Source organism: Pleurodeles waltl, chromosome 11 (assembly GCF_031143425.1).
Source record: "Pleurodeles waltl isolate 20211129_DDA chromosome 11, aPleWal1.hap1.20221129, whole genome shotgun sequence".
Lineage (NCBI taxonomy): Eukaryota > Metazoa > Chordata > Amphibia > Caudata > Salamandridae > Pleurodeles > Pleurodeles waltl.
This window is the reverse complement of record NC_090450.1, coordinates 71,406,139-71,478,227: the sequence shown is the minus strand read 5'-3', so window position 1 is coordinate 71,478,227 and position 72,089 is coordinate 71,406,139.

The window sequence follows — 72,089 nt, the reverse complement described above, 5'->3', positions numbered from 1 at the left end:
TGTACCTCTACTCTTAATATTGATGTAAGTGATCATTGTCCCTTGCTGCTAACTCTTCCATGAACTAATCAGAGATCACGTCCTATATGTCATAAACCGATTCAAGTTCATTTTAATTCATCAACTACTAAGGATATAGCTGAATTGTTTGAACCAGATGATCATAATTTAATAAGTATTGCATTCTTCAGTTTTAGTTGGTTTGGAGCTTTCATGTAAAATTACTAGACTTTATTACTCAGTATCAGCCTGTCTCAAATAGTCAAAAGTTAAACCCTCATTAGTATCTTGTATGGGATGCAAACTCATCCTGAGGTGTATGGAAGTGCAGAAATGAATGTTATAATGAAGGGGCAAAACACTGGCATTCTGTACCGGGGTACCTTAAAAACAGCAGTCACCATCAATTCCGGGCATTTGTTGCCCGTTCTTCAGGGACGCCACTAGTTGAAAAAATATCTATCCCATTGGAGGTAAGATAATTAGAAGACCCATTTTAACCTACTCTACACCACATTTAATAGTATTAGCCTAATGATAGCCAGATAAATACTCATTCTGTATACTTTACGACTTTACCAGCTACAGTACGTGTGCTTGAGGTCCTCTTTAGACATGCTAAGTAATCTGGAGCCCAAGGCCAGAGAGAGATTCCAGTCTTAAGATATAAGAACAATCCTGAGCTCTGGCCTAAATTTACGAGAGCAAAGGAAAGGTGGGGGAAGTGCACACAACGGAGACAGCAACACAGAGTGCCAAAGAGATTGGTGATGGAGTAGCACACAAGAGAGAGAGATACAGCACTGCATGAGGGAGAGAGCAATACAGAGCAGGGCCAGGATTTGGTGGGGGAGAAGCACTAGGGAGAGAAATGTTTATCATGAAGTGCTTAATAAAACAGTAAAACTGTAGTTTCCAGAAAGTGACTGGTGGAAGGATGCAAGTCAACCAATCAAAAAAATGATAAATAAGCTATGCTCGAGGGTGGGACACACACAAGAAGAGGAAAGCAAGCCACTGAATAAGAGGCAAGCAAATGAAAGTGACAGCAAGACCAACCAATAGTATCCACTAAACGGCTGTAAGCCTACAGTGAGTGGTTGATACGCAGAAAAAAGGTCTTTGACAACCATACATCTTGTCTGGTAGGTGAGACCTAAAAAGCACCTAATGACTGTACTCTCTAATTGTCACTCAATTGTGCTTTTGGTGACCGCGCATGACATTTTTTTCAAAAGTTATCTTAAATGTCTTGACTACCAAAGTACAAGAAGCTGATCTGAAAAATGTCAATCCAGGTGGTTTAGACCCCGTTGTAGCATAGTTGACAGATAGTGTTTTAGGACTCAGGAAACATAGTGGTTCTTCCGCCTGGCAGGCCCAAACAGAAAACAATTATGCCGGAATATCTGCAATAAACAGAGCAAACAATCTGAGGGACATTGACCGATGGCTAAATGTTAATCATGAAGTCGGGCCATCGGTAAAAAGATTCTCTGGTGAAAACATGGTGGTAATGGAAAACTATTATGTAGGATTGATGATTTTGCTGTATGAAGCTAATATCCAAATGACACCACCATATGATTTCAAATGTCAAACGCATAATGCCTTAAACACCATTGCTAAGATGGAAGGCTAATTATGGAAGGCTAACTATGGAAGCTTTGCATCATGGTGTTTCGACTGAAGGTATGCACAAATTATGTAATACTGGTTTGTTTCTGTTCAGTGGTCTACTATTTGTTGGCTGCCTTACTCCTTATCATTTGATGGCCCCCCACTGCTAAAGGCATCCCTAGGCTCCCTCATGCTGCAGTGTAAGCTGTGAATGGAGACTTCTTCATGCCAGCAGATAGGTGAGCAGCATGATGAAATTAGGGGGATTGTTTTTTTTTACACATCTTATTATGGGCTTAGGCCCCTTGTACCTGTGTCCCCATGGGGAACATTGTCAAAAAGCTGGTGGTGCCACTTACTTTAAATCTGGTCTTAGTGCGAGGAAGCAGGTCCTTGAAACCACCGGCCGCTGCCCACGCTGAGTGTCTTTCAGAGAAGAAAAGGCTAGTGTCACTAAAGATTGGTAGTGCTGACTGGATTGAGGATGCTCATGCTTCAGGACAGAAGACCGGCAGCGAACTACATTTTCCAGGTCGCCATGAAATAGCACGTGTCTAGAGAGATGCCTATTATTATCTTATATCTTCAGGTATATTTTTCCTCATGGTGCAGTGTCTTTGCAAGAGAATCGAGCTGCAGTGATGCTGTAACCCAGGCCTTCCTGGATGAATGTTGGATTTCAAATGTCAAGACCTCTTGCTTCCTACAGAATTGTACTATGGACATTTGGGGTTATAGAGAAGTATGCTGAAATTATACCTGACCGAAAATAATCTTTAAACTAATTCTTGCACATGTAGTTCGAAATCTAGAGGTTATAACACTTTGATCTCTTTATGTCGAGGATTGTATGTTCTGCTAAGAGTTCTTGTGAAAGAACAAGAAGAAGGACATAGCGCATTTATATGTATGAATTAATGCACATTGTTTATAAGGTATTAGATTGCCAGCCTTTGTACATATTGATAAGAGGGAACTACAGGATGTTAATGGTATTCTTTTTTAGTTTTTAGTACTAGATAAATCAAGTAGAAACTATGCTCACCTTCAAAAAGAGCATATGGCGGTTCAGCTAGAGATAATCATTCCTCACATAGGAAGAGGTGTGCTTGTACATGTATTTTGCAAGGTATTTATGTGTTCTTTGTCTTTAGCTTTCACAGATACCTATCAAAGCCTATTGAGAGATAGTTATACAAAGATATTGCTATGGAATACATATTCCCAAATTACAGGTATATCTAGAATTGCAATGACAAATTCCTTAAAGTCGTTCTTCATTTTCCAGAGATTGAATACAACCAGAGGCCTCCTTTACCCTAGAAGTGTTGCAGAGTGTAGGGTCCTGCGTCTCTGTTCTCTATTTTAGCCCATTTCATTTGCCCTGCTTCTATCACTGACACTCATATCTTTTCACACGTGGCAAATGGTGGGGAAGGTGAGATGGAAAAGAACACTTCTTCCATTGAATCTTGTTGTCAGCTTTTACTATGAGTGAGTTGGGTATATGAAGTATATCCAATGACGACAGCAGTATTACATTTATGGATGTTTTTATTCCACATATGAATATATTCCAACAAGTATTCAAGCCCTCTTTACTCCTTCGTTATCTTCCTAGTTCAGGGACCAAGAGTCCTCACCACCAGTATACTCTGGTAAAAGCAAAAGGTAAGTCACCTATTTATTCTGTTTCTCTTCTTGGTTTATCGTATTTGCTATATCGTGAAGATATTTCCTCATGTTCCCGATGATTGGTGCACATGAGAGGATAGAGGAAATAAATTGGGCAATTGTGCTTGAGTCAGCTATGCTTCCTTGAAATATGCCAAGAGTAAGTGAGTAGTGCATCCGGTTCTTTTTATAATACACCGCTTACCCACCACAAAGTGCCTGATATTTGGGTTGTATAACCAGTTAATCAGGATTCCTGCATCTCTGACTTATTAAACATGTTCCCAAGCCTTTCTCCAGCCACCCCATCCCTGAAACCAATCCCGTAGCTGCCTAAGTCATGCTCCTCCTGGAATGTGGCTGGGAGTTTCCCCAGACCGGCGGTGGCTCTGACCGTGACGCTGTCAGCTCCCACTCCTCGGCTGTGCTGCAGGGTGTCTTTGGCTTCCTCACATGGCAGGGTCCCTCCACCTCCTGAGCGCTAAAGGGCGTCTCGGAGTTGTACAGGGTATCTTTCGCCTTCAGTCCCTGTAAGTTGCATGGCCCATCAGCGTCTCAGGCGTCCTCAACTGGGGGCAATCTAGTACCCTCTGCAAACCCCACCGGAGGTGTGATGATTTTTTGCTCTGCGTCTTCCGGGGAGTTTCTTTCCATGTGTGTCTTCTCCATGAAGTAAGCCCGTCTCCTTTCAAATGAGAAGATCAAGGTTGAAAGGGCCAGGCAATCAAGTCGGTCTGTAGAAAATAGAAAGGATCAACTGTTGTTTCCATGTTAGTAGGATAGGAATCAGGTGCATGCTCGTCCATGTTCCATGTCACAGATTCACTCTTTAGGATTTTTCCGATTTTGAAAAAGAGGATAATGAGATAAAAAGTCAGCATTTCCCTGGTACCTGCCCTAACTATGCTGTACCTCAAAGATAAAGGGTTGCAGGAACAAAAAACACCTGAGAACTCTATCATGATTCCTCTTATTGCGATATAACCATGTAAGGGGTGAATGGTCAATTTAAGGACAACATACTCCTTTTCAATCATAGGGTATCTACATTCATGGGGACATAATTTCCTACTTATGTATCCTATAGGTCTTTCACTCCCTTCTTTATCTGTCTGGGACAAAAGCAGAGGAGGGTATGGACGGAAAGCCCTATTAGTGATGTTTGTCCTTTAGAAGCTCAGTGAAGGGGGCAGGCAATTCTGAGTACTGAGGTATAATTCTTCAGTAATACCCTGTTAGCCCTGGGAAAGCCCTCAAATATCTCTTTGATGCCAGAAAAGGGGTCTCCTTGATAGTTTTAAACTTCTCAATCTGGGGTTTAATAAATCCTTCTCCCAGTAGATAGATCAAATATTTGAAATTGTTGTGTGGAAATTCAGATTTTTTTACATTGATGTGAACATTAGCCCTTTGTAACTCAAGTAGGATCAAGTGAAGATGATGTGGATGTTCCTGCCATGTGTTACTATAGACCACTATGCCTTCCAGGTAAGCAGACAAATAGGCCTGGTGAAGTTCAAAAGGGTGTTCATGAGTTGTTAGAAAGTGACTTGGGCCCAATTGAGGACAAAGGGTAAAACAGTAAACTGGTGCGGACCATCAAGGGTAGCAAAGGCTGTTTTCTTGTGGTCACTGGACTCAAGGGGACCTTCCAGTATTCTTTTGTTAAATCTATAATTGTGATGTAATCTGCTTCCCCTAACTTTTCAATTAGTTCATCAACCCCTGGTAGCTGACACCCGTCCAACTTGGAGATGTTATTGACAGCTCTATAATCTAGCAATACAATCTATACAGAAGCTTATGCTTCCATCAGGTTTCGGTACGAGGAGTATTGGGGAGCAAGTATTGGGGAGCACCAATTACTAGTTGAAAGCACTATCACTCCCATTTTCAGCATGTGGTTAAATTAATCTTGTTAGGCGTGTTGTCTAGCTGCCGGAACTCGATAGGGCTGTTGTTTTACCACAACATCCTCCAGACTGGGGATAGAATGGACAGCAAGATTTGTCTTTCTTGGGAAGACTGAAAAGTATGTGAAAAGTGTTCTAATGCATGCAACAGGTCCTTTTACTCTATGGATGTAAGGGTTTCGCTAATCACAATGTTATGACGCGCTGTTCTTGTACTGTTTGCAATCCTCTCAGTTTAGTTGATTCCATAAACTTCCCTCATGTGTACACTGTCAGTTGAGCTCAGCATATAGGCCCTCATTATGACATTGGCGGTAAATCCCGCTTACTGCAATGGTGACGGCTGCCAACATACCGCCGCAGTGGCGAATATCTGTTCCCCATATTATGGCACACACACCAATCTGACAGAATACAGCCACATACACAAATCCGCCAGTCAAAAGATCAGTGCTAAAGTGGTGGTACCAACACCCATACCGTTATGCCAACAAACAACTCCCACCACATCATGACCCACGAATCACCACGGCGGACATTCAATGGCAGTTAACCATTGGTGGTACAGACCGCTGCGCTCAGAATGGACACCCACATACATAAAAACACTACATTGGCCAATACTAAAAACACACACCTGGCACTCACACACACACCACACCCACCCACAGCCTCCCCTTCAGTATCCAACACCACAGCACCCACCCAGCGTACCCACACCTCTGTCCCCATGATACGTCAATCAGCAGTGTGCCCACCTGTTAAGGGACCCCAGTCCACACCTCACCCCCAAGACAATCAGGGACCTGGGGTCAGTGGAACAGGGCAACAGGGACACTGGGAGGACCGCCGTGCGTCAGAGGGAGGACAGGCCCAGGGAACCAACTCTTCCTGAGGCAATCACTGAGATCCTGGGAGCCTACCAACATTCCCAGGACACAATGGGCCAGATCCTTGAGAACAGGCGGCTGCAGGAGGAACAGTATAAGGGGAACATGGAGGACTTGCAAGCCATCAACACCACCTTGATCTCCATAGCAGGGGTGTTGGCAGACATGGCCAACATCATGAGGGAAGCAACAGCACAGCAACAGGCACCTACCACTAAGCAGTCCATTGACCAGCCCTCCACTTCTGCTGCAGCTAGTGGGCAGAAGGCCCCGCCACAGGATCCACAGGCCACCAGCACCTCTACCCCTGCAGAAGGTGAGCCAAGACACAAACGTTCCCTGCGAACCAGACAGAAGCCAGAGATACTTGCCAAGACCACCGCCAGGAAATGAGACTCTCCTGATTGTCCCTCTTGTGTCCCACCCTGTAACCTTGTCCACTTTGAACTGCCTTTGCACTCCTTCCTGTGGCCCCTTGGACACTGGAGCTGTGCTACAAACAGACTAGAACAATACCATGGCCTTCCTCCATCATCATCCCATTCCATTGCACTTTTCCCTCAATTTCATAGCACTACAATAAACACCCTTGAACACAACTTGACTACTAGTATTTTCTGTGTTGAAAATTTGTTTGCATTTATGGAAACAAGCACATCTAGTACAAATGATCTGAACACAGTGATAGCATGGAAATAATTACCTGTATCTGTCTGTAGTCATCACATCAGTACACAGTTGTTATCTCACCAACATCTGTAAAATGACATGCCATATGTGACAGTAAGTTGAGATGCAAAGTGAGTTAATGCCATCGTGCTACTGCCACGCAGAAAACATCAATAGTCAAAGGAATGGTCAATTGCACTGTCTCACCTGTGTGTCATTGGAATTATTGACATATAACTGATGTTCTGTTGTCCTCATCCTCATCCTCATCCTCATCCTCTGCCTCCTCATCCTCACTGTTCTCAAGGTCCACTGCTGCCACAGGGACATCTACAGTCTCCCCCTCCTGCAGAAAAGGTACATTCCGTCTGAGGGCCAGGTTGTGCAACATGCAGCATGCCCTACTATCTGGCAGACCTTCCCGGGTGGGTAGCACAGGGATCCATCTGTCAGATGGAGGCACCTGAACTTGGCCTTCAGGAGCCCGAAGATCCTCTTGATGATCCTTCTGGTTCACCCATGTGCCTCATTATAACGATCCTAAGCCTCTGTCCTGGCATTCCTCACAGGGGTCTGCAGCCACGATAGGTTTGGGTAGCCAGAGTCACCTGCAAGTATTGAGGGGCAACATTTAGCCTCACAATTCTATGGGGATGGCACCTGAAGACATACCCTAACATACAATAGGTGGGGACCATGGCTCACCTATTAGCCACACCCTGTGCCCCTGTAGTTGGGCCATCACATTTGGGATGATGCTATTCCTCAGGACAAAGACGTCATGCACCGACCCAGGATACATGCAGTGAAGAGGGAGATATACTGGTCCGCCAGGCACGACATTTGCACATTCAGTGAGTGGAAACTTACGATTCCTGAACACCTGTTCATTCTGGCGTGGGGGGACTAATGCAATATGTGTCCCGTCAGTCACCCCAACAATATTGGGGATATGTCCTATTGCATAGAATCCGACCTTCAAAGTGGCCAGATCTTCCACCTGGGGGAAAGCTATGTAGCTGCACATCTGTTTCACCAGGGCAGACAAAAATCATGCTAGCACGATTGAAAACATTGGCTGTGACATTCCTGCTGCCAAGCCCACCGTCACTTGAAAAGAACCAGTTGCCAGGAAATGGAGCACTGATAGCACTTGTGCAAGAGGGGAGATCCCAGTCGGATGGCGGAAAGCAGATATCAGGTCAGGCTCCAATTGGGCACGCAGCTCTGTGATTGTGGCCCTGTCTATTCTATAGGTGAGCATAATGTGCCTGTCCTCCAGTGTAGCCAAGTCCACAAGGGGTCTGTACACAAGGGTTTGTCTCCTCCTCCTATTCATTCACAGCTATGGGTATCTAAGGGACACAAGAGTGAGTAGGCTGTCACAATTTGAACAATGGAACTACCACCTCTGTGTAGATAGTGGATTTATGTGAATAAGGTTGATATGATTGTTGTCCACCACCATGAAATGGCGACAGCCTGTCCTGTATGTAGGGGCAGGTGGAAGTGAGGTGCCTCCGCCGATGCTGGATGTCGTGGCGGAAGGCGGTTTTGCACCGCCGTGCAATTCCTCATTGGATAATATGGGGCTCCATGGAGTACAGAAGCCAATGGGGATCAACGCCGACGGTGACGGTGTACACCGCCATGGACGTGACCGCCATTTTCCATCAGATTCCTCACTTGTTTCCTGACCTTCAACAGGAGACCATCTACACTGTGTGTGCTGATGTGGCCTGTGTCTGTAACCTACCATGGCCCGTGTGACCAGGGAAAGGTCCCCTGCTTTCACTGCGGAGGAGTTGGAGCGATTGGTGGATAGGGTATTACCCCGGTACAGGCTGCTGTATGGGCCTCCAGACCAACGGGGAGCACACCTTGGACATAATGCATGTGTGAAGGATACATGGAAATGTGTGTGCAAGCAATGTGTCATCTGGGGGGGATGTCTTGTGGCGGTGTACATGGTGTGCGGCAGGCAATATGTGTGCCAATGGTGATGGAAACGGGACTAGAGGGACATATGTGTGACAGGCAGGATTGTATGTGTAATGGTGTCCTCCTATCTGTGTTACCTCTGCAGGCTGCGCCCATCAAAAGAAGGGATTATGGGGTGCCATCATCAAGGACGTGTGGACCCTCAGGGTCTATGGCAGGTGGAGCACCCACTGTTGGAAACAGTGGGAGGACCTGAGACGCTGGGCACGGAAGTCCACGGAGGCCCAGCTGGGGATGAACTCCCAACAAGGAAGGGGTGCCCGTTGGAACCTGACCCCTCATGTCAGTCAGGGCTTTGTGGGTCATAGGAGGGGTGCAGTTGACGGTGGGTGACCCTTACCTTGACATGGCATCTAGCCAAATCACTGGCAGTGCAATGCATAGTGCTCAATCCTGATCCCTGTATTTGACGGTGCTGTGTATGCCAACTGGGGTGTTGGTGCAGTAATTGACCCAGTGTTTCTTTTCTCTCTCGCCCCCCTTTTTTCTTCTGTCATCCTGTCCATGTGTGCATTAGCATCATCTGGCGAAGGAGCAGGGGCACCGGCTACAGAGCGAGCTGCATCCCACAGGACCCTAGAGGCAGAGTCCACCGACGCCCAGGGAACCAGTGGGACGGAGACCGAGGGGAGAACCACGGCGGAGACATGAGGGGACAACACAGACTCAGATACCTCCTCCAGCGGAAGCTCCCTGGTGGTGGCGGACACCTCTGTGACCACCCCAGCTGCAGGTACAGCCGCCACCCTCCATACCAGCACTGCCCTCCCAGTAGCCCCTCAGTGACTTGTCCTTGCCGCTTTGCCTCAGGCACCTCAGGCCCTGCCCCAGTGAGCCCTGCTGCCCTGAGTGAGGAGGCTATCCATCTCTGTAGGTCAGTCAACCATTGTGAATGCCATCCAGGGACTGGCATCCCAGATGCAGCAATGCAATGCATTCCTGGAGGGCATCCACTGTGGATTGGCAGCCCAACAGAGATCGATTCAGGCTCTGGCCTCCTGTCTGATGGCAGCCATTGTCCCTGTTCCTACTGTCCCCTCTCCAACTACCACTTCCCAGGCCCAGTCTCCTTAACCCCAACTCATCCCATGTACACATACAGATGAGCATGCACACAAGACAACACACAAGAGTGGCACAGTCAAACACAGGTGCCACACTTCAATCCACGAGCACTCACGCAAACACCAGACAGTTGCAGACTCAACCACATACACTTCCTCCATAGACTCCTCCACCTCCCTCACAGTCACATCCACAGTCACATCACATGCACTGCATCAACATCCACCACTAGCATAACCACACCAAGCAGCCCACACACCTCACTGGCAGACACCTCCACTACATCCATCCACGCGTCTCCTGTGTCCTCTCCCACCCTGTCTATCCCCCCCTTCTGAAGGACACAAACGCAAGCACTCAAACACCCAAGAGCCATCCACCACATGTCAGCACACTGCCCATGCACCTGCACCCAAGTCCAGCAAACATACACCTCTAATAACCACTCCCTCAACCTCCACTACCATTCTTTCTCCCTCATCCTGCCCCACCGTCCCTAAGAAGCTTTTCCTTGCCCAACTTTACTTCTATCCCTGCCCGACCCCCGTCCTGCCCGTAAGAGCAGGGTCACAATGACCCAGCCCAGCACCCCAGCCAAACAGTCAATGCAGACAGTGGAGGCACCTCCTAGTCGTGGTGGCAAGACAGTGAAGGATCCCACTCCACCAGCCAGGAAGCTTGAGGATCCCACACCTCCTCCCATGAAGGGGAAGAAGCCCTCAACTCCTGCCATGAAGGGGAAGGAGCCCGCACTTCCTGCCATGAAGGGGAAGAAGCCCTCAACTCCTGCCAGGAAGGCTAAGGAGCCCGCACCTCTTGCCATGAAGGGGAAGAAGCCCTCAACTCCAGCAGAGGCTGTCAGGGTGACACCACCACCACCAGTCGTCATGGAGCCCTCACCGCTAGTTGAGGAAGTGCAGCCTACTCCTCCTGCAGAGGCTGCCCAGGAGGCACCTTCACCTGCTGAGACAGTGAAGTCCTCACCTCCAGCAGAGGCTTCCCAGGAGGCACCTTCTCCTGCTGACACAGGCAAGCCCTCACCTCCAGCAGAGGCTGTTAGGGTGACACCACCACCACCACCACCACTGGTCACAGAGCCCTCACTGCCAGCTGAGAAAATGCAGCCTACTCCTCCTGCAGAGGCTACCCAGGAGGCATCTTCACCTACTGGGACAATGCAGCCCTTACTTCCAGCAGAGGCTGCCCAGGAGGCACCTTCACCTCCTGACACAGTGCAGCCCTCACCTCCATATGACACAGCGGGGGGCATGTAGGCCACTCTCCAAGGACGCTGTACAAGGGGCCCCCTCCAGAACCAGTGGGCATGTTCCCCACCTGAGAGACTGTGACCATGCCCTCCCCAGCAAAGAGAAATGGTCATGGAGCCCCCTCCAGAAGCAGTGGCCATGTTTCCCATCTGAGAGACCGTGACCTTGCACTCTCCAGCAGAGAGAAATGGGCATAGAGCCTCCTCCAGAAGCAGTGGGCTTGTTCCCATATTCGGCTGAGGTGCCCCCCATTCCCCTGAGGTACCTGCCCACTTGCAAACTGATGCCCCTGCAGAGTTCTATCTGAATGAAGTCAGGATTTGAGTTGGGCCCTGGACTATGCCCTGTGGCCATGTGGGCCCTTAGTACTTAGGACTGGGCATTGGGCCTTTGAGTACATTTGTACATATCTGGTTTCCGTACAATTGGTTCTTTTGGTATCTGTTCACAATCAATACATTCTCATTAATGCCTTCTTGTTGTCCTTGCATTATTATGCCGTGTGTCGTGTGCAATTGTTTTTCGTCTGCAGCTGGTTGTGTGTATAGTGTGTGTGTGTCGTGTGTGTGTCACTCTCATTTCCTCCCTCCCTCCCTCGTGTGCTAGGCGGCTGTATTCACCATCGTCATCAGCGTTGGTGTTCCTGGCGGAGCATGGCATAGATGAGCATGGGGAAGACTTGCAGCTCTGGTTCCATGGTGGCTTTGTCCTTCTCTGTGTCTCCGATGGTGAGTCTTTGGTCTTCTGTGATGTGTTTCTGCCAGGCTTTTGATGGTGATGGTACCGCCCCGGAAAAATCGTGGCGGTTTCCTGGGTCATGATATGGTGGGCGGTACTTTGTCTTCTGCCTGGCTGTTGACGGCTACCGCTGTGGTCAGTGGTGTGGTACATTGCCTGTCTATGGAAATTATCACCGTCATGGTCATAATTTGGAGGTCATTACTGCCAGCCTGTTGGCGGTATTACCGCCACTTTATCACCCACCGCCAATGTCGTAATGAGGGCCATAGGTTTGAACCACTAGGTCTCGCTCCCTTTTCCCACTCGGTTGGAAGCTAAAGTACTGAACAATGTTTATCGGATTACTGAATGAAGTTTATCAGTCTGGAGATGGCACACAGAGGTAGTATTTGCAAGGGCACTTTATAATGTGACATGACCAACAATGGAATTTGTTTGAGCACTGTGTAATTGGTCTGAAATCTTTCTTCAACTTGAAGTAAGTGGTGTACCTAAGCAATGTGCATTTAACATAACAAGACTGAAAAAGGTGTTTTTTGTTGCACGCCTCCAACATACAAATGTGACTCATGCATCCCTTCTGCAGGCTGCCTGAAATACCTCCTGACAGCTGTGGAGGCCTCTGACTCACACCCCATCCCCATGTCAAGATACATGGGAGCTAGTCTATTTAAACTGCGCCTGCGGTTGCTCTCATTACTTGGCTTTGAGAATCTTACTTGTTCCAGTTGTCCCGGCTCCTGCTCCCCTACTCCTCCTCCTCCTTCTGGCTCCCGGATACTTCCTGTTCCGGATCAAAGGCTTGCATCTCCAGGTCTTCAGCTCCAGAGCAGAAACCAGCATTTCCTGTTGCAAAGAGATAAAGAAAACACTGTATAGTAAGACCGTTATCATGCCCCCACATTCAGGGAAGAAATTGTTAGTGGTAAACAAACCGTAACGAAGGCAGCTAGAACTTTGTTTAGGGAATTTCTGATTGTGTTGGCAGTTTGAATATGACCTTTTGTGAATTCCTACAAACATGACAGTTTGGAACATTGTTTTTCTGTTAAAAGGTGCCATTCATTAAAGAAACTATCCAAAACATCTATGTAGGTATAGATGCTCAGCATAATCTTACTCCAAAAACTTGCCCACTTTGTTGAGTAAGGTTTCTAATGACATTGACCATTTCTTTTGGAGGGGAAAGTGTGGTAGCTACTAATAACTGAAACAATTGTTGGAAAGCTACTTATCCGGTGATGTTTAACAGTTCAATGTTTTCCTTATTGTTGAGTGAGAAAAGATAATACCTTGGTGAGTGAACGTATTACTTGCTTATAGAAACTCTAGTCAATGTTTGAAGGTTCATAGAGCAGACTAGTACCTTAAATATATTTGTTCTCCCTTCCCTATTCCCTACCCCTCTACCCTTGGGACTACTCGCTCATATTCTGTGTCCCTCAGGTGTGAAGAATTAGTTCACTGGGGTGTGGGCTTCATTCTTCGCACCCGCAGAAGCCTGGATTTCAGGTAAGTGGCACTGGCCTTGTCACACAATGGTGGTCATTCTGACCTCGGCGGTAAAAGGCGCCTACCGCCGGTCAGAAATCCTCCATAATCCCGCCGCGGTCGCGGAAACCCGCCACGGTCATTCTGACCCGCAGAAGGCAAACCTCCGAAAATCCGACCGCCACAACAGACCGCCAGACCAGCGGTGGGCGGAAAGGTGGAGGTGACAAAACCTCCACCGCCACGCCAACAGAAATACGCCCATCCCATTACGACCCACGAATCCACGCGGCGGTCATTCAAACGCGGTATTCCATTGGCGGGACACACCGGCGCGGTCAGAATACACACAAACGAACAAAACTCACCCACATTGGACGATTTGAATCCCACACACCTGATACACATACACACACCACTCCCACACACACAATACAATATAAAACACCCACCCACATCACCCACAAACCCCTACGCTTAAAAATTCGTAAAGAAGGCAAGAGCGAGACACCAGCATCCAAAACATAACAGCCACAGCCACTCAACACCATCACCCACACACTATCCACACACAAAACAACACACACCACCACACTCAACTCACTTAAATACACATACTCCACCCCACACATCATACACACCACCCCATGGCACCCCAAAGACAACCCCGCTTCACAGACAAAGAACTCAGGGTTATGGTGGAGGAAATCGTTCGTGTAGAGCCCCAGCTGTTCGGCACACAGATACAATACACCAGCATTGCCCGGAGGACGGAGCTATGGCAGAGGATTGTCGACAGGGTGAACGCAGTGGGACAGCACCCCAGAAATCGGGAAGACATCAGGAAGCGATGGAACGACCTACGGGGGAAGGTGCGTTCCATGGTATCCAGGCACAACATCGCCGTGCAGAAGACTGGCGGAGGACCCCCACCTCAACCCCCACAATTCACATCATGGGAGGAGGAAGTCTTGAACATCCTGCATCCTGACGGCCTCGCAGGAGTCGGCGGAGGAATGGATACTGGTAAGTTGAAGCTTCAATACTGCTTCCCCCCCACCTGCATGCCAAATCAGACCCCAACCCTCACCCCCATCCTCGAACCCCACCCTCACCCCCACCCCCACCCTCACCCCCACCCTCACCCCCACCACCATCCTCACCCCCACCACCATCCTCACCCCCACCCCCAGCACACCTATTCCCCGCCAATGTCTCACCATCACAACCCACACATCCCAAAACCTAGGCCTGCATGCGTCCACTAAGCATGGACACCCATCACCAAAGCATGCCCAATGCATATACACATCCCCCCCACAAGCCACCCTCACCAAAGCCCCCACACACGAATGCCAGCACTTGGGGACACGGGAACCCACAGATACACCCATATGCCACACATTGAAACTATAACCATACCTCTATACCCCTGCAGGACCCGACCGTCAACACACCGCGGCGGAGGGGCCAGAATTATCCACACCCCCCACCCAAGAGGCCGTCAGCGATGACAGCAGCTCTGTCGATCTGGACACCGATGACCAGCCCGGACCATCGGGGACCTCTGGACAGTCGGTTCCCCTCACACAGGCACAGGCCACTATAGACCCTAACCCCTCTGGGAACACCAGCACAGCTCCCACCCAGCGGGCCCATGCCTCTGTCTCCAGGGCGCGTCAATCTGCGGTGTGTCTACCACTACAGGGCACCCAGGATAACCCACCACCCCAACAACAACAGGGACCTGGGGGCAGTGGTAGTGGGCACACCGGCCAGGGGGCAGAGGCCCAGGGAAACAGGGCAACTCGGCGGGCAGCTGTGCGACAGGGGGGGGAGGAGAGGCCCAGGGAACCCACTCTCCACGAGGTCCTCACCACCATCATGGGAGCATACAACCACTCCCAGGAGACGATGGCGACGGTACTGGCCCGGTTCCAGGAGATCCAGGTGCTGCAGGAGGAACACTATCGGGGGTACAGGGAGGACATCCGAGCCATCAACACCACCCTGGTTACCATGGTAGGGCTGCTGCAGGACCTCGTAAACAGCAGGGCGGACACTGAACAACACCCAAGGGCCCCTGCCACTAGCCGGGACCAAGAACAGCCATCCACCTCCGCCGGCGCTAGTGGACAGGAGGCCCCCGCACAGCAGCAGCCCACCAGACCCCCACCTCCTGCAGGAGAAGAACCACCCCGCAAGAGGGCCCTGAGATCTCGCAAGAAGACAGAGTAGGATGTCAAGACCCCCGCCAGCAAAGGATACCACCTGATGTCATCCCACTGTCCCACATTGTCACCCTGTCCATCCTCGAACTGCCCATGCTCCATCTCTCCACAGGCCTCTGGACAATGCACCTGTGTGACTGTTACTCTGGACTCTGCCATGGACATTCCTTCACCATAGCCCCCACCCACTTGAAACCACCCATCCCATTTTGAGCACTTCAATAAACACCTATTTTGCACCAAAATATCAGGAGTCTGGCTGTGATTTCAATAGATTGTAATTGACATGACAGTGCAAATATGTCCTTGTACATGGTGAAGTCAACAAACAGCTGCCACAAAGCTGTAGTCCATGGGGAAACGAAGCACAGGACTCGTAGTGGGGACCCCAGATCTGAAATAGGGAGGGAAAAGCCAAAACTCAGTCATCATACACTGGGGCAAATAGACAGGCAGCAGAGATGCTGCAGAGTAGTTAACATTTACTAAATTATCTTTGAAATGTTACCTGTGTCCTATTGGAAGTACTGTTCAATGATTCTGTCCCTGTTGTCTGTTTCAGCCCCGTCGTCTTCCTCCTCGTCACTCTCCTCAGGTTCCACCGCTGCCACAACACCACCGTCTCGACCATCCTCCTGCAGGAAAGGCACCTGGCGGCGCAAAGCCAGGTTGTGAAGCATGCAGCAGGCCACGATGATGTGACACACCTTCTTAGGTGAGTACATTAGGGATCCACCGGTCATATGCAGGCAGCGAAACCTGGCCTTTAGGAGGCCAAAGGTGCGTTCGATCACCCTCCTAGTACGCCCATGGGCCTCATTGTACCGTTCCTCTGCCCTGGTCCGGGGATTCCTTACTGGGGTCAGTAGCCACGACAGGTTGGGGTACCCAGAGTCCCCCACTAGCCATACACGGTGTCTCTGTAGCTGTTCCATCACGTAAGGGATGCTGCTATTCCTGAGGATGTAGGCGTCATGCACTGACCCTGGGAATTTGGCATTTACATGCGAGATGTACTGGTCAGCCAAACACACCACCTGGATGTTCATTGAATGGTAACATTTTCTGTTCCTGTACACCTGCTCCCTGTCTCTTGGGGGAACCAAAGCCACATGGGTCCCATCAATGGCACCAATTACGTTGGGAATATGTCCAAGGGCGTAGAAATCACCCTTCACTGTAGCCAGTTCGCCCACCTCAGGGAAAATGATGTAGTTCCTCACGGATTTCATCAGGGCAGACAACACTCTGGATAACACCTTTGAAAACATGGGCTGAGACATCCCGGAAGCAATTCCCACGGTTGTCTGAAATGACCCACTTGCCAAGAAATGGAGTACTGACATGACCTGCACCAGAGGGGGAATCCCTGTGGGTTGGCGGATGGGGGACATCAGGTCGGGCTCCAGCCGGGCACACAGTTCATGGATAGTGGCACGGTTAAGACGGTAGGTCAGGATAATGTGGCGTTCTTCCATTGTCGACAGGTCCACCAGCGGTCGGTACACGGGAGGATTCATCCGTCTCCTCGCACAACCCAGCGGACGGTGCCTAGGAAGGACAACATGGAGCACACAGTCAGGCAACCCACAGGTACGTACTCACAGCTAGCACAGTATACGATTCTCTATGCAGTGAATGGCGTGTCTGAGTGGCTATGCAAGGCCAAGGCCTGTGTGACGCAGTTGAAATTGAGCCATGTGGGCCCTGGAAATGGCGGCTGCCTGACCTGTGAAGTGTGACAATGGGATGTGAGGTCAATGCGCTGGCGTGGCACACCGCGGCGGGCGGCGGGCGAAGACCGCGGCGCGAAGCCGCATTGGTTAACATTGAAGCCTATGGGTTTCAGGAGCCAATGGCGAAGGGCGCCGGCGGTGGCGGGACGCACCGCCGCGGTACGCACCGCCTCGGACGTGACCGCCATTTTCTATCTACTTATCCACTTGCGACTTGAACTTTCACAGGAGAGGACCTATACTGCAAGTGTTGCTGTGACCTCGGTCTGGAAGGGACAATGGCTGCTGCGACTGGGGAAAGGGCCCCTGCCTTCACTGGAAAGGAGTTGGAGAAACTTGTGGATGGGGTCCTCCCCCAGTATGCGCTACTCTACGGTCCTCCAGACCAACAAGTGAGTTTAATTCTATCTGGATTTGGGGCCACTGGCTGGCTTGGGGGCCTGGCGGGGATGGGGGGCATGTTGGGCCTGGCGGGGGGCCTGGCGGGGATGGGGGGCATGTTGGGCATGGCGGGGGGCCTGGCGGGGGGCCTGGCGGGGATGGGGGGCATGTTGGGCCTGGCGGGGGGCCTGGCGGGGATGGGGGGCATGTTGGGCCTGGCGGGGGGCCTGGCGGGGATGGGGGGCATGTTGGGCATGGCGGGGGGCCTGGCGGGGGGCCTGGCGGGGATGGGGGGCATGTTGGGGCTGGCGGGGGGCCTGGCGGGGGGCCTGGCGGGGATGGGGGGCATGTTGGGCCTGGCGGGGGGCCTGGCGGGGATGGGGGGCATGTTGGGCATGGCGGGGGGCCTGGCGGGGATGGGGGGCATGTTGGGGCTGGCGGGGGGCCTGGCGGGGGGCCTGGCGGGGATGGGGGGCATGTTGGGCCTGGCGGGGGGCCTGGCGGGGATGGGGGGCGTTGGGCCACTGGAAAGGAAAATGCTGAGTAACTTGAACGTGGTATTTCTCCCTCCCTGTACGTGTCACATAGGTCCGCGCCCATGAGAAGATCGGGATTTGACGTGCCATCGCCAAGGAAGTCCGGGCCCTGGGGGTCCACCATCGACGGGGCACCCACTGCCGCAAGAGGTGGGAGGACATCCGCCGCGGGACCAAGAAGACCGCCGAGTCTCTGCTGGGGATGGCCTCCCAACGTAGGCGGGGTGCCTGCCGTCAACTGAGCCCCCTGATGTTCCGGATCCTGGCGGTGGCCTACCCTGATTTGGATGGGCGCGTGAGGGCAGCACAGCAGACACAAGGGGGTGAGTCCAAGCATTATCTACTCTGTTGTTGCGCAGTGGAGGTGTCTGGGTGGGGGAGGAGGGCTGTGGGTCCCCCTAGGCCAGGGCGATATCTGTAGGCTGGGCACCCCCGTAAGCCCCTGTGTCCCCAGCCACCACCCTCAGTAGTGTGTCAGTACAGCCATCCCTGGGCCGTGTCATCCATGGGTGCAGTTGTCAACTCTAGGCGTGTAGGGCATGTTCCACGGAATGCGTAGCGGACCCCAAGTGCGCAACTTAGTGCAGGGGGCATCTGTGTCTGTCATGTCCGCTAACTGTACCGGAGATCCATGTAATCAATATCCCTTTATTTCTCTCTCCCCCCCCCTTTTTGTTTGTCTTTCTGTGCTTGTGTGCATCAGCATCATCAGGCGGAGGAGAAGTGGCATCGGGGCAGGAGGGAGCTGCATCTCACATGGCCCAGGAGGGCCATGCCACAGAGTCAGACTGGACCAGTGAGACGGAGGGCGAGGGGAGCTCCACGACGGGGACGACTGGACCCTGCAGCGACACGGACACGTCCTCGGAAGGGGGCTCCCTTGCGGGGGTGGCACCATCCGTGCCCCCCGCCATTACAGGTACAGCCGCCACCCAGCGCACCATCTCCGCCCTCCCAGCAGCCCCTCCGCGTTCGCCCCGTGCCCGCTCTGCCAGGAAGCCGGGCATCTCCTTCGCCCCAGGCACCTCAGGCCCTGCCCCTGTTACCCCCGCTGCCCTCAGTGAGGAGGTCATTGACCTCCTCCGAACGCTCATTGTTGGGCAGACTACCCTTTTGAATGCCATCCAGGGGGTGGAGAGGGAGGTTCATCGCAGCAATGCGTACCTGGAGGGCATTCATTCGGGTCAGGCTGCCCATCAGCGATCGTTCCAGGCTCTGGCCTCAGCACTGACGGCAGCCATTGTCCCTGTCTCCTGCCTGCCTCTACTAACTCCCTCCTCCCAGTCTCCTGTTCCTCTGCCTGTCCCACCCACACCATCAGACCAGCCTGCACACACCTCAACACCCAAGAGAAGCTCATCCAAACATAAGCACCACAGATCACGCAGACATTCACACACGCAACATTCCGATGCAGACATGCCAACAGTCACTACCACCTCTGTGACCCCCACCTCCTCGTCTCCCTCCTCCCTCCCTGTGACGTCTACACTCACACCTCCATTCACCTCACCATCAGCCAGTGTTTCCATCACCAGCACACCCTCCACTCCAGTCCGCACACGTGCAGTCACCACCCCCACTGCCATTTACACGTCCCCTGTGTCCTCTCCCACTGTGTCTGTCACCCCCTCTTCCACACCACACAAACGCAGCCACCCACCCACCCAACAGCCATCCACCTCACGACAGCCTATCCCTCCTGCACCTGCACCCAAAGACAGCAAACGTGACTCACCTACAACCACATCCTCTCCCTCCACTCCCATTCCCACTGTACCTACCACTCTCCATTGTCCCAAGAAGCTCTTCCTCGCCACTACTAACTTCTTTCCTGACCCTGAGCCCCCCCCTCCTTCTCGTCGGGGTAAGAAGAGCACCTCAGCCACCACCAGCCCTGCAGCCCCCTTGACAAGGGTGCAGGGGTATTGGAGCCCGCCAGCCCGCATGTCTGGATCTTCGCCCAGCAGCAAGGGGACAGCCAGCCCACCCCCTGGGAAGAGGAGCAGAAGGCGGAAGGGGCGCCGCAGGAGCCCGCCTTCTACATCCCCCCCGGACACCACCCAGAGACAGTCACCAGCCACAGCTCCAAAGGGAGGAAAGGGCCACAGGCCGACGACTAAGGAGGGCAAGGGCAGCAAGTTGGAGAGGTCAGGCAGCAGGCCTGCTGCCCAGGAGGAGCCCACAACCCCCATAGCCGCTGCCCCGGGAGGAACCGGCACAGCTGCCCCGGGAGAGCCCACCAGCCCCATAGCCGCTGCCCAGGGAGGACCCAGCCCAGCTGGCCAGGAGGGCCCCACCACCCACAGCCCAGGTGGGCAGTGAAGGAGCACCATCCCCGCTGCCCAGGAGGGCACCACCAGGCATTTAGCAGTTGGCCATAGACCGTCCGCCGTCTCAAGAACCGCTGAACTGGGCCCTTCAAGGCAAGAACCGCTGAACTGGGCCCCGCCGTCTCAAGAACCGCTGAACTGGGCCCTTCAAGGCAAGAACCGCTGAACTGGGCCCCGCCGTCTCAAGAACCGCTGAACTGGGCCCTTCAAGGCAAGAACCGCTGAACTGGGCCCTTCAAGGCAAGAACCGCTGAACTGGGCCCTTCAAGGCAAGAACCGCTGAACTGGGCCCCGCCGTCTCAAGAACCACTGAACTGGGCCCTTCAAGGCAAGAACCGCTGAACTGGGCCCTTCAAGGCAAGAACCGCTGAACTGGGCCCCGCCGTCTCAAGAACCGCTGAACTGGGCCCTTCAAGGCAAGAACCGCTGAACTGGGCCCCGCCGTCTCAAGAACCGCTGAACTGGGCCCTTCAAGGCAAGAACCGCTGAACTGGGCCCCGCCGTCTCAAGAACCGCTGAACTGGGCCCTTCAAGGCAAGAACCGCTGAACTGGGCCCTTCAAGGCAAGAACCGCTGAACTGGGCCCCGCCGTCTCAAGAACCGCTGAACTGGGCCCTTCAAGGCAAGAACCGCTGAACTGGGCCCCGCCGTCTCAAGAACCGCTGAACTGGGCCCTTCAAGGCAAGAACCGCTGAACTGGGCCCTTCAAGGCAAGAACCGCTGAACTGGGCCCCGCCGTCTCAAGAACCGCTGAACTGGGCCCTTCAAGGCAAGAACCGCTGAACTGGGCCCCGCCGTCTCAAGAACCGCTGAACTGGGCCCCGCCGTCTCAAGAACCGCTGAACTGGGCCCTTCAAGGCAAGAACCGCTGAACTGGGCCCTTCAAGGCAAGAACCGCTGAACTGGGCCCCGCCGTCTCAAGAACCGCTGAACTGGGCCCCGCCGTCTCAAGAACCGCTGAACTGGGCCCTTCAAGGCAAGAACCGCTGAACTGGGCCCTTCAAGGCAAGAACCGCTGAACTGGGCCCCGCCGTCTCAAGAACCGCTGAACTGGGCCCCGCCGTCTCAAGAACCGCTGAACTGGGCCCCGCCGTCTCAAGAACTGCTGAACTGGGCCCTTCAGGGCAAGAACCGCTGGCCCTTTGGCAGACGTGGCAGGGCAGGATCTATCTCGGGCAGGGCTGCAGGATGTCCTCTGGCCAACTTGCCTCCTCCAGTGGCAGTGGGGTCTGTTATGGACTGTATGGACTGTGGCTTTGCTCTCCCCAGGATGGCCCAGTGGGCAGGCCACCCACTGTATGGACTGTTTGGACTGTGGCTTTGCTCTCCCCAGGATGGCCCAGTGGGCAGGCCACCCACTGTATGGACTGTATGGACTGTGGCTTTGCTCTCCCCAGGATGGCCCAGTGGGCAGGCCACCCACTGTATGGACTGTTTGGACTGTGGCTTTGCTCTCCCCAGGATGGCCCAGTGGGCAGGCCACCCACTGTATGGACTGTATGGACTGTGGCTTTGCTCTCCCCAGGATGGCCCAGTGGGCAGGCCACCCACTGTATGGACTGTATGGACTGTGGCTTTGCTCTCCCCAGGATGGCCCAGTGGGCAGGCCACCCACTGTATGGACTGTTTGGACTGTGGCTTTGCTCTCCCCAGGATGGCCCAGTGGGCAGGCCACCCACTGTATGGACTGTATGGACTGTGGCTTTGCTCTCCCCAGGATGGCCCAGTGGTCATGGAGTCCCCTCGTGGATCTGGCGTCGTGTACTCAAGTGGCTGAGGTGCCCCCCCTTCCCTTCCCCCTGAGGTGCCTGTCCTATTTTCTTTCTGATGCCCCTGCAGTGTTCTCTCCGTGGAGTTCTTGTCGTGGGACTGGGCCTTGCCCCTTTGCACAGGACCCCTGTGATCCACGGACAGTGGTTGGACTACATTTAGTAGCTGTATATATTTTGTACATAGTTTATTTATTTTTTGGGATTAATGGCGTACATATTTCAATATATCTGCCCGTTTATGATCTCTTCTTTTGGTCTTTGCATTATTTCGGAGGGGGGTGGTTTGTGGGTTGTGACAGTGATCTGTGGGAATGCATTGATGTGTGTGTTGTAGTGGGTGTGGGTGGGTGGGTGTGTGCCGGTAATCTTTTCCCTCCCCTGTGTCGTAGGTGCAGTACTCACCGATGTCTTCCGCGCCGCCGGGCGTGCTCCTGGTATATGAGGAGGAATAGGAGTGCGGGGATGACCTGTAACTCTGGCTCCATACTGCCGGAATCTCGCGTGGAGTGCGTAGAGGTGAGCGTTTTCCCGTTCGTAGTCTGTTTCCGCCGTGTTCTTATCGGCGGTGCTCCCGCCCCGGAAAAGGTGGCAGATTGGTGGGTCGTAATAGGGTGGGCGGTACTTTGTCTGCCGCCGGGCTGTTGGCGGGAACCGCCGCGCTGTTTGTTTGTACCGCTGTGGCGGTCGGAGTGTTAAGTTGGCGGGCTGTGTTGGCGGTTCCCGCCAGGGTCAGAATGCCATTTTTAATACCGCCGGTCTGTTCGCGGTCCGACCGCCGCCTCTCCGCCGACCGCCAAGGTCAGAATGAGGGCCAATATCCCTTAAAGTGTGCCTTGGGTGTTTTATTGGGTCTGCTAGCCATACTGCCATAGGAAGAGGACCTAACCATTTTTTCAAGAGATTGATGTGGTATTTTGGGGTTCTACTTTTGGACAGTTGTAACTAGTAGGTAACACGTCATATCCTTTTAGTAATCTTATAACCTTGCCATTCGCTTCACATTTTGGTGTCTGATGTAGACAACAGAACCAGGACCCGATCTCCTACGCATACTCCCTCCATGTCTTAAACTTATCATAAAAATATTTTTGCTTCCTCTGGTTTTTCTCCAAACTTGTCTGGGCTAGGACCTTCAACTTGTCTATACAGGACTTGAGTTCATTAGTGTAGTCTAACAAACTACATACTTCCTCTCTGGGATCTTTCTCCCATGATTCTTTAGTAATATCCAGTAAGGCTGTGGGGTTGTCACCCATAAAGCAGCTCCAATGGGGTGACCACTATACTACTCTGTACATGTCATCAAAGGACAAAGAGAGTCAATGGTATCAACTGATCACAGTTTTTCCCATCCCTCGATAACAATTTTTTAACTGTCAATTTGAGAGTTCCATTGTAACGCTCTACAAGTTTATCGGTCTGGGGATGGTACACACAGGTTTTCAGATGTTTGATATCAAGCTGTTTAAGCACCTGTTTCATCATACCGGAAACAAAGGGGGTGCCCTGATCAGTGAGAATTTCTCTAGGGAACCCATTTGTGAGAATTCTTCTCTTAGGTGTTGGGCAATGCTTTTAGGGGAATTGGCCCTTAAGGGTATAGACTCAGGGTAACAAGTAGCATAGTCAACCAGGACCAGCACATATATATATCCTCTTGCAGAGCATGGTAAAGGGCCAATGAGAGCCATGCCTATTCTCTTGAATGACTTTCCAATAATAGGCTTGGTTGTAAAGGAACACAAGGAGGCTGATATGGGTTGTTTCTTTGATATATCTCACATTCTTGGCAGTACCTTTTGACTTGTGCATACATGCAAGACCAGTAGAAATGTCTTAAGATTGCCTGGCTGGTTTTCTCTAAACCACAATGGTCTGCCAGCAGGTGTGTATGGGCCTAAGGCAAGACTTCATCTCTAAAAATCAAAGGGAACCAATGGTTGAGGATCCTTATTCGCTTTTACTACACAGTAAAGGAGACCATCTTGGACACAAAAATGAAGAAACACAGAACCAGGATTGTTTTTCTTTACCTCAGCACTCTGCCAAGCATTCTGTAGGGATGCATCATTTAACTGGACCGCCGTGAAACGTTTGTCTAGGATCCACGGTTCTGAGGAATGGAGTGCATCCTTACGATAGGGTTCGTCCCTCTGTCATCTTTTCGACTGGTTTGGGTATTTTTGTCATCTTTAGGATCATGCTGTTTCAGATTATGTTGTAATAGATCAAGAAAATAGGGGTTGTCTGCGCCAAGAATTATTTTGTCAGGAAGAGAGGAAAGTACCCTGACCTCAACTGTACTTTCCTGTCCTGTTGTGTTTGTTAAAGTCAGTCAAGCAACAGGGTAGGTTTTAGTGTACCCACATACACATTATATCCCAACGTACTTATTGGGAATAATCTGTGACAGAAGGCCCAGTTTGTGTTTAACTGCTGGCTGTCTAGTGCCTGAGTCCAGAAGAGCAGTTACCCAGTTGTCATTGATAAGCAGACTCACATAATATATTGGTCCCATCTCTTGAGAATACAGGGCTGTTCGAGGGGCGTAGCTGTTCATAGGGTCCTCTTCCCCTTTTTCCTTCTTTTTTCTACAGAACCTTGCAATGTAGCCCCACTCCCTGCATTCATAACATTGAGGTCCTGTATTGACATATGGTTTGTTTTTTCCTGTTTTTATTTGAGATGGTTCTGGTATTCCTTTGTAGGCTTTTTCTTGACCTTAGGACCTGCTGACTGTGATGGTTTCCCTATTTTCTTAATGTCCAATAGAGGTCCCCGTGTCTGTGCTCTAGCAAGGATAATGGCCAAATCTACAGCCTGTTCAAGGGTTAATCCAGAGTGTTGTCTCAGACACTTTTTGGTATTGTAGGGTAGGGGGCCTAGATACTGCTCAAAGTAGCTTCAACCACCTATGAGCTGCATCTTTCGTTTTGAAAAACTGGGATTTGGGAGTATCTTCTGGTGCTCCTCACTCTTTTCTAAACTTTATTCTGTGGGTTTCGTTGTCTACCCCAAATCGATGTAAGATTATCTTCTTGACATCATCATAGGGAGTTGTTCAATAGATGTTGACAAACTGATATGCCGCCTGTGCATCCCCTGTTAGCAAAGGAGCAAGATAAAAAGCCAATGGACAGGGGGTCATGAGTTGGCTCTTGCAATGCATTCAAAATTTAAAAAAACGCTATGGGGTCTTCTCTGCTTACATACTTTTGTCATGGTACTATGCAACCTGACATGGTGAGACCCATGCTCTGGGACAATCCTGTAACAAGTTGTACCTGTCCCTCTGACATTTTTGTCAGGTTCTGGCCTTAGGAACGTATGGCATTAGTAAACATTGTCCATTCTGTTTTGGCCTCTGTTACATGTTTTTCCAGGGCCCATTCCAGTTTTCGTTGGCCCTCCATGAGTTGATGTATAATATTCTCCATTGTGTATCTAATGTCCTTATGACTGCATTCTCCACCACTTGTCAGCTTTTACGATGAGCGGGTTTGGCATATGAAGTATATCCAGTAACAACGGTAGCATCAAAGATATGATTGTTTTTATTTCATATCTGAAAATATTCCAGACATTTATTTGGGCGTTCTACCTCCTTCATTATCTTTGCAGTTCAGGGTCCCGGAGTCTTCACCGCTGGTATTCTCAGGGAAAAGGAAAAGGAGGCAGGTAAGTCATCTATTTATTCTGATTCACTTCCTGATTTCTTGTATTTGCTATATTGTGAAGACATTTCTTCATGCTCCCAATAATTGGTGCACACAAGAGGATAGTGGAAATAAATTGGGGAATTCTGCTCAAGTTAGCTATGCTTCCTTGAAGTATACCAAAAGTAAGTGAGAAAGGTGTCAGGTTCTTTTTAAAATCCACCTTACCCATCACCAAGTGCCTGATATTTGTGACGTATAACCAGTTAGTCAGGATTCATGCATTGCTGACTTATTAAATATGTCCTGCAGATTTTCTCCCATCACTCCAAACATGAAACGGCTCCCGCACCTTCCTAAGCCATGCTCCTCGATGAATGTGGCTGGGAGTTCCTGCAGACTGGCAGTTGGCTCCAACTGTGATCTGTCAGATCCCGCTCCTCTGCTGTGCTGCAGGGTGTCTACGGCTCCAATGGATGGTAGGGTACCTCCATCTCCTAGGCGCTGAAGGGCGTCTTGGAGCATAACGTGCTCAGCGTCTTTAGCATCTCTGGAATCTCCACCTGGGTGCAATTCAGCATCCACTGCTAATCTCTCCACAGGCATGATGATTTTTTGATCTGCGTCTTCCAGGGAGTTTCTTTCCATGTATGTCTCCTCCCATTAATTAAGCCCCTCTCCCTTTAACTCCAAAGAGCAAGGTTTAAAGGGCCAGGCAATCGAGTCGGGCTAAAGAAAAGGGAGAGGGTTGACTGTTGGTTCCACGTCAATAGGATAGAAATCAGGTGTATGTATGTCCATGTCACACTTATGCAGAAAGTGTGAAAGTTAATGAAAACATTACACATGTAGAGGTGTGGAGTGTGTTCAGTGAATGCAGCCCAGCTTGAACGACAGCCTCTTGCTAGGGTACAAATGGTTTGTTGTGTAAAGATGGCCGGTGATTGCATTGCTGTTTTGGCTCTGGGGCAAGTGGGATGAGGTGATTATTAAGCGGTGAGCAGAGTTATCTGATGTCTGATCTTTGCTAGAGGTAGTCACAGTTTTGGGCTTGTATTCTGAGTTATAGTATATGGCCTTGTCCAGGGCTGAGGTCATTACGCCCACCACACTGAGGGATTACCTTCCGCCATAGTTAGAGATCTCTGCCTGTCGGGCAAAGGTCTCTGTGCCTTCAGAGAAGCTTCCAAAATGGGAGCTCCTCTGATGACATTGTAAGTTTGCTATGCTGCTGCCCTGCTTCATGCAGATGCTTACTAAATGTTTTTGTTTTTCCAAAACAAACTCCCAAAGCTGGAGTTTATCCTAAAAACAAAGAAAACTAATATCCCTGACAATCTACAAATTTTCTCTCACAAAATGGGTCAATCTTTTCTGTTCAGAACCACTAGGCTTCCACTAATAGCTCTGAACAGGATAAAAAGTACACCAAATCATCCCCCTAATTAGAACAGAAGCTCAGAGAGACTTAGATCGATGACCCAAAGTCCGTAAGGGTATTGGTCTAAGGTTTTCACCAGCATAATCAACTCCACTGGTGGAAACATGATTGTTTGTCTGATTCTTATAGAGTAAGAGTACCATCAGTGGGCATACAGGGTATTCTGACACATATGTGGCAGAGTCCCTATCTGCCATACTCTAAATAACCCCTTTGATCCTCTATCCTGCATTCCCAACATTTTAATTTGCGTAAACTCCCTCTCGTGGGATCTCTGACCATCATAGTGGGAAAGTCTTCTGAAGCAAGACTGTTGATTTTATCAACTTATTCCAAGGTGCTCTCGTGTAGAGTGCAGTTGGACACATCTCTCAGCAGACCTCTGTTCAGATCATTATCAACTTTGCACTTTTTGCAGTGTTGGGAACCTAAGAAGAACACTGGTGCATGCAAACAAAAGATAAATCGCTAAAATTGAACTTAAATTTGATTCGAAAATTCCCTTCCCTGGTGATCTGCATAACATTTAGACAGTCAGTGAAATATTTTGGAGAGTCTGGTGGAACTGGGGGAGGGTGGTGCCTATTCAGGAATTGTCAGGTGTTAGGATGGAAGCCTGGCCAGGTTTGATTGCTGCCCCTCCTGCGTTTTGATAGACTCTACCCAGCCCTTAAGCCGGATGTGTGACAAAAGACCCTGAGTCCCCTTGATAAGAAGAAAGTTAGATTTTGAATAATCTCAATAAGAAACATTTGCATAATAAATATCAACTAGTATATTAGGAATTTAAATTATAGTACTAGGCTTCCAAAAGCCACCTTTTGGCCTCTGATGACCTGATTACGAAGCATTTGTCTTCGTTCTCTCTATCCCTCTCACTCTCTCGTTCTCTTGCTCACTCTCTCTCTCTCTCTCTCTGTCAATCTTTTAGGTGCAGCCCCTTTCTCCAGTGCCTGGGTGCCCTTATTGTGTGCCAGAGCGCTTGCTAAGCACATTAGAAAGCTCATGGGATCTTGTCTGTGGATTTGTCCAATAAAATGCTCTCTAGAAACTCCACCACAGTGCTCTACCAGCACTGTACCCCACCCTGCACACAATGGACTGCCTAGCGCCAATGCAGGCACCTTTGCATCATGATGCAAGGGTGTCTGCTGCATGCAGGATTGTTTCTTGGCAGGGAGGGACCCTTGCCTACACAAAAACAATCCAGGGAGGCATTTTCCTCGAAATCTGAAGAGGCATCATAATCCATGGATGTTGAGTGGGAACACCCTCCGCAACACACATGGAACACCTACCTAACATAGAGTAAGGCAAGGCAGCAATTTGCGCTGCCTTGCCTTACTCCATATCTCTGAGGCCATATCAAGCCACGCAAAGTGGCTTTGCCTGGCCGCATAGATATGATTTAGAGGTTTGTGCCACCATTATGTCACAAAAAGTGACGCACTGGCAGTAAAAGCTCATAAATATGCCCCTAATTGTTTAACAATTTTAGAAAGTCCAGAAAGCAAGGCTATAAATACAGCTTCAGGTGACCTGGAACAGTCCAAAACATCACACTTATTTGAGTGTGATCATTAGTTGATAATACTGGTGCTGACATTCGACAATAGCAACAGGAGCAGTTTGTGGTACCAACTGCAGTGGGTTCCTGTGAAATACCTGAGGACCTTCCACTTATGTTTTTTGATAAATTAAGCACTGACCTCATCAATTGCCATTTGTGGTGCTCTGCATCACCAAGATTTAGTGCCCCAGCAGGAGCACCTGTGACCTAGAAAGGAGCATGTTATCCCACATCCGGGTATCCATAAGGCGTAAAACAATTATGTGATGAAGGGTAGGGAGAGTTGGGCACTCCTGCCTGTCAGACTGGTCCCTCATTTTGGGTTTTTATTACATTGAATACATAATGGTCAAAGGGAGTAAAACAATGCCTAATAAAAGTGCTTTATTTGTAAAAAGATATGTATATATATATGCCTGGGCCCATTGTATACCTCAGAAGGGCACTGCAGCTTCTACCATCCACTGTCCCTGACTGCCTTAGCAAATGCCAGTATTGACGCTACCTGCTAACCACCACACTCTGACAAATGTGACAATTTAGAATACACCAAAGCTGTAAGAATAGCCTGGGCACACTGGCATTATTATCTTTTCAAATATGTATTGAATTGTAAAATTTGCTAAAAATGTTCCCTGTTTAAAACTAGATCGACAGCACCCACTTGTAGTGGATTGTCCTAAAAATGGCCCCCAGTGTTAAGAAACAAGTGCCAGTGCCGAGCCCTGGTAAACACTGGCACAAGCTAAGCACTGCCTGATATTAACTTGTTCAGTATTTTTAAGTGGGGTGAGCCTATCCACGTTACTGCTTTGGGCTTCTTCTTCTGTGACTGTGAAAGTAGCATTGCTTCCTCTTGTGCATTTCACTTCCTGGACATCCTGACCTGCATATTGAGATTTTACAATCTTTTGATCACCTGCTATCCCATCAGGTAACTTCCGTTTGAGAGAGCATCCTTTTTCATAGACAAATGGGCAGTAATGATAAAGCAATGCTCCACCTTGTGCATGTAACCAGCATAAATGGTGCTGTTTGTGAGTTGCAAATTCATGCTAAAAGCATAAGTCCTAATTAGTTGGAAGGCTTCAGGGTGAAAATTGAAATACTGTGCGTTTGCTGAAAAGAAAAAAACGAGCATTCCCTCTATATTTGCTCTTCTCCGTTGTAGTCATTATTCTGTAAAGCTGTCTCAAAGCATTTGTAGTTTTCCCATACAAATACCACAATAGATAGTCTGCTGGGCAGAAAGCACCAGCTCATGTCAGAACACAGCCTGGATGTCACTCGGCAGAAAAGCACAGCCACAAGCTTCAGCGGGCAGCAGCATGCAGCACATGAAACAGCATCCTGTCTGAGGCCTTCAAGGCAAATGTACAGCTAATTCCTCTGCATACAATGGGGCCCTTGCAGTAGAATGGAACATAGGCCCAGTAAGACCTCTCATCTTTCAGCTAACAGAGGTTATCATACCACGAGCTGAATAAACTTGAATTTGCTTTGTACTGTAACAGCAAAGCATATTAAAGGCCCCTCACCACTTGGTCCTCTAGGGCATAGTGGCAGGAAATGGTATTTATCACGCCACGTAAAATCTATGCTTTGTGTATTTGGTTAACACGCACACATTTGTTTTTAAAAATCTATATATTAAATACATCAAAACAGCTTTTAACATGAAAAACATTCATTGTTTTGAAAAAAAATTAATCCCTTGCATAATATTTTCAAACACTTTTGGGGCAAATAAAGGGGTTGTGAGGCGTTTCAAACAAACTATCTGGAGGGAATAGCTGTTGTTTCTGTCATCCAAAGGTAAACACCCACTGATAAAGCTAATAGGTCTGGCTTCAATGTGCTAACCAATGAAAACACATGTCCCTCTCGGTGGCACCCATTTTTTTTACTCTCCAAGCTTGTGGTGCTGCATGGTATTGGCACCACAATCTGAGGGAATAAAAAATACATATGCGTTGCCAGTTTAGAGACCAAAAACATGACAAAAACCATAGGAGGCGATGTAAGAGACAGTTGCACAGAAACATTGCACAAATAGCGTGAGGGCATTTGAGCATACCCGTGCTTGCATGTGTTCGCAAAATATATATCTATTGCCTTTGCTTGGGCATGAGATCTCCAAATTTTAACATTTCCCTCTCCAGTTTAGCTTTGAGAGGGCGCGATTTCGCCAAGATTCTTGAAAGGCGTGAAGAAGTGATGTCACCTCCCTAATTTGCGACAGGAATAAGAATGTGGGCCAAGACAGAGACACTTTTTATGAGTAAGTAAGGTGGAATGTAGTAGCATGTTGTTGTCCAATAAGAAATATTTTAGGAAGGATGTGCGTGTGTGACGTTGCTTTTGTTGAAGTGGGCGACAAAATCTATGAGGAGAATCTTAATACAAGAGGAGATGTGTTTATCAAGGCATTAGAGGCTATCAATAGTGAAACAAGTGCAGTGGCACAGGAGCCCACAGGCAGAAGGATGCCCAACCAGAACTGAACCAGCTGGAGTTAGGTAAGGGGATGCTGACTTAGCTTTGATTGTACAAGTGTCTGTCTGCAGTTTGGTCCCATAACTGAGGGGGTGAGCCCTGCAATCATCACTGTTAGTGTTGCCAGTGGTCGATCTATGAATATCTCACATCAAGACTTTCCAGAAATAGCAGCCATCCTGTGGCCTGTAGTACTAAGTAATACAGTGCCAGAAACAGCTTGATGTCATATTTCAAATGTCAATACAAAGAATTTGGAAAAAACAGAATATAGGGCCAGATGTATCAAACTATTTTGCATTTGTAAACGTAGCAACTCTCAAACTTCCACCGTTTGCGAATGCAAAATAGCCTTTTGCGATGTATAAAATGCGTCGCAGTCCCATTTTAGGGAATCACAATTCTTAGAAATTCCCTACAATTGTGAATCTGAATAGGGGATCGCAATGTGTGATTCCCTAAATAGGGAATACCTATTTGCGATTACCTATGCACATGTATCATGCATTTCCTAAATGCGAACTGAGCGTTTTAAGAAATGCAATAACCACCAGCTCCACATTGGTGGTAACCATGTGCAATTTTTAAAAATGCATTTTTTAAAGTGCCATGTAGTGCACACATGCCACTAGGGCATGTGTCCACTTTACATGTGCTCACTATTTTCTGGGGGGTGAGTAATAGGGGGCCTTAGGCCCTAAGCACCCTTGGTTTTGCATTTCCTAATTTGCAAATTCCTAAATGGGATTCGCAATTTAGGAAATGCAAAGCAATTCGCACCTATTGGTCTTCAGGCCCATAGGAACGAATGGAGTCTCAGTCCCAATATCTATTCCCTAATAGTGATTGCGAATTATAAGAAATCGAAATTAGGGAATCTCTATTTTGTTACATTCCATTTTGCATTACCTAAATAGCGATTACCTAAAATTCTCTATTTAGATAAAGCAAAATGGAACTTTGATACATCTTGCCCATAGTATCAGAAAGTGATTGTAAATTGTGTAGCAACGTTTTGGAAATTACATCTAATTTTGTGAATTGATCTATGCCCTTTTAGTTCTGTTTGCAAAACCACCGTTCACTGAGGGTCGCAGGACAGCCTTTCGAATTGATATTCATACGGAAGGTCATAATTTGAGATAAATTATGATTGACTGCAAACAAAGGGATGGTGGACTCTACAGAACAGAATATTACCATCCCCATATTTGCATTCACAAACAGGAAAGGCTTTCCCTTAAAGAAACTAACACCACTTCAAAATAAAAATAAATTCCTGTTTGGGGACACTTCAGAAGGAGTAAAAGGAGCAGGAAGAGGCTACTCCTCATCATTCCTGATACGGGAAAGTGTCCAAGAGGCCCACTTTCTCTTTGCAAATCCATTCCCACCTCCTTTGTCAAATCAGTAACCTGTCAATGGTTTGTGACCTTAACAACTGATACATAGGTTGCCAAATATTAGTTGTTAAGGGCCTTCCCTTTCATGCCCATTCCAAATTGTGATTCGGTATGTGTTGCAAAATCCAATTTCTCACTGAGACAAACGTTTTGTAAAAAGGGTTTTGTATGTAGTTGTGAATCATAGGGTTTGTGATCACAAAATCCTTTAGTAAATCATGCCCCAAGTCCTGAAAATATAACTACACACTTCCTGTGCACATATATCCTGGGCTGGCCTACGGCAACACTCTCTACAAGGGAATCTCCAAATAACTCCTACACAGACTCCAGACCATCCAGAATGCAGCCACAAGTCTCATCCTCAACCTCCAATGCCACATCCACATCACACTGCATCTCAGGAAGCTTCACTTGCTCCCCATTCAGAAATGCAGCCAATTCAAACTCCTCACTCATGCATGCAAAGCCCACACAACATAGGACCAGAATGCCTGAAGAGCAGCATACACTTTCACCAACCAACCACCTACGCTCTGCCTTACTCTCACTCACACACATTCCTCGCATCCACAAAAGCAAAACTGGAGGTCGCTTATTCTCCTACATCGCACCCAAGACATGGGACGACCTCCCTCAACACATCAGAGCCTCCTCCTCATTTATTGAGTTCCACAAGAAGATGAAGACCTGGCTGTTCATGTAAGCACCTTGGGACCACACACATTGCTCACACGCCTGGATACCATCTCTGGTGATTAGAGCACTATACAAATCAACATAACATAACATAGTGAGTGACCATGCTACTTGTATTTCATCATCTCACCCATCTCACCTATGCTTTCTAAGGCCCAAAACATGACTTTTCTACTGTGGAGTGAGCCAACAATCTGTAGTATGCTGTATTTCAGTGGTTCCAAACCTATGTTTTGCGGATGAGCTAATCAGGAATGTGTCATCCTTCCCAGCCAGGTACCCACCAATGAATATACCACACATGGAATTATCTATTACACGTCTTTATTCGTCAGCGTACATTCTAAACCTGCATCAACTTCATCACATTCCAACACTTACATTAGAATTCTATGGAGTCTTTCAGGAGCCAAAAGGGTTCATAATCACACAACACTACATCTCTCCCTCTGTTAAATAAAAAAAAAAAGATTGTTTACAAATTTATTCACAATCATAGCTCCTCAATTAGCCACCAAGTGGCAGATGGGTTCCTCCATCACAACAGTGACAGATGTCCCACCCACCAAAATCTAAATCCATTCTCATATGGACCGAAGAAGTCAACAGCAATTCTTTACAATGCATGCTTTGGCAACTCTGACATACTTAAGGGGTGTTGAGTGGTTTTTGATGACAGGCAGTTGCATAGAGGACAGGTCTTCAACTCTCTTTCAACTCTTTCATGGAGTTGAGGAAGCCAGACTCAGTCTTGGAGAGCTTGTTGTGTGGCAATGATTCCACAATGTCCTTTATGTGCCACTTCAATTATCTGTTGTTGCAGACTCTCCAGAATAATAATTCTCAAACTTCTTGGGATAATGCCTTCTTATTTCATGGACAGTTCATCTTTGATGTTTTTGAATGTCTGCTACTCACTGTCAATGGTAAGAGGTCAATTATGTTGGTTCCATGACTAATGAGTAATAGTGTTTTTCAATTTAAACATGTCACTATCTTGATTCATGGCAGTGATGATTTGTTCCAACGAAACAAAAGCTGCTGTGTTTAATTTTACAATGAAGTTTATGTAGGCCTCAGCTGTCTTAGAAGGGGTACCTTTACACTGTATAGGCACTCTGGAGAAGTAGTCTGCAGGGTTTTGGTCTTTCCCTGAACAATGCACAACTGTGTAGTTGTACTCTTGTAATCGTAGACTCCAACATTCAATGCATTTAGGCATCTTGACCTTTGATTTACCAAAGATGGTCAGCAATGCTTGATGATCTGTCAGGAGCATAAAAGGTTTTTGAAGGAGGCTGGCTCAATTTATGGTGTACACCTATGGTGTGGCACCCTACACTGAGTCCAGGCAATTCTTAGTAATAGTGAATAGTTGTCCAGATAGCAGAAGCTTTCTAGTAGTAGCTGAGGTGAGCAGCTAGAGCTTACCCAGGAGGAATGTAAAGCACTTGCAATACCACAGTAGTCAGGCAGTAACTTAGTCACAAGAAAGAACCACACAAGCGTTGCAAAAATAAAGGATACTTTATTACTGTACTACTACTAAACTGACATTGGTATATCTCTCTTTGGATACATTACGTACAAATATATTAGAATCTAAATATATAGGGACCAAGGGGAGGGCAAAACCATACACTAAAAAACTGAAATGTGAAAGTGGGACTCCAGCCAAGGTTAGTGTGGTAGTTAGCTATGGGCTGGGGGCAATTAGGAACACCAGAGGTAGGTACAGTAAGTGACCAGAGCAACCAGAAGTAAGTCAGTTACCCACCTAGTTGTCCCAGAGACTAACACAGAGAGTAGTGGTTGGAGTTTGTGGAATTCAGGACTCTTCCCTGTGGACCCTGAGGAAACCAGCAGTCAGGAGGATGGATGGAGAGTGCCCCTACCCAAGGATACCCAGAAGACAGGAGTACCTACACCGGAAACCCAGTTGCAGAGGGGAGAAGGGACTCTCTCTGAAGACTGTGGATACCTCGGATCGTCCAGCTGCTGTAGCGACCCGTGGACCAGGCCAGTGAAATTCAGGGATGGATTCCAGACGTGGATTACCTGTGAAGGAAGGGGACAGAGTCTAGCACCCAAGAAGGTGCGCAGGTGGTGCAGGTGGCAATGCCCACCCTCCTGAAGATGAAGTTCCTGCAAGTTGGTGGAAGAAGTCTAGCTGCGGGCTCAAGTAACTGTTGAAGATTCGAGGAGGCACCTATGACTCCAACTTCCACCTGGAGAACAACAGCGACAACAACACCACCACCCTGCTGGACAACCTCGACAACCTCGGACTCAAGCAACTGGTGAACACCCCCACCCACTACGCCGGACACACGCTTGACCCAGTCTTCTCCGCCAGCAAGTACATCTCCTTCAGCCACTCCACCGGACTCCACTGGACAGACCACAGCTGCGTCCACTTCAGCCTCAGAAGAACCACGACTCACCACCACCCACACCAGGCTCCCCGCAGGAGCTGGAACAAGATCACCACCGACCAGCTCTCCACATCACTGAACCAGAACCCTCCCGCCAGCTCAGCGGACCCCAACCAAGCAGCCAACAACCTCACACAATGGATCACCAACTGCGCCGACAACCTTGCACCGCTGAAAACCCATCCCACCAAGCCCAACAGCAAGAAAGCCTCCTGGTTCAACGTCGACCTCAAGAACTCCAAGAAGAACTGCCGCACCCTCGAGAAAGCCTGGCGAAAAAACCCACTACAGACAACATGACCGCCCTCAAGCACGCCTCCCGCAAACACCACCAGCTGATCCACACCACCAAGAAGACAGCATTTAAAGAACGACTAGACAACAACGCACACAACAGCAAGGAACTCTTCAACATCCTTAAAGAGCTCTCCAACCCCAGCGCCGGAAACAACGACATCACTCCCTCACAAGACCTCTGCGACTCACTCGCCTCGTTCTTTCACCGCAAGATAGCCGACATACACAACAGCTTCGGCGCAAAGACCACGCACCCAACCCCCAAACCGACGCCCCCCAACACCACCCTCCGCGCCTGGACCCCGGTCAGCACCGAAGACACTATCCACACGATGAACACCATCCACTCCGGATCACCAACCGACCCATGCCCCCACCACGTCTTCAACAAAGCTGACTCCGTCATCGCACCCCACCTCCGGGACATCAACAACTGCTCCTTCAACACCGCCACCTTCCTGGAGAGCTGGAAGCGCCCTCCTGAAGAAACCCTCAGCATACCCCACCGACCTCAAGACCTACCGCCCCATCTCGTTCCTCCCGTTTCCTGCCCAGGTCATCGAGAAGACCGTCAACAGACAGCTTGCTACCTTCCTTGAGACCAACGGATCCCTCGACCACTCGCAGTCCGGCTTCCGAGCCAACCACAGCACCGAGACCGCCCTCATCGCAGCCACTGACGACATCCGAGCCCTGCTCGACAACGGGGAAACAACGGCACTCATCCTCCTGGACCTCTCCGCAGCGTTCGATACTGTCTGCCGCAACACCCTAGTGCAGCGCCTCAGCAACATCGTAATCCAAGAGAAGGCACTAGAGTGGATCACCTCGTTCCTCGCCGGAAGAACCCAGAGAGTCCGCCTCCCCCCGTTCAGATCCGAGGCCACCGAAGTCATCTGCGGCGTACCACAAGGATCGTCACTCAGCCCCACCCTCTTCAACGTCTACATGAGCCCCCTCGCAGCCATCGCACGCAAACACAACCTCAACATCATCTCCTACGCCGATGACACCCAGCTGATCCTCTCCCTCACCAACGACCCAGCCACCGCCAGAACCAACCTGAAAGAAGGGATGAAAGACGTAGCCGAGTGGATGTTGAACAGCCACCTCAAACTGAACTCAGACAAGACGGAAGTCCTCATCCTTGGATCATCACCCTCCGCCTGGGACGACTCCTGGTGGCCCCCCGCCCTGGGATGCGCACCCAAACCAACGGACCACGCACGCAACCTGGGCTTCATCCTGGACTCCTCCCTCTCGATGACCAGACAAGTCAACGCCGTCTCATCATCATGCTTCAACATCCTACGCATGCTCCGAAAGATCTTCCGATGGATCCCCACCGAAACCAGGAAAACGGTCACCCAGGCACTCGTCACCAGCCGACTGGACTACGGAAACACCCTCTACACCGGAACCACGACCAAACTACAGAAAAGACTCCAACGCATCCAGAACGCCTCCGCACGCCTCATCCTCGACATCCCCCGACACAGCCACATCTCCGGACACCTGAGAGACCTGCACTGGCTCCCCGTCAGCAAGAGAATCACGTTCCGCCTCCTCACCCACACACACAAGGCCCTCCACGACCTGGGCCCCAGGTACCTCAACAACCGCCTGACCTTCTACACTCCCACCCGCCAGCTACGATCGACCAGCCACGCCCTCACCGCCGTTCCACGCATTAGAAAAGCCACCATGGGAGGAAGATCCTTCTCCTACCTGGCAGCCAAGACTTGGAACTCCCTCCCCATCCACCTCCGTCTGACCCAAGACCACCTCTCCTTCAGGAAGCAACTCAAGACCTGGCTGTTCGAGCAGTAGCGGTCCCCCCCCCCAGCGCCTTGAGACCCTCCGGGTGAGTAGCGCGCTTTACAAATTCTTGATTGATTGATTGATTGATTGATGAGCTGGCCCCTGACAGTCGCCGGATTGCAGGAGGGCCAGTGACCAGCCAAGTCACCACCAAGCACTGGTAAGGGCAAATAGGAGTTGAAAAAGGATTTGCAAGGTCCGGAGGACTCTACTCAGGAGGGGGAGTCAGAGTTAGCCCAAAGCACACAGGAAGACCAGCAGAAGTCATTGGAGCCCCCAAGAGTGACCTACAGGTGCCAGACACAGGGAGTCACAAGGAGGCCTCACCAGCACGACAAAACAGAAAGTCCCACGTGACAGGAGCTGCAGGAAAAGGCCTGAACTTCATGGTGCAGAATGGTGGAGGCTGGGACTTCTTGGAGCCTGATGATCCCCTGGGGGGAGAGTCGACAATCCTTGGCAAGTGCAACAGTCGTGGTGCACAGGGGTGCCAGTTCAGTGGCAGGAGCAAGGGCCACAGTCTCCCAATTTGGATAGAAGATAAGCAGGACCCAGAGGAGGTCACAGACTCACCACCTGTGAAGCAGGATCTTCCGATGTCCAGGGACAGCAGACTCCACCAACCGGTCGAAGTTGGCTTGAGGTGCCTGCGATTACAGGGGAGTGGCTCCTTCACTCCAAGGGAGATTCCTTTGTGCTTCCTGGAGCAAATAGAGTCCTTGTGACCCTGGAGGATGTACAGTCTTCGATGTTGCAGCATTCTTGCAGGATCTGGAGAAACAATGTTGCAATGGGAACCTTCCCATCAGAAGCAGACTTGTTTGGTTCCAGGCGCAGAGCAGCAGCAGTTCCAGAGACCAGGGGCAGAAGATGTCTTGCAGATAGTTACTTGTAGAGTCTTGCTTAATGAATCTGAGGACCCACCCGTGAGGGAGCCCTTAAATAACTGTAAAATGGGATTGGTCACTCTGCAGTGATCCACCTGTGAGAGGGGGTTAGGGTTGTCTCCGACCTGGCCTAGCCAACCAGATGCTCCCAGGGGCTTCTGCATATCTTATTTTCAAGATGGCAGAATCAAGTGGCCACCTGGTTGAGCTCTGAACACCTCCCTAGGGGGGGAGCTGGGCATGGGTGTGGTCACTCGCGTCTTTTGTGTAGTTTTGAGTCTGGGCGGGAACCTGGGGTTCCTGAACTGGTGCAAACCGAATTATGCAAGGAGGGCACCAAATGTGCCCTCCAAAGCAGTCTGGAGGAGCTCATATGCCACCCGACCTAAGCCCTTAGACACCTAATACACAGGGAGAGGTGTTTACACCTCTCCCTTGCTGGAAATCCTTTGTTCTGCTCCTCAGGCCTGAGCCTGGCTCATCAACAGGCGGGCAGAACAGTGTCTGGGTTCAGGAGCAGTGAGCGCTGGCAGCTGGACCCCATAAGGCTGCAGAGGCAGAACTGGGGGATGCCCTAGGGAACCTCCATAGTATATGGTATCATGCAACTAACAATGGAATCATTGTAGTTTCATGATTCCAACATGTTTGATACCAAACATGCCTAGGATCAGAATAGCCATTATGTTGTTGGACCACTCGTGTTGACCAGTGTCCAATACATACTTTAAGATGGTTGCCCCACACTTACAGAGTCCATGAATTGGCAGGGGCTCCGTAGGGGTACCCTGCTCAGGCAGGGGTACCTCCACACTTAAAGACATGCACCCTGCCGTGGGTTGAATGGCCTACCAGAGGGGTGACTTATAATGTCTTAGTGCAGTGGTTAGGTTTGACAGTGAAAAGGTGCACTTTACGCCATTCCTTTAAGCATGTGGATGGGTGCTTACCCTTTTGTTTTCCTGTATTCCATAGTCATTATGAATGAACCTTTACTCTTCAAGGGTTTTGATGCAGCCCATGTGCACACCTTAGTTTTCAATGGAGTCAGTTGTGGCAATCAAGATAGTTCATTATATTTCTCCTTAGGCATAATATTTATGAACACACCACTGTCAATGATGCAAGGTATGGAACAACCATTTATTTTCAGTGTAATCTTCAGACAATGTTTGAATGACTTTGGTGCTTTTTCATGTCGACTTCTCGTTGACTGGCATTTTTCCTCATATGCAGCCAGTCCAACACATGCACATTTTTCTGATGTAAACATTGACATTGCACAATCATCTTCTTCACTTTCACTTGATACTGACCCTGATTAACTTTTCAACAATGATTTAGATGATGATCGACTGTTTGGTGTCGATTTGTCTCAACTGATGTTGTCGCTAGGCCTTATGGGCATGCGTCGAACGACACTTCTAGAATTTTCAGTCTGCCATTCTTGATGTTTCGCCTTGTATACCATTACAAAATGGTTCTTCTTCCCACAGCCTTTGCATATCAGTCCAATGGCGGGACATTTACAGTAGTGTGGAAACGACAATCCACATCTGAAACACAACTTCGTTTTCCTTCGAGACATCACCTAGTGTCCTTCAGCTTTGAACTTCTGCTTGCTTTTCATGTTCATGACTGACTCACTTTGGACACTTCCTGCCTCCATGTCAGCAACTTGTCAATCATCGTGCTCTTCAGCTCTGGCAGGCATGAGAACTCGGTCCAGACTAAGAGTTTCTCAGCATACATCATCTGAATGAATCTGAGAGGCATCAGTCAATAACTGAAACGTATTGCTTCTTCATCATTAAATTCATTGAGTCTATAGTGTTTGATGAGTGTATCCAGTCTCTCAGCAACTATCTATGGTTTCACCAACTCTTTGTCATTCTTCACTGAAAATGTACCTCTCACAATCTACATTTGGCATTGGATTGAACTTGAGATTCAAGGCTTCTTTAATTTGACAGTATGTAGCTTCATAAGCATGCTGCATTTTCTTTATTACTTTTTGTTTTACACACCCCTGCAATAGCAAGATTCTTGAGGTATTTGATAATCTTTTTGTTATCTGTTTGTTCTAGTGCATCAATGAACTCATCCAATGTCTCTATCCAAGCAGTCATTCTATCTCCAATATTTAGTTTTTTGGAAGTCTCAAAGTGTGATGGTGGTTTCCGAAAGGCAGCAGCATTATAATTGTTGACAGGATTGCCTGACGCTGACACTGGAGTTCTCACCGACTCCATTTGGTATCTTGGTGAATTTGCCCATGTGCACCATCTCTGAGGTCTTGTGACGTGCTGGCCTCCGGATCATCTTGAGCAGTCTATGGAACTGTGACCTCTTTCTTGAACTCCATGGAGCCCTTCAATTTCTGGAGACTTCTGGAGTTGTGCTGAGCTGCCACCTGACAGTTTTGGTGGTGTGCCACTTTAGGTATCTTTTTCACCGGTGGAAGATCACGAGAGAGCACAACTACAGACAGAAAGAACACAACTTCGTTTTCCTTGGAGACATCACCTAGTGTCCTTCAGCATTGAGCTTCTGCTTGCTTTTCATGTTCATGACTGTCTCACTTTGGACACTTCCTGCCTTCATGTCAGCAGCTTGTCGATCATCGTGCTCTTCAGCTCTGGCAGCCCTGAGAACTCGATCCAGACTAAGGGGGTTATTCTAACTTTGGAGGAGTGTTAATCCGTCCCAAAAGTGACGGTAAAGTGACGGATATACCACCAGCCGTATTACGAGTTCCATAGGATATAATGGACTCGTAATACGGCTGGTGGTAAATCCGTCACTTTTCCGTCACTTTTGGGACGGATTAACACCTCCTCCAAAGTTAGAATAACCCCCTAAGAGTTTCTCAGCATACATCATTTAAATGAATCTGAGAGGCATCAGTCAATAACTGAAATGTATTGCTTCTTCATCATTAAATTCATTGTGTCTACAGTGTTTGATGAGTGTATCCAGTCTCTCAGCAACTATCTATGGTTTCACCAACTCTTTGTCATTCTTAACTGAAAATGTACCTCTCACAATCTACATTTGGCATTGGATTGAACTTGAGATTCAAGGCTTCTTTAATTTGACAGTATGTAGCTTCATAAGCTTGCTGCTTTTTTTTATTACTTTTTTTTTTTACACACACCATCAATAGCAAAATTCTTGAGGTATTTGATAATCTTTTTGTTTTCTGTTTCTTTTAGCACATCAATTAACTCATCAAATGTCTCTATCCAAGCAGTCATTCTATCTCCAATATTTTGGTTTTTGGAAGTCTCAAAGTGTGGTGGTGGTTTCAGAAAGGCAGCAGCATTATAATTGTTTACGGGATTTAATTTACTTATAAGTCCCTAGTAAAGTGCACTATGGGTGCCCGGGGCCTGTAGATTAAATGCTATTAGTGGGCCTGTAGCACTGATTGTGACACTCACTTTAGTAGCTCCTTAAACCATGTCTCAGGCCTGCCATTGCAAGGCCCTGTGTGTGCAGTTTCACTGCCAATTCGACTTGGCATTTAAAAGTACTTTCCAAGCCTAAAACTTCCCTTTCTCTACATATAAGTCACCCCTAGGGTAGGCTCTAGGTAACCCATAGGGCAGGGTGCTGTGTACACAAAAGCAGGTCATGTACCTGTGTAGTTTACATGTCTTGGTAGTGTAAAACTCCTAAATTCGTTTTTACACTGCTGTGAGGCCTGCTCCTTTGATAGGCTAACATTAGGGCTACCCTTATATACTGTTTGAGTGCTAGCTGATGATCTAAAAGGAGTAGGAAGGTCATATTTAGTATGGCCAGAATGGTAATACAAAATCCTGATGACTGGTGAAGTTGATTTAATGTTACTTTTTAGAAATGCCACTTTTAGAAAGTGAGCCTTTCTCTGCACTCAAATCATTCTGTGCCTTACAATCCACTTCTGGCTGGGTTCAGTTGACAGGTCCCTTGTGCATTCACTCAGACAAACCCCAAACACAGGATGCTCAGCCTCACTTGCATAAATCTGCATTTTGAATGGGACTTCCTGGGCTGGGAGGATGGAGGGCCTGCCACTTACATGTCAATGGACAGTAGCCTGCCCCACACAAAGGACTACCACACCCCCTACTGGGACCCTGACAGACAGGACTGAACTGAAAGGGGACCTTGTGCACTTCTAAGCCACTCTTTGAAGTCTCCCCCACTTCAAAGGTACATTTGGGTATTTAAACAGGGACTCTGCCCCTCCAACTCAGACACTTCCTGGAGAAGAGAACCTGAACCAGAACCTGCAACCTGCCAAGAAGAACCGCCTGGCTGCTCAAAGTACTCACCTGACTGCTTTCTGAGAAGGACTGCTGCCTTGCTGTTGCACTGCTGCCTTGCTGCTCTCTGGCTGTGCTTAGAAGTGCTCTCCAAGGGCTAGGATAGAGCTTGCGTCCTGTTCCCTGAAGTTTCAAGACCAAAAAGACTTCATTCCTGCAAGAAGAACTCCCTGTGCGGTGGAAATCGACGCACAGCCGGCAGAAAACGACGCACAGCCTGCATCACTGTGAAAAATTCACTGCACGCCAAACCGGAACGAGGCAGCCCAACTTTGCAAGGAGAACATCGACACAGAGCCAGCGCAGAGACTGGAAATTCGATGCACGACACACTGGATCAACGCACAGCTGAGCTGGAATGACATAGCCCGACTTCCTGAGAGGAATCGATGTAGCGCATGCCATGCAGTAGAATTTTCCATGCAATGCCGACCGGTTCAACGCAGCCTCTGTGACTTGGTCCTGCCAGCGCTGGATTTCAACGCATCATCCCCGGGGCATCTGAAAACCCTGCAACCCAAAGAGGATCCAAGACCGAGTGCCAGAAATCGACACAAAGCCTTCCCTGCGTGAAAAATAAACAACGTATTGCTGTATGCGGCCCGTGAAATCGACGCACACCTGCCTGTTTTCCATGCATCTCCTCCTCTGGGGTTCTGTGGGGAGATTTTGAATGCAAGCCAGGTACGTTGTGCTTGCAAGAAACATTTGTTACTTTTACGAGACTAAAGACACTTTATATCATTTTTACAGTGATATTACAAAGTATACTTATTGCATCTTAATCGTTTTCTGTCAACATCAGGGCAGTGCGCGCTCTACGGGCGACTAGAATGCAAAAACCCAACAATTTCAAGCTAACATAATTGATGCATTGTGCTGATATGATGTTGTTTAGCCTTTTGCATTGTAGAGTTTAATCTTAAAGACTTATGTTCAACATGCATATAAATACTGTTCACGTGCTATGTATTGCTGCAGGTTTTCAGACTGTGTCAGGGTGTGGTCCCCTTCCAGGGCCTTCTAGAAGCTTTCCCTGCAGCATGCCTGGGTGTGGTTTGTGGGCTGGGCCAAGACTCTATATAAGGGAGCCAGCCCAGCTCCACGTGCTCACTATTCAGAGGTCCCAGTGCAGAGCAGCAGCAACTTCCTGAGCTCCTGTTCCGGTGGCCTACTTTGATCCTCCAGGCCTTGCCCTTTTCACTTTAATTAGTAATCCTAGATCAGGGCGGTAAGACGGAGGTCGGGCTGGGCCCCCGACCCCATTATCGAAGACTCTCGGGTTCTTGGGCCTAATCTTTGCATGATAAACAATTCTACTCTTGTGCGTGTGAATGTGCGCTTGGTTGTTTTGTGGCATTTGCATGCAGATACTCAAATCGGCAAGACGCGCGATTCTTTCACCGTGCTAAATTCATGTTATTCATTGTGCGCTACCGTTCCTTGGCAGTTACATGGTGGCATTTGAATCGGCAAGACGCGTGATTCATTTTCTTGTGTTTTAACCCTTGATATTCATTGTGCGCTACCATTCCTTGGCAGTTACATGGTGGCATTCGAATCGGCAAGACGCGCAATTCGTTTTCTTGTGCTTTAACCCTTGATATTCATTGTGCGCTACCATTCCTTGACAGTTACATGGTGGCATTCGTATTGGCAAGACGTGCAATTCTTTTCTTGTGCTTAATTCATGATATTCATTGTGCGCTACCATTCCTTGGCAGTTACATGGTGGCATTCGAATCGGCAAGACGCGCAATTCTTTTCTCGTGCTTAATTCATGTTATTCATTGTGCGCTACCATTCCTTGGCAGGTACATGGTGGTACTCGAATCGGCAAGGCGCGCTATTCACTTTCTGTGTTTGAAAACACGGTGTTTATTATCCGGTACCATTCTAAGGCATTGACTTGGTGGTTTTCGAGTTGACAAGTCGCGTGATTTATTTCTCAAGTCTAATTTTGTGTTATTCATGGTGCACAATCATTCTATGGTATTTTACTACCTATGTGAAAATCTGCAATGTGCGCAATTCATGTTCCGGCAATTTGAGAGAACAAAGAAAGCCAGAGTTCTAGATGTAATGTTGAGTGTTCCTAATATGTTTTCTCAAACACGATTCATATGATGGTTTTTAGAAATCATTCAGATTGTTTCCCGATCCTCATGCAAAGGATAGTATTTGAATTTGAAAATTGCATTTAACCTTTCTTGATTCCCTCACAGGTATCCAGTCATCCTAAAGCCTAGTTATTTTAAGTCTATGCTTAGATTGTCCATGTTCTTTCAGAATGACAATGCTTAGAGTCATAGCCTAGTATTGATTCATATGATGTAATTTTTATATTGTGTGTTTTAATCTTTTTGCTTCCTACAGGTATCCTTCCCAGCTGTTCCCTTCCTAATCCCCTTATCCCCACTTGGACTCTCTTAGACTCTGTAACAATTCTAATCAGAGTATTGGAGCTGTCTTGTGGTGAAAGTGTTGGGAACGTGCACAGACCCCGAGGATCTGGTGGCTCTGACATTTTCATCTGCATTTATCCAGATAAATATTATATATTTTTCTAAACACTGTGTGGTGTATTTTTGTGGTGTTCTACTGTGTTATTGCATGATTTATTGCACAAATACTTTACACATTACCTTCTAAGTTAAGCCTGACTGCTCAGTGCCAAGCTACCAGAGGGTGGGCACAGGATAATTTGGATTGTGTGTGACTTACCCTGACTAGAGGGTGGGTTCCAGCTTGGACAGGGGGTAACCTGACTGCCAACCAATGACCCCATTTCTAACAAGACATAAACAATCAGCAATTATGTCCTGATTTGAGAGAGTTTCATGTTTAGACCAAATACAATTAGTAGGCTATTATGGACAGACAGAGAAGCCTCCTCAAAAACATATTTTCATTAACCTGTAAACAGGAGGTATCACAATATCACCAAACACCAGCTCCACGTTTTGTAGTGGAGCAGCAGCATGCATTGTAGATGTTAATCATAGCCACCAGTGGTTTAGAGCCTTAGAGTCCAGCTTCCTAGAAAATCTGAAGAAAGAGTCTATGATTTGATCAAACCAAGATTTTCTGATCTTTAATAAATGCGACCAGGTACTTTTGCGGTCAAAAAGTATTCCCAAATAAGTAAAGGGTGGGACACAGGGACATTTTTCACCATTAATGAAGTGTGGTATTCGGTTGTTGTGTGTGTGCCCTACAACCATGTGTGTGATTTGGGAGTATTTATCACTAAACCCAGATTGCTAATAAAATAAGATAATTCTATTCAGCAGCTTCTGTATTCCCACACCAGTTCTTGACATTAAAACACAGTCATCCGCGAAAAGCAGAGCAAGGTGTTTTCTCAAACCCACCCAGGGGCGTCTGCCTCCTCTATGTTTAAAAAGGTGTACAAATTGTTAATATATAGGCAAAAAAGAAATTATGCCAGCATACACTCTTGTTTCACACCACGTTTAATTTTGATGGAGGTAGAACTTTCCCCATTGGCCCCACACCTTATACATCCAGTCACATCTTCGTGCATCTTGACAAAAAAATGAAACAGCGCCTTGTTCACATCCATATTCAACAATTTGTTGCAGTTTCCCTCTGTTCACTCGATGAAAGCTGTGGTAAGATACATAAATGCTGAATGGAAACAGCCCTTCTTTGCCAACAGGCACTTTCTATTTTTACTCTAACTTATAATTGCCCATCAGCTGATGAAGTGCATGTAAACAGGTAGTTCATGTGAATCACAAAGAGGTAATTGCTACATATGTCGGTAGCAGTACAATGCACTCAATTGATCACCTGTACCTTGCAGCATCGTCCTGTACAGGACTGTAAAACTAAAACATACGTGAAAGACTTCACATAGAAAAAAGACCTTCAAAGGTACAGATCTAGTCTTTTTGACACACCTGCTGTTCTGCAGGCTGAAAGTGACCCCATGGAACATTTTCATTTAAAATAACTTCATATTATCCGCAGCTCGAGGGCAAATGATATTCAAAAGCTAAAGCTGTTGCAAATCTCATTTGTCTGAAGAAAAGTGATTTAACGTGCATTTCCTGGCAAATGCATATGATTGGTAGATCAGAGAGTGCTGCCAACGGGGAGGAGTGGTGGACATACCTACTTCATTTTCTAAAAATAAATCAATGGGTTTACACGCAAAAAGACCCAGGAGCAGGGTGTTCTGCTTAGCAGCAGGCACTGCGATGTGACGTAACAGGTTAAATAATAAGTGACATAAAGTACATTGGAATAGAGTTATTCTAGGACAATTCACTGTGGGAAGTTCACTGATGCACTCACGACGCATGTGAACCTTTAGCTGTGCGTTCACCACCAATGCACCTCCCATTTGTCTCCTCTCCCTCGCAGTCCCATAACTATAGCTTTTGAGTACTTTTTCTGCCCCCGTTGCCACTGCTTTTATTGCAGGTCACTGATGAATGGCAGGCTCCATATGAGAAAGTAGAGGCTTGCTGCCCAGCCATGAGCCAACCAGTGCTGCCAGGTTTCCCACAACCTTGTGTGATGTGCTGTTCCGGTCCAGGTTTTTTAATCTGAATTTTGGGACTTGCAACCCTGTTTATAATAACTTTCTAGATCCTTGTGTGATGTACTGCTCCAATTCTGGTTTTTATATTTTACATTTTGGGACTTGCAGTCCTGTTTTATAATGGAGTAAACAAGACTACAGACCCAAAGTCAATGAGAAAACCTGGACTAGAGGAGCACATCACGCTTGGATCTGCAAAACTTGACAGGGCTTGGTCACTAGATACTCCCTGCAGTCTGATTTCAAGGTTCTGCTGAATAGGTATTCTCCCGCCAAGTTCAAAGAATTTGAATCAACTTCCAGAGACCCTAACATTGAATCCTTATCTGCTACTATTTATAAATGTTCCTAAAAGGCACCTTTTAAAATTATATCCACAATCTGTGCTGTCCTGCCTGTAATTGTGTTTATTGTGCTTGATATCTGTCAATGGTTTATGTTACTGTACTTTGCTATCTGTCACTTGTGACGTGCTCTGTTGCCCTTGTTCTAACAGATAGTAAGTGAAAGTCGGGGCGCCAGTGCAGGGAGATTGACAGAAGAGGAGGAGGGCATCATGACCTAGGAGAGTACATATGTGCTCTCAGATCTTATGAAAGGGGCCAGGTAGATAACTGAAGGAGAAGGTTTTATTGTGTGGGCAGTCTGAGCCTAATTTGATTTTACTGGCAGGATTTAACAACTGGTAAAATCAGGCCTGGTGTTCCCAGAACCAGGAAACCTAGGCCTCTATTTATGAGGCCCTTGCACCATCCTTTGTGTTACTTTTTGTGACGCAACAGTGGAGCAAACTACAAAATCATATTTATGAAGCCACGCAAAGCCACTTTGCCTGGCTTTGAATGGCCTCATAAATATGGGTAAGGCAAGGCAGCACAAATCGCTGTATTGCCTTACTCTGTGCTGGGGAAGCGTTCCATGGGCATTGCAGTGGGTGTTACCACGCAACACCCATGGACTTTGACACATCCCCAGATTTACAAGACCTTGTAAACCTGGGGATGCACCAAAACCTTAAGCCTCTCCAAGAGAGGCACAACGAGGAGAAATTATTTTATTTCACCTAATTTTATTCTCCTTTTTATGTGTGCGGCATTCTACAGCACATATAGAAAAGAGAAAAACACCTCTATGGATTGTTTTTGTGCAGGAAGGTGCTCCTGCACAAAAACAATCCTGCTTACAACACAGACACCCTTTCACCATGGTGCAAGGGTGCCTGCGTTGGCACAAGGTTTCCAAAATGGTGCGAGTTCAATGGGAAAGGACAGAAATGTGCTGTATTGATTAAATACAGTGCATTCCTGCCTTTTCCATTTAACGCAGTGCAGCACTTAATTGTCGTCAGCATAGTTGCTCACAGTGATATTATGCTTTTTTATTAGTGTAGTCAATGGCTTCAGATGCGCATTAAACAAAATCTGGCTAAGAGTAGTTCGTCTGGAGTGCACACTAAGGCTGTATCAGTGCCATGGCCAGGCCTAAAGCCAAATTGTTCTTCTAACAAAGCATGCTCTTCAAGATATTGAGCCAGGATCTTGCTAATGTGTCATTCCATGATCTTTATCAGATAGGGGAGGAGTGAGATAGGCCTAAAATTGCTTAACTCCACTAGGTCAACTGATGTTTTTTTCAAAAGAAGTAACAACAGCCTTTTTTCAGTCTTGAGGTACCATCTCTGAGTTCAGAGAATGATTGCAAAGAGACCTCAGAGGTGGCACCTTTTCCAGTACCTAGCTGGAAGTGGGTCTAACAGAGATCCAGACATAGTAGTCATGGCTGTCTTAATGACTTTCTCCTCTGAGAATATTCTAGTGGCATACTTTCACATATTTCATGGTAGGGTGGGAAATAAACACCATTAGTCTCAGAGTTTTAGCTTATGCAGACCAGTATAAAAATTAGGGAGTTGGGCAGAGGGGAACATATTCATGCTAAGAGCCATTCTGAAGGAAACTGGCCTGATGTGAGTCTGCAGCCTACAGACTCATGGCTGCTTCAAAGGCGAGAGGTGACTAAAGCCTAGGAAAGGTACATAGGCCTGTGTGTGCTGATGGAACATGTACCTGTTATGCTCTGAACAAGGTCGACAACCTTTGAGTCCTGCTAAGGGATTAACTAGAACTAGGGAAAAAACATTTCCTCAATGTTCAACTTTGTAACCAATGAAGAATTTAGAAAAGTATGATTAGTGACAAAAGGAAAACAACCAATTAAGGCTAAAATTGAGAAAAAGTGAAGGTGTCAACATATTAAAAGCTCAGCCACAAGGCTTCTCGTGGGTGAAACAAAAGTTAATGTTCCCTCAGCATGGCATTTGGAAAAGTGCATGGCAAGGGTAAAGAGGTCTGTACCTCTCAAGGTCCAAAGGAATCTGCCTCTACGTTGGTCAGGGGCTGATCTACATGATCAGTGAGTAAAATTCCTAGTTTAAACAACAGTTTGATGAGGTAATACCTTCTCAAAACAGAAAAGTTCCAGTTTTCTTCTCACATCTCACAGGATAACTTGCAACAAGTTCATTCTTTCTCAAGACCGTCCTGGGAAAGTAACAGACCTTGGTCTTCTGTATGACTTTGCAACAAAGATGAATTGAGGTAGTCACATTTTCTTTCAGTTTCTTGGTGTACCTTTCCAAGGTTCTCAGGCTTTCTCTAAATAGGACTATAGCATGTCTATTTCTAAATTAAACATAAGTTCAATGAACATTTATAGCATATGGTCACATTTAGATCAACACTCTGATGTCAGGGATGATAGCAATTTATGATATTCCAATCCCCCCAATGGAGAATCAAGCCATCACACAAACCTGTAATGTGATGGTATCAATGAGACGATCAAAATCTCTGAGGTCAGACCAGGAAAGATCGTTTGGACTCCTCTAACTGCAGAATGTCACTATAATAGATGATTCATCTATTTTCAAGTTCTATCTCCTCCTTTCTTCTCCCTTTTTCTTCTCTCTTCATCTGAAATCTCTTGTATCCCTTGTAAAGTCCAAAGAGGATCAAAACACGTAGAACAATTATCAGCAATTATCAGCAACGGTCTCAAGATGCTACCAACTGTTCCACTTTCCAAATTTCCAAACCATTTTGCGATGGCTGAAAATCCATCACCTATTACTTCCCAAGCACTAGTTGCTTCTGGCTCCTCAGTAATGTTCTTAATATACTTATTCAGATCCTAACTGTTGTCTGGGATGTAAGTGCAACATTGTTGAACTCTTAACATTCAACAGGAGAAGGATGTCTAACACAAGTCTGTTCTGCAAAACCATTGTACTCATAGCAACCAGCTCAGTATCTACACATAGGAATCCTCCAGCTGTACTAACTGATAGCTTATCCACCACTGTTGACAATTCCCTTATCATATGATCATTCACAATCACTCCCATGGTTGGCATAAATGCACCAAAATGCCTCCTACAATCAATTTCTGAAGCACTAGCAGCTCTTCTAATTCTGGTGTGTGTCTTCGTTTCCCGTATTGGATCACCTAAATGTTCTACATGATATATATTTAGAAAACCTAACCCTAAATAACATAACCATACCATCCTTTGGGCAATCTAAAATATGCATGATTCCACAAATGAAATACACTCCTGGTATAGCGGGGTCCTGTCTTGCTAACATAAAGGTCCAACTTCTCTTGAACTCAAACACATGTCTACAATCAGTCATCCCTACAAATTTGGTGTCTGTCATTGATTTGGGTCCATGTACACATTAATCTCCCTACATGTTTGTCAATCCAGGGTCAAAGCAGCCTGATCTCCTGCAGCCAATTTATCAACCTCCTCATGTTCCCAACCTCGTACTCATACACCCTTCTGCACTTGTGTCATCATTCCTCTAATTCTGTCTTCAACGTGACTAAAACACTACTTTTCTACTCTGGTCACAATACAAGTTAAATTGTTTCTATGACCATAAACTGTACCAAATGTCAGGGCAGGTTCAAAAAATCCTCCTACTCTGTCTATGTGCTTTGTCGTGGCAAAAGTTCTCAAATGCATCATGATGGGGACAGCTCAAAACACTAGGTCATAATTAGAGTAATAATACTCGCAATATTCTTGTCTTAAGAAAAGGGTCAGCGGCAAACTATATGAAATACCATATGTTAGGGGCAGACTATGATAGGTAATTCCCTCACTAGCTCAAGCAGGCAATTTCAATAATACACATTTGAAGAAAGATCTCCTCTAGAAGTAGCTGCATGTAACTCCTTCTCATCTGTTGACTGTTTTCTATCACTAGCAGATGATGTAATTTGTGGTGCACCAGTTGAGCTAATGTTTCCAATTTTAGGATGTAAAGCTCAAACCTCTAAGCAATAAATTTATAACTATAAATGATATTACTAACACTCCTACACACATGTATTTGCAGCTACTACATTTGTTTCTAAGCTCCACTTCTTGTCTTGATTCAGACCACCATAATGAACATGCAACAGTAGCAACAGCAATTGTCTATTTCAGTCATTTTGCTTAAAGCAAAATCAAATATTGTCTTTACAGTAAAAGTACAGTTGTCAATGGCAAAGTCTTCTTCACCTTACTCCATGTTCTTCTAAACCTCCAAAACTACAACATGTCTTTAATAAATGTGCAGTTCAAAATCTCTAATAATCACTTCCAAAATATAGGGGGTCGTGGACCGCCAGGGCAAGAATGACGGAAGCACCGCCAACAGGCTGGTGGTGCTTCCATTCCCATTCTGACCGCGGCAGTAAAGCCGCGGTCGCCCCGCCGGGGGCCGGCGGTTTTCCGCTGTTTTTGCCCCGGCTGGGAGAATCCGCCAGGGCAGCGCTGACCCCCTTACCGCCAGCCTGTTTCTGGCGGTTTTCACCAACAGGAAGAGGCTGGCGGTAAGGGGTGTCCTGGGGCCCCTGGGGGCCCCTGCACTGCCCATGCCACCGGCATGGGCAGTGCAGGGGCCCCCTAACAGGGCCCCAGCCAGCTTTTCACTGTCTGCCTAGCAGACAGTGAAAAGCGTGACGGGTGCAACTGCACCCGTCGCACGGCCGCAACACCGCCGGCTCCATTCGGAGCCGGCTCCTGTGTTGCGGCCCTCATTCCTGCTGGGCCGGCGGGCGCTAACTTGGTTAGCGCCCGCCGGCCCAGCGGGAATGTCAGAATGGGGGCCGCGGAATTTTGTCCGCATGGCGGCCAAATGGCAGTTTCCGCCTGTCGGGCGGCGGTAGCCGCCCGCCAAGGTTGGAATGACCCCCATAATGTCTTATCCTATCAAGTGGCAATGCAAGTTCAAAGTTAATTTCTGACAGGAGAATCACAAGAATCAGTTAAAACAATGTTCAGCGGGACTTGAATTGTTAAGGCAAAAGAGTTAAAATTCTCTCTCCCAGTCATTTGGTGCAAAGTATCTCAGTTCGGGTGCAGTGTATCTCTGACAAGGTACCCTACTCCTTTTTGTTCTCCAGACTAGTAGCTCTTCACCATCACCATCACTTTGGCCAAATTCATCAGTCTCTTCTGGAATAGTTTATGGAATTCGCACTTCGGGCTCAGTCTGTTCCTTTTACCACCTGTCTCCAGGCACAACTCATTTTACTACAGCACTAGGTCCTTTGTCAGCATCTGAGTTATGTGTAGTCAATCTTTCCTGTCTCAACCCTTCTGACCAGCATCAGCTTTTGACTCATTCATACCCCACCTCAGAACATACATGTGCTATTTCTGTCACTTGCTCATCCTCGACAGCTTGCCAACCCACTCCCTATGAATCACTATAACTGACTCTTCAGAGACAGGTGCTGTTTCATCAAGGAGACCTGCAACTTGACAAGTGGAACCCCATGGGTCCAGTTTGGGACGCCTCAAAATTTCACAGCTGCTGTGGGTCAATATGACAATCTGATAGGGCCCTTTCCACTGAGGCTCCAAGCATGACCTCTGAATGCGCTTCTAAACCATCCCAGTCAAGAGGGCACAAGTCGTGTCACATGTCGTGCTGCTGCTGTAATGTGACTTCTCCAACCTGATGAGACACAGAACAAAACACATCAGCCATTCCTTTGTAGTAATCAAGTACCATGTTATCTGTAATGTTCAAAATCGCATTTGCAGGCACAGCTGGAAATCTCATGGCACGCCCCTTGAAAATTTCATGTGTGAAGAGTCTTGTCTTTCTGTCAGGAGTACTGCGAAGACTCATCAACACAAGAGGCAAAGCATCAGGTCATTTCATCGAAGTTGAAGCACATACTTTAGCAAATCAGGATTTCAAAGTGCCATTAACTTGCTCAATGATGCCAGAAGCCTCTGGTCTGTAACTACAAGGACGTCTCTGCTCAACTTGCAATGTTGACTCATTAACTTCAGGCCCTCACTGTTAAAGTGTGTCCCTCGGTCTGACTCAAGAGAAGGCGGGACCCTTAACAGAGTATCAACTCCTTCAACAACACTTTTGCTACTATGAGACTGTCATTTCTCCTTGTCTGATAAGCTTCAACCCAGCAGGAGAAAATGCATGCAATGACCAAAAGTACCTCAGTCCATTGCACCCTGGAAGTTCTATAAAATATAGCTGTATCCTATTGAAAGGACCTCCTGATCTCCCTGTGTGGCTCAGTATTACTGCAGTTCATTTGCTGACATGTAACACACCTATGACAAAGAGCTTCTGCCAATAACCAGAACCTGGGATTAAACCAAGCCTGACAAAAAAATCACATCATGGCATCACGTCCCATGTGAGCAGCACCATGGTAATGTCTTGCCATGGGGGTAACAAACATTTTGGCATCACAACTCTTCGAGCACTTGAAACCACAACATCAAAATCTTCTTTGACACAACCTGATCTGATCCAACCTTGCTGTTCATCTGCTGACATTTCTTCCTGCAACCTCTTCACTTCCTCCCGTGTATCAGCAGCAGTCAGCAAGAGATTGTAATTTGTGACATTAGCACCCTCATTTGAATACTCATCACTAAACATACAAGGATTTGAGGTACATAATTTGGCCACCTCATTGGAATAAGTATTTCTAACTGTAATATAGTCATTACCTCTACGGTGGGCAGGAGATTTTACGACAGCAACTTGTGCTGGCAACTGTAATGCATTCACTAAATCATAGACTTTGTCTCCATTTCTAATCAGAGATCCATTAGAGGTCATACACTCTCTCTGGGAGCAAAGCAGTCCAAAATCATGAACAACATCAAAGCCTTACAGACTATCGGTGAAAATAGTCACCTTCAGCTCAACTGAAACACAGCAAGGGCACAGTAAGGACAATTGGTTCAGCAATTTGTGCAGAAAAGACTCCATGAAGCCAGGAGGCTTCACCACACCTGAGGCAGTGCAGACTGCATAGACAACTCTCAGGGTACCATCATTGCCTCTTAAACATGAACCATTAACAAACTTTACATGACCTGGTTCAGCATGTTGTGTATCTTGTATAACAGGTCTCAGCCTGGTGCACAGTTCAGTGACATCCAGACAGTCATGCTCAATTTCATAATCACTAATCCTTTTCACATTTAAATTTCCAGATGAGGGCAACAGATTAGTAGGGTTCAAAATGGTACACATATGAAGGTTTACATTAAGAGCAGCCAAAATGGTCTGCTCATACTTTGTCAGCCTGCTATTATTTGGGTGCGGGGTCTTGGTGCTGGCCAACAACATCTCTACAGAGTGGGGGACAAAAACATTCAACGGATGGCCCATAACAATGCTTTGTCACCAGTCTATACTGACACCCACAGCGGCCACCTATTCAGACAGCCTGGCAATGCTGCACCCACTAGACCAAGTGTGGCTGAAAAGTAAGCAACAGGTCTGTGTGTGTGTTTCTGGGTAACTGAGCCAGCACGGAGAGAGCGCATCCCTCCCTCTCACTGCAATGCAAAGTAAAATATTTGTTGTAATCAAGCATTCCCAGAGCGCTGGCATGATAGAGACTTTCTTTCAGCTCTGTGAAGGCACGAATGCAGTTGTCATCAATGGTACCAGGTCAGACACATCCTTGTGTGTCTTCCTCTGTAAAGGCTTGGCCAAAAGGGAAACGTTTGGAATCCACTGACGATAGTAGCCAACCATTCCAAGAAACATCCTGACTTCTTTCTGAGTTGTTGTGGAATTCATTTTCAGAATTGCTGAGATTCCCTCTTGTGATACCTTCCTTGCGCCTTTCTCAATGTGATGTCAAAGTTATGTGACTTCTCTCTTACAGTGCTGTAATTTGGTTGGGGATATTTTATGTCCATTCTCAGCTAAGTGGTGGATCAGGACAATTGTATCGTACTTTCATGCTTTTGAGTATTTTATGCCACTGTCAATGTTCTGAACATTGACAGTGGGGACTCCAGAGTCTTCTTTAGAATCTTATTGAAGATGGAAGGGCGCTCTCTATACCCTTGTGAGACTCAGCACCATACCAAAACACGACTGCCGAACTGAAATCAAAGAGAAACTATCTTACCTCAAGCAACGGTATGGAGAAAAAATACTTGCCACATGTCAGTCACAGTGAACCACTCGGCTTCACATGGAATCTGAAACAAAATCACTACTGGATTTGGAACCACGGGACAAAAAGGACTGCTATCTCATTTACCTTTCTAAAGGCCTGGACAATGCAGTTCTTACTGTTAGGTTTCTGGAGTCCCATAATGGGAGAGTTACATGGACTCCCCATTATCTACTTCAGAATTCCATGCTCAATGATGAAATCAATTACTGGGGTAATTCCTACAATTGTGTCAGGAGTCAAATTGATTGGGGGTTATTGGATACACAGCATTAGGTTTTGCTGATATCCATACAGGCTCGACACCTTTGATGCGACCTATATCTTTTCCAGAAAAGTTCCATATATCAGTCAGCACTGTCTCTTTCAAATCTTCGGGTAAATCTACATAAGTTAACATAGGATAAAATGTGACATTCATCATGGTAAAAATTAAATCTTCATCATGAGTCTGTATCTCTATGCCTCTTACAGTGCAACTGATTGAACAATTGAGCTTACAAAGTAAGTCACATCCAAGCAGACTCACAGGACTCGACCTGCACACCACAAACTGATTATTATCCTCAAAGGACCCTATTTTTACAGGTACATCTTCTCTTATGGGGCTTGTTAACTGTTTGCTTGCAACGCCTACAACTTGGATTCGTTTCCAGGGAGGGGCATGTTTGGAACCTCTGCTGTTCTCAAACTAGAGCAGGTAGCACCAGAGTCAAACATGAATGACACATGAAATCAATTAGCGTTACCATCAGCGTGGACAACTCTGGTCTATCTCTAGGATGCACCTAGTATGCATTCCTTCTTGCCCCGTCCCCGGGTACCATCATCATTGTGATAGATCAGAGAAGAATTCCTCATCCATTGGGATCATGGGGTACTGATTCACAAAAGGATTGGTATTCACATTTGGAACTTGATTACATTTGGGTGTGGGGACATTAGTTATTTGAAGTGGAATTGGTGCTGTGTAACCTGCATTGTCTGTTTCTTCTGTACATTAGAGTTTTGCATTCTTGGTCTTTAAATCTTCTGGGCCTAAATCTGATTATTTCACTGTGTTTGCACAAAACCACCATTCTGCATCTGTTTATTATTTGGATTAACAGGACACTCCTCCTTCCAGTGGCCCAATTTGCTGCACACACAATATGGGTTAGTTCTCTTCGAAGTCATTACATCCACACCTGTACTCGAATCAGTTGGAATGCCACATCCTCTGCCTCATTGCTGAAAACCATTACTTTGAAAACCATTACCTACTTGCATCATCGGAACTCCCAGCTGATAAACTTCCTGCATTCCACCAACATTCCCCCCAAACTGTGGATTCTGACTTCTTTGTGCATCCTTCATTTGTATTACCCTGAGTTTCCCCTTCAACTTTTTCCACTTGATTTCCAGTTTATCACTGCAGTATTTTGCATACCGCATGATTTCATCAATCGGTTTCTTCTGCCAACAAATCAAATGCTGCTGGATCATGTTACTTATCTCTGGTTTTAATCCCTGTACAAATCTAAACAAAAAATGTCCAATACCCTTCACTTGAATGGTTTCTGTACCACTGAAATGTTTGAAAGTCTGCAACAATCTCTAATAATAAGAGTTTCTTTTGATTCTTGAGTTGTCCTGTCAATTTTCAGCCAATCAATATCTTTAGGGCATACCTTTCCCTTAAAAAATGCAATAACCTCATAGGTTCTTTGCCCGGCCAATAAACAGCTAATTTGCACTCAGCCCACAAATCACTTGAAACAACGTCAAACAATGTAGTCAAATCTTCCCACATCACTTTTGAAAGTTTCACAAATCTATCAATCTGTCTATACCATTCTGCAGGTTTTGCTCTCAATTTAAAAAAGAATGTCACCTCTACTCCAGGGTACATGAACAAATCCTCCAACCGGCAATTTCTCTCACAGGAAGCATGAGTACATCTTCCTCGCTCTCCTCTGCTGTGGCTGGAAGGGATTTTTATTCTCACTTTCTTTTGTTCCTTTTTCTTTGCCCATCGAACTTCCCATGTCCTGCAGGTTTTGTAATATGTTTGCATATGAACTCTATATTGTCCTCTCCATGAGTATCTAATTGAGCTACATCAGTTGTTCCTAATCACGTAATTCTAATTTTAGTCTGGACACATCCTGGGACTTAAAATGCTCTTCCACTGAATACTGAACTTTCCACTTCATGTTGTGACACTAGAACTCTAAGCCAATCATCTAAATTTTGAGAACTAAAACCTCATATCTCTCCTCTGGAAAAGTTTGAATTTGCATGGTCTGGGGTATTTGCAATTGACATTTCTGATCCTGGCAAATCTATGGGTAACTTTCTGATAGGGGTACTACAGCCAGCATTTGGGGTAGTATGATCTTGGGGTAAGACAAATGTAGGCAATCCCTCCAGAAGCCTAGCAATTGGGAAAAATCCAATGTGACTGGTAGTGCAGTTAGCATTCTAAGTGTATGTAGGGGTTATCTGTCTCTGGACTGAAGGAAGTTGTCTTGTTGCTAAGTCATTAGGATAGTTTTGAATAACTGGGGTACTGATTCCTAGGGGTACGGCCAATGAATGTGCATTATTTCCGGTCGCTCCTGGACTTATGGTCACAGGAACTGTCAGTGTGTCTGGAGTGGGAAAAACATTTTAATACTGAAGTATAGTTATCCCTATATTCTTCCCTATCAGAGTAACTTTTGGTTCTACTGGTGCGGTAAGTATGTAAAAAGTCTCATTTTCTCTTGTCTCATTTTATTCAGTTGTTTGTACAGTGTTATATGATGGGTAGGCCTGGACGGAGTTCACAGAGTTCCACTCTGCGGAATTCTGTGGAGTTGATTTAAAATTCAGTGGAATTGCACGGAGGCGGAGCTCCCTGAGCCACAGCGTGGCCCCTTCTCCTGGATGCATCTGATCTCGGAAGCTCTAAGCAGGGTCTGGTTAGCCAGGCCCGGCCCGATTAGCGCTTCTGAGATCGGGCGCATTCAGGAGAGGGCCGTAGGCAGTGAAAGCTGTAGGTTTAGGCCTCTTGTGAACCAGCCTGTCCCCTGTGCACTGCACTTGGGGCAGGCATGTGCACAAGAGACCTGAAACAGCAGCTTTCTTTCACTGCTTATGGCCCTGGCTGCAAAAGCTGCCTTTTCAGGCCTCTTCTGCATGGTTCTGCTCTGTGTGCACTGCACACTGGGCAGGCCTGTGCACAAGAGGCCTGAAATTCATGCCAGGGCTTTTGCAGGCCTGTTTTCCACAAGTGTGCAAAAAAGAAAAAAATGTAAAATGAGGATCTGGGTCCTCGTTGCCAGGGGCCTGGCACTCTTCCTTCCCCTGCCCCCTGGTCCTGGGCCCGGCCCAGGCTGCTGGTGGAGGGAGAGCTGGCGCTGGCAGCAGCACCATGCTGCTGCACCAATGTCAGGCGAGAGTGCGCACTTCAGCCCAGTTATGGGCTATACAGCGCAAACGCAGACTGTCTGTGCTTGCACTAGGGGGCCCATAACTGGGCTGCAGTGCGCAAGTTGTGAGCTCCGCTTCACTGGCTGGGCTAGTGGAGTTTTTCGGCAAACTCCGTGCTCCAATCTGGGTGCTAAAAACTCCGTTAGCTCCACCAGCGAAGCAGAGCTTGTTGCCCACCCCTAATAATGGGGGACGATTCAGTAGCAGCTGATTTATGAATTCATCATCTGAATCAGTTTCACAATTTTTGCCATTATTCTCATCTCCCAATTCTTTTTTCTTCTTTCTCTTTGGTCTGGGATTTACCTTGTGTTCTTTGGTCACAACAGAGTTTAATCCAGTTCCTTCCATCATGTCACATCTCCAAGCTTTCTATTGATTTTCCCATCTAGCCTTAGCTGGAGTCCTCACTGCTTCCTATATTCTTTCCTTGTACTTTTCTATCTCTGATTTTCTATGTGTTCCCAAGTATTGAGAGCCTCAAATTGTGCAGTTCTAGGAGGTGGTTCATCTCATATAAATATGTCTTTTTCTCAGTAATTTTGTGCAACTGTTCAAGCCACAAACATGCATGAAGACCTATGCTTGACAGTACTTTATGACCTAAGGTATCTTCGGGTGGAGTCTCCAGTCCCTCTCTAGCCAGAATAAATGTGTCACTTTTCATTAAAGCTTTCAGTGCCTTAAAGCAGTGGTTCCCAACCTGTGGTCCGGGGACCCTGGGGGGTTGTGAATCCTCCTCAGGGTGTCCATGACTGCTTAGAAAATTAACTAATATTAAAAGAGTAATGGCTAAATGTACAGTTGAGAATTTTAAAATGTTCTGTAAATGTCAAGGAATTTGAAATTGAAGGCTAAATATTAAATTAGTTAACTCAGGTTGATTTGTGGGAGCAGTGCAGGTGCATCAAACAGAAAAGAGTATGGGTGATGTGTGCCTTCAATTGAATTTAGAAAAGCTCCAGCCTTTCTATTAACATTTAAATGTTTATTTTTTTATTTTATTTCTTTGAAAAATAAATAAAGCGTGTTTTCATTTGCGTATGTGTTTGATGGAATGCTTGTTTCTGTATTTTATGTGCATTGTTTTGCATTTAAAATCATCAACAATGTATAGGTCAGGATCCCCGTCTTCCAGTAATGACTCAGTAGGGGGTCCCAGGATTCCAATAATGTTTCAGTGGTGGTCCCTGAGTTCCAGAAATGTTAAAGTGGGGGGCCACAGAAGTCAAAAGGTTGGGATGCACTACTTTAAAGAATTTCGTTTTGCAGTTGAATTTACCACAATCACATTTTTCGTTTACTAATCAGGAAGTAATTATTTTCCCACAAACCTCTGTTTGATGTTCACAACCAATACCAGCACAACTCTCTGTGACCTAGTCTACCAATACTTCTTAGCAATAAGTGCCACATTCCCACAACTTTGAAACCTACGCAAAACACTTCACAAACATCACACTTCACCACAATCTTAAGCCAAAGCAATGCAAACCACAACCCAATTAATACTCAAACATCTGCTGCAAAGGAACAATGCTAGAGCTCCATTAATCCTCCAAACGAATCATAAGCATAGAATTTGGACTGGGACTAGGCAAAATCTTCATGGGACAACATAACTTCCCATTCTCTATTTCCATGAGGACTAAATCGTCCCTCTGCTACCAGCTTTTATGTAGCATTTACCTATTATGCTCTGCATCAATATTCAACAATGTAACTAAAGTGGCCACACATCGAAAACTCAAGTCAAAATACAGTTAAAGGGTTTTATTAGTACTGGAGGCGGAGCAACTTCACAATTACAAAAACTCAGACACAGCTATACAAAACATAAACAGAATTATCTGGTCCTCCAAAAACAAACATGGTGCAATCTATTACATATTAGTGCAATCTATAATCATCTAGCTATATAACTGTGAATAATAGGGAATCTCCTAAAAAAACCTAAAGAACTCATCTCTCCCAATCTAAAGGATACAAGGACAAAGAGCAAAAAGCCAGACTATGACAAGAACAATTTGGAAAAATGTAATGAGAGGCAAAGGGATAATAACTAATGAAGGCAAAAATGGAGAAAAAAGTTACAGCATATCAGAAGCTCGATCAACAGTCTTTTTATGGGTCGAAAAAAAGTCTCTCTTCACTCAGCATGCCAATTGGAAAAGTGTGGGACAAGGGTTAAGAGGACTGTACCTCCCAAAGCCCAAAAGAATCTGCCTCTACATTGGTCAGGATCTGATGTGTAAAAGTCCTAGTTAAACCAATAGTTTACTAGGTAACGCCTTCTCCAAACAGGAAAGTTCCACTTCCATCTTCTCACGTATCACAGGATAATTTGCAGCACGTTCATTCTTTTCCCAGACCATCCTGGGAAGGTAACCATCCTTGGCCTTCTGTATGACTTTGCAACATAGATTTATTGAGGCAGACACATTTTCTCTCAGTCTTTCGGTGTACCGTTCCAAGGTTAGCTTCTCAGGCTCTCTCGGAATAAGGCAATAGCATATCTCTTTCCAAACTAACATTGCTCTACACAAAATACCCAGAATGAAATGCCATGTTAACAGAAAATTTAAAACAGTTTCACAGGTTGAAGAAAAAAACAGGCCTAGTCATGCTAAGTTTAGAAATAATTCACATGGACCTTTAAGTCTTTAAACTATCCAATACATTGCATCATAGAATGTCAATCATACTTTTGTCATTAATGTGGATGGTACAACTAAATGTGAAACAAAATAAATGGTTAGCACATTCAATGAAAATAATGGAGAACTGCGTTTCTTCAGTGTTCATCAAGGACATTTAATATAAAGCTATAAAAACCCATTACCATTTCAGGGTAAATAACTTTCAAACAACAAGATTATGGTTTCAGAACCACCATAAAGATACCTTAGGTTTGGTATCAAATTAATTTTTATGATAAATCCCACAACCTACAATTGTTGGATTTAATACAACTTGTTCAGGTAAAGAATTTTAAACTTTACCTAAAAAGTTGGCAACTTCAGCCCTGTAGGTCTTTGCTCTGATTGGCCAGCCCCTGGCAGCCTGGCCAAGCTGCCTTGATGAGGTGTGAAGCAGCCTGGGCTAAACACCACAAAGCAATGTGCCTGTGGGAGGAGATCTTCCCTCAGCAGATGGAGAAGCAGAAAGGGAGGGCTGCCAAACTGGTCTTCAAAGGCAGGGATGGACATTTGGAGCACCCCAGCACCTCCCTCACATCCTGCAAACCCAGACAATTAGGTGCCCCTCTGATTAGATTAGGAGAGGGCAGGAGAAGGGAGTTTTTAAGATTTGTAGCGATACCAGTGGGTGGGCTGAGCCAGATGTAACCTCCAAAAATCAGTTTCGACCATGATAGATTTTTGAGGACTGTTGCTCCCTGGGATTCATTTTTGCCACATTTCCCAGGAAGTGGTCATCACAGGGGGAAGGACCATGCACCTGATTGGAGAAGCAGGACCCCCTGTTTTTCACCCAGGAGCAAGGATAAAACTGGCAGACCTGCACCCACACCTGAGATCCCTACAAGATTCCAACAAGGAAGAACTATAGAAGAAGAAGGACTGCCCTGCTGGACCCCTGACCTGCACCTGGACACTGCACTCGGGAGGGCTGCACCAGCTGCACACTTGGGCTTAACCACAAGAAGGACTTTGCCTGGCTTCAACTGGTTCAAGGATGGACTCCCTGTTTGCTACAGGTGGAAATTTGCTAACCAGAGTCCCCTGCACCAACTCCTGAAGAAACTGACCAGCTGACCACTGTCAAGAGGCCAATTTAGAGTTTGGGTCAGGTGCCTTCTGGGAGTTGTAGTCCGCACCCTCAAGGAGCATCTCAGAGCTTCTGGAACCTTGGGGTGAGCTGTGGACCTCAAAAGAACCTGAAAATAACACCTGGAAGAAGATCCCGAAGTTTGGAGAGTTTGGAGAACTTTTGGAAAAAAGCTCCATAAAGGGACCGATCCGCCACCTCAACTCTGGCCGGCTTGCCTCAACCGTGACCCGTCCTGACCTGCAGGTTCGTCCCAGTGGAGAAGATCTCTGAAGAAGTGACTAAGTCCGAACGTAGAAAGTTGACAGGGACCTCCTAGGCAGTGTATCCGAAGAAGGCTCCAGGGACATCGGCCCAAAATTCAGGTTTGCCCTGGTTGAAGGATTTTCACCTCCAAAAATGAGTAAGTTCGAAGCTAAAAATCTCTACTGAGGGCTCCCGCAACGCATATCTGAGGAAGAGTTCCGGGAGGTCAGATTGGACTGGCGACTTGGTCCCGCTAAAGAAAATCTTCAAGAAAACAACTAAGTCCAAAGGTAAACTTTTGCCCGAGGCCTCCCACGGGCTGTAGCCAAGCAGGGCTCCATCGTCTTCGGCCTTAAACTTTGGCTTTGCCCATGTCGAGGTGCGACCAGATGACCAGATTGCGTTCGTTTCTAAGCTCTGAAAATCATGAATTCCTTAAAAATTCATATCTCCGTTTCCCCTTATTCGATTTTAATAATTTTAGTGTCATTTTAAAAGATAAAAATATAATCTATTTTTATAAACTGGTGTTGGAGTTTTATTGTATTTTGTGTTTTACTTATTTACTGGTTTGTGATTTTTAAATGCTTTACACAATTGTCTCCTAAATTAAGCCTTGTCGCTCGTTGCCAAGCTAAGCTGGGTTTAATTTATTGAGATCTAACTGTACCTAACTGGAGGTTAGTGGCCTATTGCTAATTGTAGGTACTTGCCTGTCCTTACCAATAACCCATTTGGGGGAGTACTCCCCTCCCCCAAGTTCTGAATCAGGCCCTAACTCCTTGAAAATGAATGCAGCAATTTGAGTGAGAAGCACTATAAATAAACATAACCATTGGCACAATACATTCATTTTAATGGAGTGTATCTTCCCAGAAGTCAACAAAAGGAGTCAAAGGGGGCATCGTTGCTTTGTCCCTCTCCTAAAAAGGAGCCCAAGATGAGTGTATTCCAATTGCACCAACAATGCCACTGACACTCTGGACAAGGCCTTAATCTAAGTTATAAAATTATGTCTAACACTGGCAATAGGTGGATAGAAGGAAAAGCAGCCCCACCCCATTAAAAGCTTTTTGAGCTTCATTGACAACAGGGATGCTACTTCCTGTCTGTGCTATGTGATGTAGAACATGTCCATGGTGCGGCTGACACGGTCTGTGTCCTTATTTCCACTTAGAAAGCCAGTCTGATCCATTTAAACTACAGCGGTGTCATGTTATTTTTTTACCTATTCTCAACAAACATTTTCCCATGTACATTTAATAATGAGATTAGCATATAGGACAACCATGAGACAGTTGTTAGCTATCGGTAAAAACGTCTGACCCAGTACCCAGGAAGTCCATAAAACCGTGAAACCCGTATTCTCGAAAAAAAATATCAGATAAACATAACCACGAATTTCGAGGAGGGGACAATGGGCCAGACATGACCTGGACATATTTGGGCCATTGTGGTGAAAGAGGGATTCGATGAGTAGCCGAGAATTAAAAGGAGCAATGGTTAGAAACCTAATGGAAAATAAATTGAGGTAATGGTACCTATGTATTGGGTTGCCTTGTTTTCATATGCATCTGTTATCCTTTCTATATTCACCCGAGAAAACAGCTTTTAAAATCAATGTCTACAACTTTACCACCAGCATGTTACTATTACATATGGGTCACTATGACATTTGCAGATAGTAACCATGGTTAGGGTGCAGTGGGGGAAATTAGTGAAGGATGCTGCTCTCTGTGGGCTCTGGGCTGTCAGCTCAGGCAGCGCTGAGAATTTATTTTCCTGAGTGCATCCTTTCTATGGAGCCCATCTTTCCAAGATGTGCTTTCGTTTGACAAATAAGTGTATTCCGTGAACTATATTTTATAATGCTTTCAACGAGACCAACTGGGCTAACCATGATTTCTACAAGGAAATGACTGGCAATGTGGTGTCTTGCCAACACAACGCATTCGGGCAGTCTTAAGGGTGAGAATTTCTTCTAATTTGAAATACTTCAAGCAACACAGCTCTACTGGGCAGTGTTGGAGGCAATCATTATGGACTTCAATTCAGCAAAATGCCAAAGATAGAGGACGTGGTGAAGTCATATGACCTTTGACCTTCACATTTAAAAACCTCATAATAAGTGCACCATCAATGTATAAAGTCAGCAGTTAACACAAACAAAAATGTGTTTTATATGTCACCTATATTTTTTTTAAGACACTGACCTCATTGGCCAGGGAAACGCATTTCCTTTCGTTTGAAGTGGAGGATATATTGTCACTAAGTATAGAATTACACGAGGACCGAAATTATTTGTACCACAAATGGTCATGATGTAATGGCTCTCTTTTATTGGATGAGAGCAGTGGTTCCCAACCTGCAGTCTGGGGACCCCTGGGGGTCCCCACAGCCCCCTCAAAGGGTCCGCGACTGCTTAGAAAATTAAATATTAACAGATTAGTTCCATGCTTTCAGTAATGATTCATTGAGGGGTTCCCGGATTCCAATAAGGATTCAGTGCGGGTAACGGGTTCCAGTAATGAAAAAGTGGGGGTCCACAGAAGTCACAAAGTTGGGAACCACTGGATTACGGGATTCCTTGTTGTTAGAACGTTTTAATGATCACGTGAAAAGCATTGTCAGTCTTGCAAAGGTGAATGTCTTCTTCAGTTACTTTTTCATGTAATCACAATAATGAAAAATTTGGAATTTCCAGACAATGTGTTTTTTTATTTCACTTTATATCAAAAGAGTGCACATTGCTCTACTGAGTTTTCTTATTCAAGGGAACTGGGTCTGAGTCTGAACAACCAAAAAGTAAACAGTGCCTATTAGGTCACTGTTTGCTGTCTGCTCTTGGGACTGCTTGTGCCACCCCTAAAGCCAGAGGTCAAAGGCAGTGCCTTCGATCCCAGAGGATAAGTCACAGGTTGCAGGTGCGACCCCTGGAGACCTATAAATGACATCTTTGCACAACATTAATTGTTACATTAATTAGTAACTGCAACAAAGTTAATAAAACATTTTAGAATTGAAAACAAATATGTTCCATTTTTATATTTGTTTCACAAGACATTACATTTATTGATATGTTTAACTACTTCAAATAGTTTAATCTAAATTAACATTATTTGCCATTATTTTCAATGGGAAATTGTTGCTTTATCAGCAGTTGACCATGTGTAGTGCTGGACATACTTTGGCAATAGCAGGAGTAATTTACTATCTGTTTTGGGTCCATAGTTTGGCGTGAGTAACTTTTGAAGAGCAGTTTGCGAAAATCAGTTCGCTTTTTGTTTTCTGAATGGGTACACATCCCTTTCTAAAACCCTTTCAAACCCTACCAAATTTCTACCTTAGTCCTATTCCCTCCTCTTTAGAGTAAATATTCGACATTTTCAAGCCACCTCCCCGTCCCTCTTGTATTTACTACTATAACATATACTTATGCATGCGGAAACTCCGCGGTGCAGGAGGAGTTCTCTGCACAGAAAAGGATGGGCACGGTGGAAGTGCAATCGTCACATGCAGGTTTCTGAATAACATTTTGCAGTACATTTGTATTACTATTGTAACACTATAAAACATACTTCAAAATGTAATTTGTAAATAGATCCCTGTGTGCCTACATTCATGATATTCACACGATTGGTGACTTACAACGATTTTCGCATGCCTAAGACTGTGGTACGTACACCAAGCCTACATTCCACATGATGTAGAGTAGATAGAGTAAATTATAAAAGTATTTTCACTTTTTTCCATTATTTTACCTACTATGCAGTATCTTCTGGTAAACATCTTGAAAATGCTGCCTGTAGATGTGTTCATAGTTATGCTCTCCCCGCTTTTCCTGGTGACATAACAAAATCCCTCATGGTACTTGTGTCCCTTCTCCTCCCCTCTGGCTCATGTTTAAGGAACCATTTTCTGACCAATGGAAGGGTTCCCCAATAGAAGAAATAGGGAAGTGGGACAGGGAAAAACTAACCAAAACAAAAAACAACCCACCTTCCTAAATGGTTCCAGAACCATTTAGGAAGGTAGGTTGTTTTTTGTTTTGGTATGGAACCATGTTCTCCCATACCCGCAGCCCAAGACTTTGCCTTCAATTCCATTTGTTTATATACAAGGTGTAACCCTTCTTATATATGCCACTGGACCCTCACAGACCATACCAACAGTGGCCGGCACTTGTCTGCCTTGTATCATGCCCTAGACCCCACTCCCCGCCACAATCCTGCAGTTATTTCATGTTCACCTGTGGTTTTCTACTTTTGGCTATGCCGTATATTCCTCCACTAGGTGTTATTACATATACTCAATTTATATTCATCATGACTTTCTCAATAAAGAAAATATGATTAAAAAAGAAAATGCTGCCAGAATTGGTGCACCTGTATGTTATATGCATGTATTATGTGCAAAGTCCACTCAGTTTCTTGGCACTATAGAAGCAATACAACCAAGAGGTTAACATTCAATAGGCTAAACGCTCCATCACCAAATCTGAGATCCTAATTATTGAGAAAATATTAATATCCTGTAAATAAAGAAGTTGTTGAAGGAATGGAGCCTCCTCAAGAAGCAGATTCTGTTGTTTTGCTAAAAGAGTCAGGTGGAACACAAACTAAAACTGGAATATTTCACTTGCACACAGCAGCCCTGAAATCTGAATTGTCTGTATAGACTACATTATGTAGAATAGTCAAAGGTTAAAAGTGATATTGTGCCCAATGGGCAGCCACTGGAAGGATCGGGGAGCCAGAGTGATATGTCCTCATCTTGACAGCATTCTGGACTAAGTGGAGGTGAAATAAATGTTTACTGAGGATGTAAATGAAATGGAATATTGATCCATAATGAATGTCATTGTGAGGCTATAGGAAGTAGTGTATTCCTCAAGCTTTTAATTTGTAGCAAACAAATATTGGCAACTTTGAAGTCCTGGGATAGATTCCCAGAATGCAAATGGATAGTGCATGGTTGGGCTCATGATATGAAGCACGGCTGAACTCTCTGTAAAATGCACTCCAAGTTTATGTGAGTGTGAGCTGGGTGCTAAACTAAGTACAGGAGTTGCACCTGCAAACCTTACTGAATTACCAAAAGTTATTTTAGTGGTTGTACATCAAGTTTATATTGAATGCTCTTGTCCACAAGTCTAATACTCATATAGGTAGGACTACTCGTACACTTATACATGCCCAAAGTACCCTAGCCTTGCTTACACTAGGTACACATAGAGTACATATGGGATACAGTTAGAGGTACTTCTGCGAATCACATACAATTTACACAGGACCGCCTTATCATTTGTTTGTCAATTGACTCATTTGCCTTCTTTAACCAGGGGCATATAGAGAGCTCAGGTTTAAAAGATCCCGACATGGTCCCCAGCAACATATTACTCAATCTCATTTTCATGGGAGAAGCCTAAGATTGGTACAATAAGACCTTGAAGGCCACATTGCACCGGCAGCATCAGCCACAGCTTCTAACTGGCCTTGATAGAGGCTGCCTTTTTGGTCAACACTAACTGCAGAAGCCTGTGTTAGACCCTATGTCAACCACTCTATAAGTGCTTATTTAAATACCTTGACCTTTGCCCCATTTGCCCCAACATCTCCTTTGAGGGTGAAACCAGACCTGAATTTATCTATGCACTATTGAGCTCTCTTGTTGGTAACTCTTGTCACTTCCCCCAAATAATTCCACCCACTAAGATCCCTTGTATCCTAAGGGGTACAATGAACCTAAAGGGTCTTCCCTCACTGTCTTTGACGATGTTGCAGATTGTAGCCTCTTCAAAACATGGGGGCTCATTATGAACCCTGGCGGTTCAGACCGCCATGCCTGCGGCGGCGGTAAAGACCACCACTGCCACGGCGGTCTGAACCGCCATATAATGATCACAGGGAGGGCCGCCTGTGGCGGCTCTCCTCCAACGCCAGGCTACCACCGACAGGCAGCCTGACGATGGAGGAAATCAATGATTCCTTTTCCTCCAGCCTTTCCCTGGTGGGTTCCCCCACCAGGGAAAGGCTGGCTTTAGGGGTGATCCGGGACCCCCCTGGGGGCCCCTGCACTGCTGATGCACTTGGCATGAGCAGTGCAGGGGCCCCCGTGCTGTGCCCCGTTACGCATGTCACTGCCCGATTTATGGGCAGTGATGTGTACGTCGGGTGCTGCTGCACCCGCCGCATACCAACATTGGCGGCGGCTCCATTTGGAGCTGCTGTCAATGTTACAGCCCTTTTCCCTGCTGGGCTGGCAGCCGGAAACAGCCTGCCCAGCAGGGAAAACATTATACGGCCTGCGGGAGGTAGTCACGCTAGTGGTCTTCTGTTGACCACCAGCGCTGATCTCGGCGGTTTTTACCGCCAAGATCATAATGAGGGCCATAATCAGGCACTTGTTCTATCAGCACATGTATTTTTCATTTTAAATGGTTGCTTCCACCTGATCGTCTAGTTTTGAAGATGTAACATAACGTTACAGACTGTAAGAAATGGGGTCTCTAGTTGGCAGTGGTTTGCACCCCGTCCAAGTTGGGACCCTCCCTCTAGTCAGGGTAAGGGAGTCACACAGCTAAGACAACCGCTACTCAACCCCTTGGTAGCTTGGCACGAGCAGTCCGGCTTATCTCAGAAGCAATGTTTAAAGTATTTGTACACGCACACACAGTAACACAGTGAAAACACTACAAAAGCACTCCACACCAGATTAGAAAAATTGCTAATATTTATCTGTATAAACCGAGACCAAAATGACAAATATTCAACTTACACAAGTCAAGATATCACTTTTTGAAACTTTGAACAAATCTTAATCCATAGGAATCAATGGATGTATCTCTTTAGCACAAAGTACCTTGAATGCGTCAAAAACAAAGATGATGTGGGCCACAGGGGAGGTGAGGCACTGGAAAAGCATAGTGATGTGTCAGTTTCTTACTGAGCAGGGGAGGTGATGCGTTGATCTTTACTCACAAGTGAGACAATGCATCAGTTCCTTACTGGCAGGGGAGACGATGCATTGATTCTTTCTTACCAGGAAAGGAGATGCGTTGATTCCTGGACATGCGGCCTTGGTTCCTTAGTGTGGAGCAGGGTGGATGAAAAATTGGCACCCCGTGGGCGATGTGTGGAAAGTCCAGACATGCTGTGTTGATGGGACCACAGTAAAACAGGCGATGCATCGATTCTACAGCTGTGAGACAGGAGCTGCGTCAATTCCGGCACGTTGATACGTGGATTTTCTCCTTCGAATCACCAGCTTGCACTTCCAAGGGCCCAGGGACTGGAGTTGGCACTACTTAGCAAGTCAGGACTCCCAGCAGAAGAGCCCAGGCACTGGCAGATGAAGACTTTGATGTCCCTGAGACTTCTTAACAGGAGGAAACTCAGTCCAAGCTCCTGGAGAACCTTTGGAAGCAGGATGTAGAAAGCCAAGACCAGTCCTTTCACTCCCAGGACAGAAGCAGCAGCACAACAAAGCAAGGGGCAGAGTGGCAGTTCCTTCTACAGCATTCAGCTCTTCTTCCTGGCATTATTTCCGCAGTCTAGAAGGATTCTAACTATGTGGTGTCAGAGGTCCAGTATTTATACCCATTCCTGTCTTTGAAGTAGGTGAACTTCAACAAGAAGTCTTTGTAGTGCACAAGATCCTGCCTTTCCCTGTCCTGGCCCTGACTACTTTGTTTGAGGACAGGCCCAGCCCAATGCAGGTGCAAGTGTCAGCTCCTCCCACCACTCTAGCTTAGGAAGACCCATCAGCCTGGTGATGGACCATCATAATATGCAGGCCACACCTCAGCTCCCTTTGTATTACTGTCTAAAGTGAATGCACAAACAGCCCAACTGTCATCAGGACCCAGACATATATTCAGCAGACAGGCAGAGGACCCGACAGGTTAAGGAAGAAAATGCTCACTTTCTAAAAGTGGTATTTTCAAAATCATCATTCGAAAACCAACTTGACCAAAAGATGCATTTTTAAATTGTGAGTTCAGAGACCCCAAAATGCAGATCTCTATCTGCTCCCCATGGGAAATTACACTTAAAAGATATTTCAAGGCAATCCCGATATTATCCTATGGGAGAGATAGGACTTGTGATAGTGAAAAACAAATGTAGCAGTATTTCAATAACACGACATGTAAAACACATCAAGTAC